Raw genomic sequence first — 72,089 nt, forward strand, 5'->3', positions numbered from 1 at the left:
GATGGTTTCAGTTTGGCAGCAAGAGGTAGAGAGTTCAAAATGACTTGCCAGCTAGCTGCCAGGCTGCTTCTACAGGTCCTCGATCCCTTAACCCACGCATGCAGGAGTGTTACTGGTTGTGTTCATGTCACCCCTCAGAGGTGGCATCTCCTGCCCAGGAAGGATAGTGACTGCAGTTTCACATTGTCAGGCCTAGGGGTAACTCCCACAAGCCCATGTAGCTCTACCCAAAGCATTTTCAGAAGGGCTGTGAATGAGATGCAAGGGGGTAGACTGGACAAGGTGTGGGAAGCATGTGCTGCTCAGCAAGAAGCCTACCTGGGAGAAGGGGGACATGGCCAGGGAGAGGACCAAAGCACTAGCAGAGAATGAAAGAATGAAAGAAAAACAGGAAACCAAGGTGGAGGGAAGTAATGAGACAGACAGGACCTGGCTAGGGCACAACCTTGTAGGGAAGATGAGACACTTGCAGTAAGTACTGATGGGTGTAGCTTTACAGTTTTCTCTTTGCTTTTGCTTTATATGTTTACTTGGTTTTATTTCTCCCTTCAAGTTTGTGTCTGTGTGTATGAATTCAGTGGCAATTGCCTTTTTCCCAAACTCAGAAAGACTCAACAGAATTTGGAATTTATACTTCCAACTCGCAAGGCACAAATAAAGTTCTTTTCCCAAAATGATACCTCATTTTAACGATCCAAGTGGTAAATAAAAATTTCAAGCATAAAGAGATTTGTTGTCACATTTGTAATGAGTGTCTGAGTTTAAACAAGATTTTTTGCTTTTTTTTGAAATGTACTTTATTAGTAATAGACTACTTCTCAAATATAGCTTTTGACTGAATCATTTATTTCAAACAAGAAGAAGACAGCACCATGTGGCTGATGAAAACATTTGGAAGTGCTAAGTGTACAGATCAGAAAGAAAAATATTTACCTTTCATGAAGGCATGATGGCAAGGAAAAGATTCTGACGACATTTTCAGCTGCTGCTTGGAAACTTGGCACCATGGCCAAGACTTACTCTTTGCAGTCTTTACATCTCTTGTACCAGATCATGTACATCTCTTGTACCAAATCATACTTGCCTTCTGTGTAGCACTTACTGGGGAAGCACTGAAGAAACAGACCCATTCGTCCTCAAGGGGAAAAATCTGAAGGCATAGGCTTACGTTTTAGAGTGACAAATGATTTTCAACATCCCAAGGATTTTAACAGGAGACCTGAGTTTGTTTCCAGATCTCCCCCATCCGGTGGGTAAACCCAGCTATGTTACATTAATACTTTGGGTCTCACTTTCTTCCTCTTTAAACAGGAAAAGGAAATGTGCTTTAGAGATAAGGATGTGATCATTATACAAGGAGTAAATATCGCTATTATTTTTTATTACAAGTGTAGGACATAGTCATTGCACTATAGTGTTAAAAGCTTCACAGCTCTCAACACTGCCTCAATGTTTCTTCTATTTTTTTCTTTTTTCTTTTTCATATGTTCCAGATCATGGAAGGAAACTTATGAAGAAGAACTGGACAGAAATAGTATAAAGAAGTAAACATTTTAAAAGTAGTTAAAATTATTTAGACCTGTGACATGGGAAAGGGAATACATAATCAGTTCTAGAATGAGAAGTCATTTTGTCTTGCAGAATTGGAGGAGCATGAAACACGATTTGTCTGCCAAAATATCTTTAACTGCAGCCTGAAAAAAAGTATCCGTGGTGATAAAAATATATAGAAGAACTTTTTATAAGACGAATTAAAAAAAAAATAGACAGGAAGAAACAAATTAACGTAGTAGAGAGGCTCAATATACTTTAGCCCAGCAAGAGGCAAGAAGAGAACATTAAATAGGAGTTCAAACAGCTACTTTAATAGAGACAGCAGTGATACATAGCATATCATAGAATCGTAGAATGGTTTGAGTAGAAAGGGAACCTAAATATCATCTAATTCCAAGCCACCTGCCATGGGCAGGAACACCTCCCACTAGACTAGATTGGTCCAAGCCCCATCCATCCTGGCCTTGAACACTTCAGGGACAGGGCATCCACAACTTCTCTGGGCAACCTGCATGTGGCCCATGTGTAAGGTTATACTTCTAGTCTGATTCTCATTCTGTGTAACTCATGCCTTAGAGTCATAGAGGAAATATCAGGGATAATGAACTTGGATTGTGAGTTACAGGTGTGATACATCACTATACATGTTGACTATAACCAAAATTTAGAGTATACATGTTAGCACATATACATGCTTATCTGCCCGGGTTTATATGTATTTGTATTTCTCAAAGCAACATGGGTTTGCTCAGCCCTGCATGGGACTGGAACTTCTTTGTACTTCACTCTCTGTAGGCTCACAGGAAGACATGGTCTTTGTCCCAAAGCATTTTAGTGTCTACCTAGAAACAATGGCATGAATCAAAAGCAGGGAAGCAGAGAGGGAAAGGGACAATGAGGTCTCAAACTTATACAATGGAATTGACCTGAATCATCTGAAAGGATCCCTGGGTAAATAGCTTTGCTGTCATGGTATGTGTCTGGGCAGCTGGTGCTTTTATACAGCTTTGATGATCTCTCTATTCAGTTTTTGTTCTGATGTGGAGGATGTTGTTTGCTTTGTAGGAGACACAGCCCTGGTTTTGAGGAGAGAAGCAGGACTTCCATATTTCCCTGCCACTGCAATGAGTTTGGGAATTAGAATAAAACCCAGGACATATAATGCTTTTTACGGCATGTCTTAGGACTATAACAGGAACTGATATTGGTGTTATCTGTTATTCTGGAGTTCTTCTGCTGTCCCAGCAGGTTCAGAGTGGTATGTGAGCAGGGGCTGTGGAGAGGAGCTTTCTATGATTTAATTTATGTTCCTTGAGAAATCTACTTGCTGCCTTCAAACTGTAGTGGTTTTCTGTCTGTGAGTGCAGCCAGGGAAACACATCAACAACTCCAAGATGCTCAAGAAATGGTAGAGGAAGAACCTCTACCTCACCACACAGTGGCGAAAAGTTTTTGTAATACACAAGGCTCCCTATTGTTTACAGGAGAAAAATATTCCTACCTGTTCAGTGCAGATTCCGGTAAGATCCTATAGACATTGCATCTGAACTTTTGGAGCACAAAACCTACAGGTAGCTCATCTGCTGTTTCTCCCTATGTGAGCACTGCCAGTTGATCTCTCAATGCTTCTGTCTCCTTTCTTATTGAGAGTGCTATTTATAGCCCCTCTGGCTGCATTCCACCTGAAGACCAGATTGTTTATGTGGAGTGAGGATATATTGTGTTTTTATAAATAGAGAGCATGTTTTTTGATTCATAATAAAACCCACACCAACTCTCTTCCCTGCACACATTAATGGACAGACCTTATTTCTCACTCACAAAAGAGACCTGGCTGTAAATCCAGTGCATTCCAGAGAGTAGAAGTGGTTGAAAAATTGGGAAAGTACATTAAGGGTGGTCACGTGCATGCAGGAAAGTAAAGAACATCCAATAAACACAAATAAATACAGTTTAATACAACAGCATTTATCTCCATTGAATGCTTAACCCAGGTTTTATGTTTGTTTTTCTTGCAGTGACTCCCCCTCTGCTACTAAACAGCACATGAAGTGCTGCACAATTTCAGACTTCTCAGACAGTGCTACTGTTCTCGTTATTCATTTTCCAGTACAAAATTTTTTCTATTTCCTTCATTGGAGGCAAGATTGAGTCAAAGGTTGTCAAGGTCTACAAACCCAGAAAGGAAAATGGCAGATACTGTATAAAACAAAAATGTCAGTTTATATGCATATATTACGTATTGTATCTATCTTTTTTTCACCAAATTCCACGTGTAATACTGAAGTACTTCATGTCTTTGTGGAAGATTCCCTGAATATGACATGATATAGTTCTTCCCTTTCTCTGTTACTTTGTAATTCTTCACCATGTCCTTGCTTTAACATGACAAGGGGGAAAATACCACAAAAAAAAGAAGCAGTCTTATCATTCAAATGTTTTATAACATAAATAAACAAAATAAACCATTTTAGAACTTTGATGGTGCAGTAGTTTGCAGGATAAAAGCACATGGAACAGGCAGAAACTTACACATGGAACCAGACAGTTCACATCGATCAGCCAAGAGAGCTATTTTTGGCATTTTATTTGTTCTGAGTAAATTAAGTGTCCCGAGAAAGAATTTTTATCCAGTGTATGGTTAGAGAGGACAGTGTATGGCCAGTGAGCTGATTATAGGCTCAAGCTTAATTGGAGAAATAAGGTCTTTAGCCTCTCCTCTCCTGTTAATTCCAGCCACTGCCACGTCATGTGGTTACAACAGTACAGCCCGCCCCTGAAATGCAGCCTTTCAACAGCTTTTAAGCCTGATCTCTTCTTTGCATTACTGAGACTACTGCAAAGTTAAGAGCCTAAGAAAAAAGAAAAAAAAAGGTTTTAAAAAAATTGTTGTAAATTAAGTGACTGGAAAGGGTTGATAAACATTCCCTACTCTGTGAAGGCATGCAGGGAGTTGGTGTGGGAGGGGGGAGTACTGCTCAGCTGAATTCTGCCCAGGTATATCTCAAGGGTGGCAACTCCCAGTATGTGATGGAAGCATGCAAGCCTTACAGTAACTGAAGAGAACCTACAAGAAAGATGGAAGCAAACTTTTTACAAGGGCATGTAGTGACAGGACAAGGGGGAATGGCTTAAAATTGACAGAGAGTAAGTTTAGGTTGGATATTAGGAAGAAATTCTTTACTGTGAGGGTGGTGAGGCACTGAGACAGGTTTCCCTGAGAAGTTGTGGATGCCCCATTCCTGAAAGTGTTCAAGACCAGGTTGGATGGGACTCTGAGCAACTTGGTCTTAGTGAAAGGTGTTCCTGCCCATGGCAGGAGGGTCGGAACTAAGTGGTCTTTAAGTCCCCTTCCACCCCAAGCCATTCTATGATTCTCTGAATCTGTGATTCTATGAAAAGAGCAGATGCAAATCCCACAGCTGAACTTGCTGATTTGCTGTGAACAACTTGGATGGTGCTTCTTAAAAAGTCACTTGAAATCACAGAAAACCAAGGGTTTCAAAGAATTCGTCCTATCTCAGACTAAAAGAAATCAGAAGCTGCATGTGGACCAACAGTTTAGTCATGAAGTGACTAAATTGGGGTCTTCTCACCAGGTCTATTCACAGATGAGTCTTTTGGCACAGCATGAGCATCTCTGCTACCTGCAGGGGTAGGTGCTTCCCAGAACAGTCCCCTGTCTTCTTGTTACGATAGATCTGGTCACTGGAAAGAGCTGCCAGATCCCAAGGACATCATGAGAAAAAGACTAGCAGTTTTCTTTAGGGAGCTAAGGATCATTATGAAGAACATATTGGGCTAGAAGGATCTTCAGCCTCATCTAATATGACCTTTCTCCCTGCTTATAGTGCATTCTTTACTGCAGCAATGGAAGATGGCTCTATCTTACCAAGTGTAAGGGTTGAGATCAGCCACCATGTACTTCCTATGTGAAGTCACCAGCTTCCAGGTGTCCCAGTATTCGCCCTTTTGAGTCAGCTGAGACTGATCTCACCTTCTTCTACTTTTTATATGTCCACTCTGGAGATCAATAGAAAACAGCCACCACACTATGATTATCTACTTATCCAAGACAGAGCAAAGCTAGCTACAGACTTGAACACCGTCAGAACCTGGGAGAGATCTGGACCCAGGTATGGCCTTTGTTGCTGTATTGAGTTTGCATAACTAGGTTTTGGTAGCAGGGTGGCTACAGGGGTAGCTTCTGTGAAAAGCTGCAAGACGCCTCCCCCACGTTCTGCAGAGCCAATGCAAGCCAGCCCCAGGACAGACCCACCACTGGCCAAGGCCAAGCCAACCAGGAATGACAGTAACACCTCTGTGACAACATATTTAAGAAAAAAAGGTATTACAATTGTGCTCAGAAAAGTAGAGTGAGAATTTGTGAGAGGAACAACAATGCAGACACCAAGGCCAGCGAAGAGATGCTTCAGATGCTGGAGCTGAGATTCTCCTGCAGCCCATGGGGAAGACCATGGTGAGGCAGCTGTGCCCCTGCAGCCTATGGAAGTAAACCAGGATGCAGAGATCCACCTGCAGGCCATGGAGGAGACCCACACTGGGAGTAGGCAGATACTCGAAAGAGGGCTGTGAACCTGTGGGAAACCTATGCTGGAGCAGCTCCTGGCAGGGACCTGTGGAGAGAGGAGCCCATGCTGGAGCAGGTTTCCTGATAGGACTTGTGACCCTGTGTGGGACCCATACAGGAGCCAGCTGTTCTTGAAGGACTGTACCCCATGGAAAGGGACCCACACTGGAGCAGTTTGTGAACTGTAGCCTGTGGGAAGGACTCAGGCTGGAGAAGTTCATGGAGAACTGTCTCCCATGGGAGTGGCCCATGCTGGAGCAGGGGAAGAACTCCCCTCTCTGAGCAGTAGCAGGAACAGTGTGATGAACTGACTGTAACCCCCATTCCCTGTCTCCCTGTGATGCTAGGGGAGGAGACAGCGCCCAGGAAGGAGAGAGGGGTGAGGGGAAGGTGTTTTTTTTAAGGTTCGGTTTACATCTCATTATCCTGCTCTGCTTTTGATTGGTAATTAATTCTATTAATTTCCCTGAGTCAAATCTGTTTTGCCCATGACAGTAATCGGTGACTGACCTTTCTCTGTCCTTATCTCAACTCATGAGCCTTTTATTATATTTTCTCTCTGCTGTCCAGTTGTGGACAGGAGCTTTGGTGGGTACCTGGCCTCCAGCCAGGGTCAAACCACCACAGTTGCCTTGGTAATTATTTAATTTATATCTACTTTATTAATTTAATTAATGCTCAGGGCATTTGTGCATTGTTTTCATCAAACATTGCTTTATGGATGTTAAGCCAGGTGTGCTGGTGTTAAGGTGCTGTGGTTGGCAGTGCCGGCCCTCATGCTGGCCAGAGGGAGCCAGATGTTGTTGCTTGACATGGTAGCAGCCAAATTTCAGCAGTTTGAGGAGATTTTGTAAAGTAAGGAGTAGAGCATGCTTTCATCGTTCACCCTCCTTTGCTGTGTCCTCTGGTTTTGTACTTTCTGTCAGGTAGTATTCATATTGCCAACCTCAAGCTCTCAGTCTCAGTTGGGAGCCATGTCCCAAGAAATCATGAAATCCGTTTCAATGTGCTAAGGGATTCAGTTTTGAGGTTTTTAACAGCACCTCTTGCACTGAGCATGTAGCTGCTGAATTCTGAGTCTCTGAGTGCATATCTGCAATGAAGTGCATTCCCCTATAATGAAATTTGTTGCGAGGTAAACAAAACTTTTCCCCAAAAAACTTTGTATTTTTTTAAACATCAGCTGAGGTTCGTAACCAGTTCTGTGCAGATAGGTCCCAGGCTGTTATCAAAGTGTTCAGTAATGTGATATTTGTGGTATGTCTTAAAGAGATTATAACATTCTCTGTTCTGCAGATCAGTTATATGGCTCTACAAGACTACTTCAATATATAAAGGGGGAAAACCTACAAAACTTCTTTAGAATTTAATGTTTCACCAGAGCCCATTTATGTGCTTTTTTTAATTGAATGCCATCCTGGAATTTTAATGTGGGACTAGATACTGTTGATTTTTAGATACAAAGACCAGGGCATACTGTAGAACAGACTTGAGCTTCCCTTGTGTGCTGCTTGTGCTTATGCTTCTTATGCTTATGGAACCTGAGTATGTTAAAAGCTGAAAACTAGCAACATAAATTTCCTAAATGCCTTTAGAAAAGCAAGAACTCAACCACTGCCAAGAGAAACATGAGTTTCTGAAACTGGACAGCATTGCTTGGGTTTCCTTTGAAGAAAAAAAAAAAAGAGAGCCAAATGCCTCAAATATGTAAGACAGAACTATACAGGAGTTAAGGGGAAGCTGCATAGGAAGCAAAGTAAAGCCCAAAATAAAGACCATGAATGGAAAACTAAAAATAACAAACAGGAAAGTGTGACACAGCTGCAAGGGCTCTGGTGCATTCTCCCCCAGCATTGTACCTTTCTTTTTTCAGGAACATACTAATATTGTGTTTGGATTTCAATGGCATTCCAATCCATTATTTGTTCTTCAAAAATAGATGTTTCTCATGTGAGGAAGAAAGATATTTTCAAGTAATATTCATAGGATTTCAGTTGTCCCAGTTTATCAAATAACACTTTTATTAGGCTCAGTGTTTGCAGAGCAGAAAGACTGCATCAGTTATGTCATTTCATGAAAAATTAATCTGTGTCTCCTTAGAATGGTGAAGATAAGGTCATGCATAATCAACTGTTGCCCTTAATTTCAGTTGAATTTTTACTTAATAGCCTTTGAAAGTAGGAAGGGAACTAGCACAGGGATCTGAGGTGCAGCTACTTTGGAAGCACAGTGGATGGGAGGGAATCAGGGAGGATCAGGAGCATCACATCCTAATAAAGTTAAGGAAATCTCTATCTTTTTCTTCATCCAAACACAAGTTTGTTTATACAGAGCATTCAGAGGTCTTGCTGTATTAACATCTATTAGATTGCTAAATTCACGCATTCTGCAAAAATTAAGCCACGCATCTGAGTTGTGCGTGGTCTGTGGCCACCCAGGAGATAGATGGTGCCTGTTTCGGAAGAACAAAAAAGCCGGAACATACCGGTTTTTCAGCCCCAGTTTCCCTGGACACTCACGAACGCCAATAGAAACCACATTAAGACAAAGTGGAGATTGTGGTGCCTGTCAAATTATCAGTCCAACTTGCAAAATTCCTATTTTCAACAGACACAACAAAACCAGGAAATATTTACCAATTTTGCAGGTGTCAGGAAATATTTTCAAAGCACCGCTGTGACCTGACAGTCCATTTAAATAGATACTAAGCATGTACAGAAGTGATAATACATTTATTTTAATTTAAAATATATACTTTGGTATGTTTGCTTCAATATCTATGTCCAGCAGATCAGAGTGGCAAATTTATATTGTTAATTACACTCTAGTGATTAGGCAGTGATACATCTCACGATATTAGTTTGAATGTTTTATATAACAAAATCAGACATTAAAGTATGTTGAAGATATTTTGCACAGCTGGTGTTGATAAGGCTGTTTTTCATTAAAAGTCAATCTATGCTGGAAATATATTTATGACATATTATTTGAATTGTGGGTGAAATATATCTGAATATATTTCAGACTTCTCTATTCTGTGTATTTCAGACACTACTCTAGAACACTTGATGATATATTGTTTGAAATGTGATGGTGGCTGCAACACCCTATAATACAGACTAAAATAGAAACTGCATTATGGAACACTTCTCATCAGTGTCGTTGCACATTAAATAAAAAATAAGAGTCTTTGCATATATTACCAGCTTACAGTTTAGTAGCTGAGAAAATAATTTCTACCTACTAGAAATGAGGCCTATTTGCCATATATAGTCATATTGGAAATAAACTAAAAACTAATTTAGATAGTAGATGACAGGAGCACATTCTGTGATGAACCATCTCACAATTTTTACTTCAGGAGAGAAGAACATCAATATTTAACTTTAATCTTGTGTGGGAAGGAAAGGTCAGATGCAAAGAGGATGCCTATAACACAGAGTTGGGTAAAGAAAGGAAAAAAGTCTAAAAAAAAATCCACATCTGCTAAGTAGGGCAAATGAGTTAAAGTGTACAGTGAAGAACCAGGAGAGATGTAGGCAGAGAGGTAGAAAGATGAAAGGATGGAAAATAAAGAAGAGGTTGGTGAAAAGCCCTTATTTCCATGAACCTCATTTCATGTCCCTCGAGAGGCAATGTCCAAGGGCAAAGGAGTCCAGGAAGGCTGGACATTCTTCAGAAAGAAATCCAAACGGCACAGGTGCAGGACACCCCTGTCTGCCAAAAGACAAGCCAGAAGGGAAGAATACCAGCCTGGCTGAACCAAGAGCTGAGGCTGAAACTCAGGAAAAAAAACAGGGTTTATGACTTTTGGAAGAAGGGGCAGACAACTCATGAGGACTGCAAGGATGTCACAAGTAGGTTTGCAGACGGCACCATCTGCAAGAAGTGCAGGGCAAGAGTGTTGATCTACAGAGGGATCTGGACAGGCCAGATTGATAGGTTGAGGCCAATGATATAAGGTTGAACAAGGCCAAGTGCCAAGTCCTGCCCTTGGGTCACAACAACCACAGGCAGCGCTACAGGCCAGGGGCAGAGTGGCTGGAAATTTGCCCAGTGGAAAAGGACCTGCGGGTGCTGGTTGACAGCAGCTGAACGTGATCCAGCAGTGTAACCAGGTGGGCAAGAACGGCAGTGGCATCCTGGCTTGGATCAGCAATAGTGTGGCCAGTGCGACCAGGGCAGTGACTGTCCGCCTGACTGGGTACTGGGCACCTCAAATCCCATGTGCAGTTTCAGGCCCCTCACTACAAGAAAGACATGGACATGCTGGAGTGTGTCCGGACAAGAGCAATAGAGCTGGTGAAGGGTCTAGAGCACAGGTCCTGTGAGGAGCTGCTGAGGGAGCTGGAGTTGGTTAGCCTGGAGAAGAGGAGGCTCAGGGGTGACCTTATCACTCTTTACAACTACCTGAAAGGACATTGTGGCCTGGTGGTGTTCAGTCTCTTCTCCTGGGTAGCAAGTGATGGGATAAGAGCAAATGACCTGAAGTTGTGCTAGCGGAGGCTTGGATTGTATATTAGGAAAAATTTGTTCATGGAAAGGGTTGTCAAGCATTGGACCAGGCTACCCAGGGAACTGGTGGAGTCACCATCCCTGGAGGTATTTAAGAGATACCTTAGTTGTAGCATTTGGGAGACATGGTGGTGGACTTGGCAGTGCTGGGTTAACAGTTGAACTCAAATGATTTTAAAGGTCTTTTCCAGTCTAAACTATTCTATGATTCTGTGGTTGCATTATTTCAAATACTGGTGTAGTCCTATTGTCACTAGTAGCAACAGGTAGACATTTCAAAGGATAAGAGAGAAAATTTGCTTATACTATAATTTCAGTCTGAAGTCTATTCTGTGTGGAGCAATCTATCACTGGAGCAGCTGAAGAAATGCAAAAGCATTTTATAAGTTTGATGAAGAAGTGTAGAAATCATCCAAAATTGTCTGCAAGGCATCCCTCTCCATCTTCTCCTTTCTCCTGACTTATAGGTCTGGATTCACAGGTTACTACTTTAGGGTAAATGAAACAGTGTAAAGGAGTTGTAGGCACTTCTCCAGGGCTAAATGGTCCCTGGCATGGTGGTGGCCAGGCCAGCAGGGCAACTGTCAAACCCTTCTTGTTCTGGGGTTGACCAAGGAGTGGCTGTCCCTGGTAGGCAACTTGGATCCAGCCACCTCATTTTGGAGATGAAAGTGGTTGAAAGGTATGGACACAAGTCATTGTGGACACGGGCTACCACTCAGCTTCAGCTGAAATAGATGCAGCCATTGTGAAAGTGTTTCTGTGGATTTGGGAGCAAAACTGTGCCTAATCTGCATGCACTGTGGCTGTGCCATCACCATCAGTCTTACTCTATCATCAATAGATCGACACAATAGACAGTGATGCTTTCAGTTGTTTTTTTTTAATTGAACAGTAATAATCTTACATTTTTTAAAACCAACCAGCTTATTAGTTTTACATTCAAGAACTCATAATGCCATTTATGACACTTGCAAAATATTAATAATGTATGCAATATTTACTATGTTCTTTAAATGATTGTCATCATCTGCTCAAGGACTGTGGATTTGATCCTGCTCTCACTGAAATCAAGAAAAAATTACTTTTGATATCAGTAGATGAGAATCAATACACTTGCTTTTAAATAGCCCAAGATAAAATTGCTCCCTCTCAGACCCTAACATTCAACACAAGTTGAAATGTGGTATATGCTAGTTTGAAATTTACATTCATATGTCTCCAATTACCATGGCAGGAGAGCCTGCACTGCTGTACTGATGTCTGGATGTCTATTGTTGTCATCATCCTCTTGTTGTAGAGCAGCACGATTAATCTCTGCTTTCCCTGGTGAAAGCATCCTGCTTCCACAGCTGTTGGCCTTGGATCAACTCTTCAAAAGTTTCTGTTGTTCCTAGTTTAAAAGTATGTTTTCAGATTTTGGCTGCTGAACTATATGTTCCTTCTTTTACTGAAGTCATTGTCAAAGCTCACATCAATTTCAAAGGAATTATTCAATTCAAACCAGATTTCCAATGGGAGTGCTCTGCGTTTCAAGGCAATTTCTAAACTCACACAATCCAGGTTCATTGACACAGCTACACCAATTTCTATTATCTGAGTATCTGGTTGTTTCCAGACATATTAGCAAATCCACCTCAGTGGTGATTTTCGACTTACACATGTATCATCCGTCCTGTTTGGACTGAATGAGGGTCTGCCAGTTCTGCAACACACTAACACATATAAGTTATTCTCCTGGCTGAAACAGGACAGCTTGCTCATGCAATTGAGACACAAAGTACTGGATACCAAAATACTGTAGTCTTGGCTGAACTACTACTTGATGAGGGTCTGAGTCTTCCCTACACTAGATCAAATAAACTCCTTGTGAATCAGATCTGGGCTGTAGCCGACAATCAAGGTGGAAAATATAAAGGTCCATTTGCTGGCCTCTTGCATTGGACCCACTCTTCTCCAAAAAATGCAGATGTCATCTTAATGGCACTAATTAGTTGGTTTATAGAAACATATATATTTAAATAATGGTAAGCAGCTTCTTTTGTTTCAGATCCCCTTCTACAAATCAGTAGAATTTACCAATCTGCTGTTTCTCTGTACAAAATTTAGCTTTAGAAATCCACCTAAATACTATATATGTCTGCAGTGTTTTGTCTAAGTTATTCATAATGTATAAACTGAAGTGCTGGGTCTATTCTCACTGAAAAAAGGCATATTTATCTCCAAGGAATTGTCACCAAACTTCCAAAACCCAGAAAATTACTAGCAACTAATGTTGGTTAATTTAATCACACTGTTGTTCTCCCATGTTATTATTATTGAGATTCAGGGGTGTTGCTTTCTGTCCTGGGATTTGTTTCTTTCATGTTGGCTCCACGTCAATAGTATCACTCACCCAAACTGTCCCATGATTTCAGTGAGAGCTTTCCCAGCCTCTGGCTGTAGGAGTTGGCCTCTGGCATTATTTAAATGATCATGTTAGGTTTTCAGTTTTACTATACATTCAAGAATCCACAATACATTTCTGTTCAAATACTTATCAAAACAAATATCAAAAATCATATACACTGTACAGTCTATTTTAAAGTAAACATTTTTCTCATTAAAAACAGATCACAATTGACCTTCAGAGATTACATTTTCATATGCTATAGATCTACTTTGTTCTTAAAGTGTGTTGTTGCATATTCATTAATCTGTGGGAAATGCATTCACTTGAAAGTCTTACAAGTGTAAGCAAATATCAGCGAGGATTTAGCCATTTCATTATTGGAGGGTGAATAGCTTTCTCTTTAGCAAATTCCTCTTTTACAGAATTTCCATCCCCTGATGCCATGTCATTGTCTGAAAAGATACAAAAATAAAGGTGGATTTCACAAACATAAGAGCATTAAAATATTGTTCAGCAATGTCCCTCCTTTTTGGAATACTTCAGAAAAACCTTATACTGGCAAATTTGCAAAAATCTCCCTAAATGCCTCCAATTACCTAGTTGCAAAATTTCTGCCAAATTAAGACATGAGTCAGATGTGTTTTCTAATAGTTTAAGCATGAGGCTGATGATGTGACTTCAGTTTCCAGTTCTGACTGTAACACTTGCTCCAGTGTGACATGGGACTAAGCAACATATCCTCAACAGCTACAGCAGCAAATTAAAGCACCTGGAGCTATTCTCTGACTACGGCCAGCTAGTATGGAATAGCCTGGTGCATGCCACTAAACTCTCTCACTCTCCAAAAATAGGATAAAATGATATCTAGTTTGTCAACTGGAAACAGTCTCTGGCTGAGCCTGATTCCTGAGCTGTGGCTGAGGTTGTTTGGCACAGCTAGCTGGGCTGGGACAAAGCATGCCATCAGTTGCCCTACTGTTTGACTGTGCAGGGGTCAAATTGCAATGCACAGGAACACACTCTGACACCCTTCATTTTACTAGGATATGTGTAGCCATAATGTTTTTATAAAACATATGGGTCAGAAACTTGCCTGTTTAAAATACAGAAACATTTGCAGTTGTTTTAATACAGTGAAGATCTCATAGATGCCTTAGCTACCTCAGAAAGCCATTATTAAATGAAACTCTGTGTGACCACCCCATGGAGTACCACCCAGTGTCTTCTATCTGCTTCCAGTGACCTCTGGAAGGACAGAAGTCAGTATGAAACCTTTGCAGGTGTAAAAGCCAATCTTTGTTTCTATGTGGTAAATATCTCATCATGGCTGTGATCAGACAAGCTGTTAAATTTAGGGGCAGCAGATGGTTTGGGACCAAAGGCAAGGGCGAAAGAGGGAAGGGGAGGAGGAACCAATGAAAATAAGGCTGCCTGGAAAGATTTTGAATATGGGCTAGATACAAAAAAATATGATTTTAAATGTGATATAAGCATAAGTTGAGAAAGTTTGCTTCCATCTAACTTTCTCTAAACAGAGAAGGGGGGAAAGATAAATCATGTATTAAGGCAGCAAACTTTAGCTAGCTTAATATAACAGGAATAAAAATAAGGCACACAAACTGCACTTGGAAAAGAAATAAACTCCAAAGACCTTTGGATGAAGTCTTATAAATCTCCCAGTAGTTCTAGGATTAAGTCTCTGATTTTTTAATTTTTTTTTAACTTCTCTTCACATTTGTATTTATTTTGGTTTGTGTTTATATTTAAAGTAAACATTATTCAGTCAAACATACCTCAGTATCATCAGGTGGAAAATAAGGGGAAAATTTTTAATCCCAGATCTAAACGCTTCAGTGATCTTTCCTCCCCGCCTCAAAATCACTTTAGTTTCTCACATTCCTTTTTCTTTTCTTTTTTTTTTTTTTTTTTTTAAATTCTGGAAAGATCTGTTAGAAGCTTCAAACATAATTGTAAAGGTAAGAACTTATTCCAGAGACACTGTGACAAATTACTACAATAGAACTTTTCATAAAACCGTTCACTGACAACTGAAAACATATAAAGTTCTGTCTTTATGGGGAAAAAAAAAATGTTGGTTTTACCATGTTAGCTAGCAGTTAGCTAGCAGTGAAATCCTATTCTACACAAAGCAGCTACATGTTATCTATCACATCTGAACTGACTAATGCAAACCCTAGCCTCCAATTGCACAGATGATGTTGTAGTGTTGGCACATGAAAGAGCTACAAAGTATTTTACCCATGTTTAAGATTCCAAAATGTTTTTATGATGTGTCACAGACGATCTAAGTCCTTGCCACATATTAAGTGAGCTGCCAATAAGAAAAAGTAACGTACCTTGTGCTGTGAGCGTTTTGCACAGCTCCACCAAAGTACACATCACTCACACACAGTGTACACAGCATGGCAGTAGATCATGGACAAGGTGTTTTCTGCTAAAATCAGCTGCCCCACAAAGTCTTACCTGTGTGTGAAATTATTTTTCGTCGATTGGGAGGCTTTGAAGCAGACAGTTGAAAAAATGGGAACTTCAAACACTTCCCTGTTACTCTGTCACAGATGCCAGAGGGACAGTTGCATGTTTTCCTGCATTCCATTCCATAGCTACCGTAGGGACACTCTGGAAAAAAAATTATAGCAAAGTGGTTCTCAGTGATCCAAGTCATCATCTGTGTTGATAGCTGGCCTGCTTATGTCCTTGAAAGTGGAAAACCTTTGAGTGGAGGTCAGCTAAACCCTAGCTACAAGATTTCAGCATGATGACTGCTTTTTACAAGTATTTTCCAGTATTAACTAACCTTGACACACATCATATAAATAATTTTGTTTCCTCTAACTTATTTAAAAAAGTCCTATCAGTAATCCTTCTCTGAAACTCTCTTAGTATTAAAATTCAAGTTAAAAGCAATATACAATATATAAGTATGTAATCACAGAGGATGCAGTCAAAATTGGACTAGCATTGGATTTAGAAATTAAGAATTAGAAATGAAGGTGACTCCAGAAAGTCCCTGAATTCACTCTTGGGCATGGTATTGTCTGACTTACATAACTGTAATGACTTAGAGCTGCAATCTGTTGCTGGTACTGGACTACTGTTGCCAGGGCCTCTGCCTTCTCTCTGGGTGGAGGATGCAACCTGACCCTGAGGAGCTATCCAGCAAATGCACTCTCTGCCTGTAGATGCTACTGGCTCCTAGGGAAGAGCCTTCTTCTATCCAACAGCTTCTCAGACAGCAAAGGTCTGTTTTACCGTGGCAGACAGACAGGTCTGTTTTACCATGGCTCACTTATGTCTCCAGCCATACCCTGAGTATCCTCGAAGGGATCACCAGCACTGGGACGACTCCTTGGTTGTACCGCAATGGTCAAAGCCCCAGTTCAAACCTCCCATCCTTGAGCAAGCTTGTGGAGAAGCACCAAAGAACAGCTGCTAAGATGGGACTGAATGTTTTCCAAAGAAAATTAAGTCAGGTGCAGGGGATTTGCCCTGTCCCATAGCTGACACATATCACTTGTTGGATTGCATAACTTCCCAGCGTTTAAACTAGGGATCACAGCTCTTGTCTTCCTCTGCCTTGCTGTTGAAGAGGGTACCATACCAGGACCATTGCTGAAAAGATGGAGCCAAGAAAAATCCATGACCAACATGTCCTTTCCAAACCCCCAAACATGAGACCATTCCTAAGAGAAGTTTGAGCTATCCCAGGAGAAAGGTCTTTATGTTCAGACTATCCTTGCCAACACAGGGTACACGGTCACCTTAAATGGCAATGTCTAGAGAGTTTTGGATTCACCTCCTAAGCATAGATGAATGACCAATAAAGGACTGCACCAAGGAACCATCTAGCCCAGGCTTCCATAAAAACCTTAAGAAAGGTGACCATAATATGCACAAATGATACTTCTCCCTCATTTTGTCTCACACTTTCAGCTCTGGGGCCTCCTGATCCAAACATAGTTTCCGTGCATGTATCACCTCGCAATAGGGTTGTCCTTCTCAGTTTGTCCAGTCCTCTTAAGTCAGTGCAAATATTTAGTTTTCCTATGCAGCCTGGGCAATCTGAAAAACAGTCTAATGCACTAAAGTGAAGCCAAAATGTTACGATTCTCTGCAAATACAAAAGGTATGTTTTATAAATGAAAAGCCCTAGAAAATCAACCAGTTCCTTTAAACTGACTACACAGTGAGTCCCTCCACCCTGGAAAACCATACTGAGCTTCAACATACACCCCTTCCCAAGAAGGACACTCTTTGACGTGCTGCTTGATCACATAAAACTAAACCATAATCCTGCTGAAGTGAAACAAGTTTTGTGTGCACATCCTCCCTGGTAGACAAGTGAAGAGCTCACACTACATGGAGCATCAATCTGCCTGCTGCAGGTACTCAGCCTGGAGAGCTGGGATGTAAAGCTGTGCGCAACAACATGGAAACAAGACTGAGCCCAAAGCACTTGGCTCTGTGTGGAAAAATCCTGGCATTGATGCTGCTCTTCATATTTGATGAAACTCAAGTCTGAGTCAATTTTACAACTAGAAGGTTTTGTTTGGCAGTAGCCTGCTCCTAAATGTATTGCTAATAGCTCCCAGTGATTTAAGGGAAGCAAGAGCACTAGTATTCCTTTAGTCTGTTTAGGACAAGAATGACGTTGTTGACAATAATATGATGCACTCTTATAGTAATAAAAGTAACCAAAAATTGTTCTGAAACATATACTGCCCATTTTAGAAAAAAGAAATTGAAGAACAGAGAGTTCAGATCAATTTTTCAGAACTTCAAAGTAAACTATTTGCAGGAAGCTAGAGAGAATTTAGCTATCCTGAATCTATCATTTACTACAAACATAGAAATTATTAAAATGAGTGAATGACCTGGTATCATAGCTGTAAATGCATATATAAAATAATAATACTTGGACCCATACTTTGCCTAATCAAATTCTCATATGTACAGAGAAAGGTTGTGCTACCTCAGAGCTTAGGTGAAAAAAGAAAAATAATTAGAAAATATATCTATAATATTTAGTGCAAATAAATATATGAGGAATATAAGCTTTAAAGACAAATTTACAATTCTAAGTCAAGATATGGTTTTATTGAAATTTATAAGACTTCTTCCACTGACTGAATGGGAGAAAACCCCAAACATTTTACTTTTCATTTTCTCCAGAGTATCCAAGATTCAGTATGGGGATTCAGATCTCATGTCCCTCAATATTTCTTTTTTCCTATTCAAAGTGTACTATTGCAAAGAAATTCCTATGAGGAAACTGAAAAGTATATACTAAATCCAAGGAACTGTTAAAAGAATTATAGGCAGGATCTTGCACTGTGGTAATTTTTAATAAAGTGAAGATCAACCAACTATCTCAGTAACATACTTTTCTCATGAATGCACAAAAAATATGATCTTTATGCCTAAGTTCTAGTCTTTAGAACTAAAATTAGTATTTGGGTTTGGCACTCAACCATGCACATGAATTTGTTTTTAAATACTGTAAGTAAGTGTGTTCTATATGTAAGTCAGCCTGAATGATTTCTGCAGCATCTGGTCCTAAGACATTACTTTAACTGAGTTTATTAATACTCCTGATATTTAACTGCCAAGACATCTCTCCTTTTAAGGAAGTTATTCTAAGACTTATCTGTATTTACTTACTGAAGTGGCACACAAACACAGGAAAACCCACTGCATTCATGCTTTGCAAACTCTTTTTTAAAAATAGTTCATTTTTTAAAATTGTCATCATACGTATTAGCATAATACCTCCTCTCCTTTTAAAGATTCTGGATGTTGCATGGAGTGACAATAGGTCTCAAACGAAAAACACCATTTTAGCCTCTGACTAAAGAATTTAGCATGCAGCATACCTGGAATAAGCTGAAAGCAGTGGTTGGCTGCGCATCTCACAGTCTCTGTTCTGTTATTCCCATCTTTCAGGGAGGAGGGTCACTGTTTGCCTTCCCTGACCCTAGGGTAGTTGAGCCTCTCAACAGCAGGACTAAATTAAACACGGCAATGTCCCTGAGGCACTCAGGCCGTGCTGTTATCTCCATCTCCCAGACCTCAGAGTGAGCACCTGGTCCCTGGGCATGCAGCTGGCAGTGCCAGAGGGAACATCACACACAGAGAATGCAGCAGGGGCAGGAACCCTGTGACAAGGTTGGACTTGCAGGATTAAAGTCTTTGCAATTTAAAGAAAGCCACCCACCAAATCAGTGGAAACATCAGGACTAGTGTCTGGGTCTCCCAAGTCCCAGTCAAAAATCTCATCTCTGAGCACATCCTGTCTGTGTTTCCTCACACATGTCCCCAAGTCTAAACAATATTCTCACATTAATAACCCTGCCCCTCTACCTGTAACACTTTCTAATACCAGTAGGTATTTTTTACTTTCCAGAAAAATCCCACTTTAGACCTTTCAAGCAGGAGGCAAGCTCACATGTAGGTTTCTGTCAAATCACCACAGTGGGTGCATGCAAAGTGAATATTGTTACCTTTGCAGATACCAAATTCATCACCAAAGTCATCCTCCTCAGTGTAAAACTGGCACTTCAGCCCAGGGCCACACTTGACACCATCCATACCCGAGACTGTACGATAGCAAGTCTCCCCCAGAGCAGCTGCACAGACTCTGCAGCAGCCACAGTCATCCAGCACCGTTCGCTTACAGCGGAAGGTACTTTTGCATGCGTTACTGTCACAGGGCTCAGGACAATCTACTGCATATTTCGCACTCCAAGCAGTTCCAGCATGCACGGGCATCAGGAGGAGTGTGAGAAACAGGAAGCCCTTCATGTCTTGCAGGGGTAAATGCTCCGTCCCAAAGAGCAGGTTTTAGTGCTGAGCCTGCTGGTGCCTCTTGCTGAGGGAAGCAGCAGTACAGAATCCAAAGTGGTAGCTGCACACATCAGCCTACAAGTTTATGAGCTTTATAAAGTGTGTTGCCCACATGTTGCACCGTCGTCAGCTTCCTCAATCCGGCAGCGCTGCTCCTGCCAGCCTCCCTTGTTTCAGTTTATGAAATCCAGGATGAAGGTTGGATTAGCACTCTGCTGCCATCCAGGAATTGAAAAGCCTGAGCTGATGTAATCTGTTATGTTTAGTTGGTTGTTTTGCATGAGGACTAAAAACTCTCTCACATCCGTTTCAAATGCTCAAGGACGTCTGCCAAAATAAAAAAAAGAAAAAGGAGAAAAAAAAAAAGGAGGAAGATTTTTTTAAAAAAAGCACACACAGAAGTGGGGGGAGGGGGGGAATCAACCCTGAGTAGGTCACATACCTTCTTCCAGGACAGGGATTGCTCTGACGCTGGGCACACTGCTGACAGGAGATCTCTGCCTTGCTATCATAGCTCATACGGCCAGAAGTAAATCACATTGAATCACCTCACTGCTGAAAGAATAACCTCTAATAGAATAAATCTTTGCCATACCCTCTTAGGTGACGTGGATAGTTACTTTAAGGAGTTAAGTGAGATCATGTCATTTAACAGCCAAGCTCAGATGTTTCAGTAGTTTTTTCTGCCTCCATCAAAATAGCTCTTTTTAATCAGTATTTAGGTGGAGATTAATTAAACATTTCACTCAAAGATCATTGCTAGAATGAAAAACTGGTCAGAGAGAAATTAGTATTTTGTGGGATCTTCCACAGGAAGTTCAGGAGAATGATCAGTGAGCTGCAACAACTTCACAGCCACAGGGGAAATCCCCATCCATCGTCAGCACCATCCACACAGACTTAACATTGATCCAGGGGGGTGATTCTCCCCCACTTTATACCACTTCTATTTTGACACACTCTATGAGATGTCCTGATGTTGCTCTTCAATGAAATCAATGTAAATAAACAGAAAACAAGTCTCAATTTCCCCTGTCTCCCCTCTTAGTCTTTATTCATCCTGACAGAGCCTTGACAAGGAACAGCAAACAACTGAAGAGTCCAGTGAAACTGATGAGCCACTGAAGATATGACAATCTCTGCACTAAGGAAAAATCTACAGGAAAGGAAAAAAGGAATAAAGCTAGCCATAAGTAAACCTCTGAATACCAAAAGTTGTTGCCAGGGAAGTTAGTGGGAACCGAAGCAAACTGAGCTCTGTGTGACCAGCTTGCCCTTTGGGAATCCTGTGTCTCAACCGGGCTAAAGACACTGCCAGTAGGCTGCCAAATAAAATGAATGATTCTGCTGGAAATACAGGAGAGCAGGAAAACCTTCACAAATGCAAATGTTAATTGATGAAAAGGAAACAAAATGCTTAACTCTTCTCTCTTGTGAAGAAGGTGAGGAAAACCAACATATTGTTGGTTTTTTATACTCTTGTATGCTTCTGGTATGTGGGGAGAGAAGGGGAGGGGAGGAGAGGGAGGGATTTAGCACTTTTCAAAGGGAGATGACACTTGGTGAAACATTTGCAGCCATCCATCCTATACAGTATATAATCACATGAAATGCAGTACTTTTAATCACATTTGTCTCTTGGCATATGTTTATGTTCACAAGATTGTGCACATATATTCACATGTATTCTCACACTTCACAATTGGAGCAATTAATGGACCTGAAGTGTAAAAACTAAAGCATTAGGTTGAGGTTTTGTATAAACCAAGAAAGTGCTATTGGTAGCCATGAGATGACAGCAATTAGCAGTAGTAGGACAGCTTCATCTTCAAAATACAAAGCAACTATCCTCTGAGAAGTGAAAGGAACACTTCAGATATGGAAATGAACATTGCAGCTAAAACCAGTGGAGGAACAAAAGTATAAGGTTAAAATGAGCAGATGAATTAGAAATTTATCTCAACATCTCCTCCACAGTTGACAGATCAGCCAAAAATTGTAAATTGCTGCCCATGTCTGCTGGCACAGCATCAACTAAAATTGACATTGGTTTATAATAATAGGTCAGACTGTAACCTGTGGGACTGAGGAGCCAGCATAAATCCCTCTGGGCAGTTCCTCAGTGGAGGAGAGATGCCTTAGCATCCTCAGTCAGAGGTACAGGAAGTACAGTTGAGGCCAGTCAGCATTTCAACACCCCAGATAAATCTGCTAACAAGGGTGAAATAGCCCAAGGAAGCAGGTTGCAGACAGTGTATGAAACTTCAAGGAGCAGGAAGACTCAATCTTAAATTAATTCACCTGCACTTCAATTCATACCTGCTTGCTCACTTAGAGGAGACAACAGAGGAGTGTGCAGACCCATCCACAAATGCATTTAGGCATTTATGCCTGGTAGTAACCACTAGCTGGTAAAATCCTATTCTGTAAATATGTAGATTAAATGCTCCTTGTATAAAACACCAAACAAGATCTGAAAGGGATATATTTCACGTTTGGATTTTTCACAGGAAAAATGTCCTAGTGAGATGATAAATAGAAAAATTACAGACAGATGTGGTGAGGAAAAGCAATTGTAAAAGAATCAGCACACTCCCCTAGCAACTAGCCAATATTATTTGGAATAAGATGGAAACTGTATTCTGTGCTTGGAGCTAGGAGCCAAAGCAAATTATTACAATAGATTAAAAAATACATGTAATGGAAGAAAACAATATGAACAGATAGATGTCTGGCTTATGTATGAGTATCATGGAGGAAATAATGATACTATGATCTTCCACACTGTCCACTGATTAGGTAGGGAAATAAATCCAATGTCACTCTCTCCGGTTTTAATGTTTCTCTGTTGTTTCACCTGTTGAATCCATTAAGCTTTTCTTTCTAATGAAAAGCTTGATCTTGTAAAGCCCTAAACTAATCTCTCCCTTGAAAACTGATGCAATGGGATTTAATGAAGCTTCCCTAACTATTAACAGCACAAAATTTGCCACCATTATTTAACTTGTGGTATAAATACACATTAAATGTGGAATATCTTCTGGATCAGATCAGAGTTAATTTTTTTTTCTAATTTTACAGTATTAATTGTCTTGGTGCCAGATTGCATCATAATTACATCATCATGTATAATGTTTGGCATTCCTTCTAGAAGCAAAAAAGTTTCAACCCTTGGGTTCAATGCTTTACAGGGAACCAAGCAATCCAGTGTCAGTGAACTGTGTTTCCAGCTGAAGCACTATTTTTCTAGTTCTTCTGTAAATAATTTATTTCTCAACCAAAAGCAGCCTTTGAGATGGTCTTGAAGTTCTACTTAAGAATAGTCTGACCCCACTTGTTAAAAATCCCCATGGAATGACATACTTCATGATACATGATTGGTCTGTGCTGAAATATGGGAGCAATCTATTCATTAGATCAATAGGCTTTATTGATTTTACTCTTTAGACAGCGAAATACTCACTTCAACTCTTCTGAACTCAAACATTCTGGCCACTGTCGCTACCCAGTCTTTGGAATACATAAAGTTGGGATAAGCAGGAAGAACTAATATCTCTTTAAACATAGGAAAAGGTTTAAAGCATGACCCTTGTTGCTCATTTCCAAAAGGCAGTCCCTAAACTAAAAATATGTAACCTCACATTCCTGAAAGATCCAACCTTTTCCCAGGCTTCCTTTACAAAAAAACATAAGCACAATGCTATATGGGAGACAAAAATTCAAAGGGAAACACCAAAAGGAAGCTGAGCTGCAAAGTCCAAAATGAAAAGCCAGAAATAGGAAGTAAGACATAAGAATCAGGAAAGTGAGATAGCGGCAAGGACTCCCCTTTGTATGATTTCTTTTCTTGTATCTTTTCAATGAATTGCTAATTACTCTTTGTTTCAGCTGTAACACAGCAACTCAGCTTCACTCTGGTAAAAATAGATGCTTTGGGACATTTCCTACTTGTTGAAGGCAAAAGGTGTTTACATGCTTTCTCCAGGCAGACCAGATGCTATGCAGAGAACTGGGTGAGCTGGTTACATCTGCACAAACTGCAGGAACTATTTTAGAAATTACTGGATATGGTGGGGTTATCTGCAGAGAGCCTCAGGAATGAAAACCACAGCTTGTTTGGAGCATATTAAAAATATACTTGCCCATAGGTGACATGCAAATATGTGGCATGTCCAGCCTGGGTGCTGCTAGCCAAACTTACTGCACATAATTTCTGCTCTGAGTTTCTTCCTCCAAACCTACAGCCATGCAAATGGAGCTGGGTCCTGTCAGATCTGTGCTGCCTACTGAGTCCATGTGTCACAGTCCTTTTCCTCAGTGGGTTCCAGTCATGACCTGGCTCTGACTGCAGGATCTCTGCCCTGTGTCATCCTTGCATAGAATGGCTATTTCCAGTGATTTTACAACCACCATAATAATCTGCATAGCAGAAGTCACTGGCTTTCCTTAAATTGTTTATCAACTCTATTGTTTATCAATAGAGTCAAATAGTTCTGCTGTGTTTGGAGAAGGTGTTCAAAAGGCAAAAATTATCACAGAGCAGTGGAAAAGTTCTACTGCATGGCAGAGCGGTCAATTTTCTCCATGGCAAGCAAGTCTGGATTTGTCACACACAGTAAATAGGTAGATGATATAAGCACGGAAAAATTATGAAAAAATGGGTTACGATTCTATTATGCTGAAATCTTTTCCCTTTAATACTTTCAAGTCATCTAAATTTACAGAGGAATAAAGGAGTTTCAGTGCCCAGGAACTTCAATGTCTGTACCAGAGAGTTTCTTAACAGTATGAGAGAGTCACATACCTTTTCTATACTTCAGAAAATTTTCTTCTCTGAATACAGTGCTTAACTTAACTGATCATTCACAGCCCAAAACTCTGCCTTCACACCCCCTACCTTATCAATATTTTGTCAGGAGCTGTTTCTTTTGTGACACCTCTTGATCCTAGAAATCTGAATCACCCCGATTAAGCCATATGTACACCTAGGGGGAAAAAAAGCCTTTCCACACAGAAAAACATCTTTTCAGGACTGATCTTCAAACATTCAGTTTCCTCATCAATAAAAGAAAACAAGATGTGAATGATGGCTCTTTGCATGTTCTGCTTAAGTGGTCAGGTGCCCCTATGGTATGCAGCTTTAACGTAAGTTAATGTAAGTGATATCTTGTCTCTCACTATTTGACTTAATAAACTGATATAGGAATACACACTCGTTTCTCTATTGCCATGAAGCCTATGCTCTCAGTAGTTCTCCGTGGAACTTGAATAAAACATACTGGACTTGAACAAGTGTTTTTATCAGTTTTATCAGGACATAAACAATAACACAACAGTTAACAACATGACAAATACAGAGTGAATTTTATCCTTTCCCTACTCAGTCCAAATGGTAATTGTACTCTGACTCTACCAGTCCTTGATAACTAAGCCAAATTCCCACTTAAGAAATGTTTGTTCTTGGTACCTGTGCAGAATATCAAAGTGCACTATTTTGTTTTCAATTCCTAGGTATAGATTTTAGAATGAGATATTTTAGGATTGATGCAGAGTATCTTTTACTTGCAACTGAAGTTGATTTTGATCTCTGCTCTTTAAGATAAAAAAGTTTATGACACTATAAACGCTAATGGGAATAGAACCATAACTTAAGTATTCATGTAATTTCTACTTTTCTGTACTAAATAAGTCTTTTAAAACTTTTTTGCAATTAAGTAATGCTGTTGTCTTACAATACTTCTGCAAAAGTTTTAACTATGCTTTGTATATAGTTTAGACTTGACTAAGTAGCTATTTTCTGTAATGGATGACAAAGCTATCAAAAGCTTGTCATCTTATGTACTCCATGAGATGTTAATAAGAAAATCTGTAGTCATATGTGTGAAATGTTGAGTTGTTTGAGTCAGGGTTAGGTGTCCTCATGAGTTAATGCTTCCATGTGTTCTTTGCAATATAGCCAGGATAAAAACCTTTTCATTGGCAGAGAAAAACTGATTTGAACTAATTAACTTAGATAAGCAAAATTATCAAATTTATATTGATCATCATTTTTCTTTAGGAAGAAATCTTTCCCTTACATAAGTACTCATCTTTGAAACATAAAGACTTTCCAGAATAACTAGGTAATACAAAGACTGTCAGAGAACTTCAGCATTTTCTAGGTAATAAAACTTCAGGGAAGAGCCAGACAAATACAGAAAGGAGTAAGGACAGCTATGGGAACTATTAAAGACTTTTCCACAGTATTACATACATTTTGTTTCCTTAGGATGAGTGGCTATTTTATTCTGATTTCTGTCTGCCACACAATCTCACCAGCTCAACCTTAGCCCTTGTTATTACTGTGCTGTCTCTCTGATTTTTCTGCAGCTTTACTCTTTGGAAGTCTACTTATGCCACACACAAAAAGCACCCTAAAAATAAGAGTGCACCAGACTGTATCTCTTCATTCCATCTTTATTGCTTTTTCTTGTTCCCAGTCCTCACTCTCCATCCATCTCCATCCAGCCTGAAGCCCCTGAGGCTGGGCTAGCAGGTGCAAAGTCTCCCTCAAGGAGACTTTTGACAGCTGGTCTTTAGATGTTTCTATGCTATACACAATTGGTATTTACTTCAGTGAAGAGGTTTGGACACAAATTAAATTAACATCTTGGCTTCCATAAAAAGAGACACCAGTCAAGGTCTCCCAGGACAATGCACTTAGAGGGACCTTGCATAGGGCCATTTGCTTCCCTAGGGCATCAAGAGGATTTTCATGGTTATGCTTTCTACATCTTTTGTCCTTTGCCTCATCAATCATATGGCTGTATTTTCAAATATTAGAATACTTCTTTTTTTTAACTCCTAGGATACTCATATCGTGAGTGATTGCTGACCCCAATGACATAAGTGCTCTGTCACTCCTTTAAGCGGGGCCAGGATTTCACACAATACTTCCAATGTTTTATGATCTTCCTTGCTGGATGTTTTTAATGCAAAGTGTGGAAAGGAATGTTTCCAAACAAGCTCTAATTAGAAAGCAATGAGGGATAACAGTTGCATATTGCCTGTGAGAAGTCTGGTTTCATTAAGCAGCAAAACTGTCAGAAAGCTATAAACCTACAAAAAGCCTAATCACTTCCAAATTTATTTTAGCTCGTATCTCATTATTTCCAACTTTATTGCTAAAAAAGGTGTTATAACTAAGCAGTGTTACGAGTGCAGAGCACTCAGAAATGTGATAATTTTCATGCATTTATATCCACTCAGTGTATCTGAGAGAATAAAATATAACTCATGAATAGTATTGATTTTTTTTTTTTTATTCATAGATCAACCTTAACTACTTTATCAAAACTTGATGTTAATTTTCGGTCACTTAGTCAAATGCCAAAAAGGTTTATTCTTAAGGAAAACTACCTGGGAAAATAATTCTTAGTAAATATTCAAAGCTGCAGATATTGTCCCAAACTATAAATCTGACAGATACGTGATTTCTCTATACTGGCATGTTATTTTCCTCTTTCACTCTATCTTCTGAATTGTCATAGACTGAGCAGGGGTTATTTTAGCTGTTTCCTGTCCGTGAGAGAATAAACTATTTAAGTAAGCAAAATTTCTGAAATAGTTCACAATCAGATGCACTTATTTAGATGATTTATTTAAAATCAGACAGTTACTAGTTACTACTAATTTTGCCCATGCTGTGTTATGGATCCTCTTCCCCATGCCAGGGGTTAGCCTCATGTTATGGAGTATGAACACTGGCTGGGTAATAGGTGACTGTCTCATCCTGCCTGTAAAGATGATGCAAAGAGAACAAAGAGGCAGGTCAGACGCAGATGGTTGTTGACAGCAGGAAACAGCCCCCAAAGCTGTGTTATACGAGATGTTCCCTTGAATTGATCCCATGAGGACATTTGGGCCAGAATTAGGCAACAGTATCTTCAGTGCTGGCTATAGTGGCTTTTTCTGTTTTATAAAATAAAAAATGTTTGGATTTTTTTATTGTATAAAAATTGATAGTAAAAAAATAAGTCTGCTTTCTACAATCAGCATAGAGGTAAGGATTTTTTTGTTTGCCTACTGCCTAAGATAAATGCTTGAAACAGGATTTGCAAACCACTGGTTGTGCCCATGGAAACCATTCCAGAGTCATCAGCATCATTTGGCTGGGCAGATGAATACTTCCCAGGATGGCTAAGCTGGAACCAAGCATCACAAGAAGAGAAAACCCAACTGAACACTGCTGGTGGAATAACAAACCCTCCTGGAAACCAGTGTCCCAGATATGAATATCAAAACTGCTAATGCTTACCATGTCTCTGGCTTCAGTAACTGCCTACAGGACAAACAACAGGAGGGAAAGAGGCCTGGAAGAGAAACAATTTAAATATCCCATTAGAACTGAGTCCAGGTTTTGCATTATCTTACCACCTGCAGTGCTCTTACCTCATGCAGACACTCTCAATATTTCTGGATAACGAGGCTGAGACCACTCAGTAAGATCAACACCATTGTCCATAAGACAGAATGCTCTGTCAGAAACCAACATAGTTTTTAATCATTCAGGGCTCTGATGTGGAGTCCGTGTCAAATCTCGCTGTAGCACTGCCGGGCTCATTGCTGCTGCAACACAGTCTCATTTCACAGGGCAAGTTAACTCAAACTACCCATTTCTACTGCTGGAGGAGCACAAACATCATTCCACTCCAGCTGTGGATCTGATAATTTCTGAAGTTGGTGTACCCAGAATCACGAGCACCACAGCCCCCTGTATCATGCTTTTCAGTACATTTACACTCTCTTCTACTTTTATTATAGAGGCATGCCCAAGGAACCCTGCAGTTAGAACTCCTGGAAATATTGCAGAAAGAAAATGAACTACACATTAGTATCAGCAGGCTTATCTTCTGTCTGTTGGTGTGAGATTTTCAGTGTTGCAAATATAGTTGCTGCCCCCACATCATTCTTTTCATTATGATGCAGATTGTACATAGTAGGAATTTGCTGGCAAGGTCTGACTGAAACACCTAGAAAGGTGGGGCCTGTCACAATCACCAGTGAAAGGAAGCAGTGCAAGTTTCTCTGCAGTGCTCCATCAGCACACCCAAAGCATCAGTTCTGAGAATAATGATGTGCTCAGTGCAAATATTTGTTACTTGAACACTGCTAAGACCAGTGCTAGGACAGGACTGTGTCTTTTGGCACAGGATGTGCACGCCCCAGATTTTAATCAGGGAAAGCCACATCGCTGTCAATGTGTTCCTTTGCCACTTGAACATGTCAGAAGTTTTGCAAAAACTCGAGTCCAGAGTACACCCTTCTTTTCATGCATCTGCTTTTATCTGATATCAATGGGGCTGAGAGAATGTGTGTTATGATTTTTGTTGTAACAGCCTGAGATAGACTGGCCACAACATCCCAATAGATAACATTTCTCTACACTGTTTCAAGATAACCTAAAGCAACAGCCATGTGCCATTTATTCATTTAAATGGAAATCATAGAATCATCAAATGGTTTGGGTTGGAAGAGACCTTAAAGATCATCTAGTTCCAACCTCGCTGAAACGGGCAGGCACACCTTCCACTAGACCAGGTTGTTCAAATGCCCATCTAACCTGGCCTGGAACACTTCCAGGGATGGGACATCCACAACCCTGGGCAATGTGTTCCAGTGCCTCATCATGCTCACAGTACAGAATTTCTTCCCAACAACAAATCTAAATCTACCCTCCTTCAATTTGAAGCCATTTCCCCTTGTCCTGTCACTACCTACTCTTGTAAATAGTCCCTCTCTGTCTTTCTTGCAGTTTCCTTTCAGTTACTGGAAGGCAGCAATTAGGCTTTCCCAGAGCCTTCTCTTCTTGAGGCTGAGTAATTCAGAGGCTCTGAGCCTTTCTTCCTAGGAGAGGGGCTCCTAATCATCTTCATGGCTCTTCTCTGGACTCATTAATTGTTAATTAAATACAAATGACTATTAATTTTTTATTACAGGAGTGATTAAGAGTGATTAAAGTAACATTTAGTTTTTTCGTTTACTGATGTTACTACTGTTCTAATTATTCTTACCTCAATTTTCTATGTGGCTGCAGAGAGGATTGATATTTTATTGAAATAAAGTTGTTGTGAGAGTGTTTTAATAGGGCGAAGCTTCTTGCTTTTTACAAAAAAATGTACATAAGAATGAACTCTGTGAAACTCCATTGTTTATACATTGAATCTAATCTATGCCCTTGGAAGTAGCCAAGGTATGTAAGATCCTGTTCTATTTTCTGTTTTTCTTTACTTTGAAGCAACCTGTGTCACCTTGAATTGAATTACAGTTAAATTTAACCTTCTTGCAATCTGCTAGATATTAATTACGAAATATTATTAGTCAATCCAAAAAGAGCTTCATCAGATGATTTTCCTGTTATAAACACACTGGGATAGAGGTGTCTGAACAGATCATTTATGAGATTAGGATAAATTTTGGAAATCAGTAAATCATAATTAAAAGATGTAGCAGACGTATTAAAATGACTTGCTGTAATTTGTCTGGCTATGGTGAATTGACCTATTCAGAGTTGGAAAGAGACTTCTAAGTTTATTTGTTTTTAGGCAAGTATGCAAGAAAATTATCTTGAAAATCTATGGCTTGCTTTGTTTTTGTTTTAATTCTGTTTTCTAAATGTTTCTTCCTGATGCCAGATTGAGTTGCCCAAAAAGAAGGTTGCTTTTACAGTTTGCTAGATAGAGGGTGGCTCTGTGATCAGAAGATAGAACAAAGACTTTGACTAGGAGTTGTGGAGGCAATCCTTGCTCCAAACATATCACCACACTTTCAGGAAATAACAGTTGTTGACAATAGATAATGACACCCTTTGTACTGAGAAATAGAAATTTGTTTAAAAAATTAATTTTAAAAAAAATTGAACATGCAGTGCATTAGATGTACAGCCAAAACAAGTACAGAACATCAGCCACTACTGCCCAGCACAAGAGCAGAACAAACCTAAGGCCTAGAGTTAACTGGCATCTGCACCCCAGTGTGATGTGTTGAGTATGAGTTGTCAGTACCCTCTAGCGGATAGAGAGTCAATGTGTCAGCACCAGCACCATACACTGCATGCCAGTGCCATATGTCATGTCTTTGCATGGCCTGGTCAGCCTTAGGGGCTGTTCTCTGTGCCCAAATATGACTATGTGACAGGTGATGAGCAAGTCAGACCTCTCAGAAAATAATCCTTCAGAAATATTGCTCACCTGGAAGACCTCGGTAAAAACAGACATAGATGTAAAAGTCTGACAGAGAAGTCAGCTCTGCCAAGACAAAGCTGCAAAGTGCAAGCATAGACAGGAGAACAGCCTTGGTCAAGGGCAGAAGGATTCCAGAGGCAAGAATCCTTTAATCCACTCAGAAATTTCCAGTAAAGGAAAAAAAGGTACAAGAGAGCTGGTCTGGTACAAGAACCCAGTATTTGGAAACTGGGAAGTACTGTGCAAGGGAATACCTCACAGGCACCTAGAGACTAGTGTTAAGGCATGACAGATTAAAAAGGCAAGACAAGATTTCTTCAGTGATGGAATATGGAGTTGCAAATGCTATGCTAAGGACAACTGACCTGTTCAGTAAACTCCACCGCAGGCTGCTGAATACGAGCTCTTCTCAGTCCAGTCAGGAATATGTTTCCAGCTTAATTTTGTCAGGCTTTGTGGGTGTCTGTCATTGCAAAACTGTAACATATGTGGAGCTACTGTCTGTGACTTTCCCGTTTCGAGGTCTTTTCTAAGAACCATCCCAGCAGTGGTTTCAGCAGTGAATGACACCAGTGGTGACCTCCTTTAGCCAACACTCACCCTTTCCTGGACCCTTCTTCTGCCTCTCCCTATCCCTGGCTGCAGAATCAATCATCCTTACACAGTGTTTTCACAAGTGCTAATAAAATGCAGAATTATGGGGCACTTTACAGCCTTGCTGCAGTACTCTTACCATGCTCCCTGGTCCAAAGTGCCCCTCCTCACATGGAGAAGTGGGCAAGTAGGTACTCTTTCAAGACACAGGGATTTCAAGGGTTCCAAAGTCTTCCCTACTCTTGCCTGTGGACAGAAATTGAGTCAAGGTTACTGCTCAGCTAACTGTTGCTGGGGCAGGGGCTGCTGGTCCTGGGGGTTGAGATGACTCATGAGTAGGTGAGTGGGTAAGGGAGCCACGGGGACTGGGCAGGGGGAGTCAAGCCTGGCAGTAGTGCATCTTTTAATATTTTCCTTCCCACAATCTTCAGTGAGAAGTGGATCTAAGCCCCCACATACCACAGTGGCAGGTTTTACTGCACAATGTCCAGCTACCAACCCAGCTTTGGGGTCTCTGTTTCCTGCACAGCCTTTGTAAGATAGGGCTTGTTCTGCTCAGATCAGTGATGCGCTTCTTGGTTGAAAAGCAAGGCCATTATGTTGTTCTGCTGGAGTTATTTATTCATGCCTCTGCAACATCCCAAAGTTTACAGTATTCAGTACATCTTAATGCAATAGCCAAAGAAGTAGAAAAGGTCTGCAGATGGTTGCTTCAAAACTCTTGGTTAAAAAGACCTAGAGAATGTTTGGAAAACAATGGAAGACCACGCTAACCACAGATTTCTACAGACACACATTTTGTTATGTTGAAATCCGTAGTAAAAGTCCTGTTTGTTTTGACAGATATTAGATAGGAACTGCTTAAAAAAACTATAATTACTCCCATTACAGTCAATATTTATACATTTTTCAGCAAAATCATAATGAAGACTAATTGGAAAACTGTTTCTCTGTTTAATATTGTAAGTCTTTGAATTTGAACTTAGTTTAATAAATATTTAGTAATGGTAAAATGAAGTATTTGGGTTTTAATAACATCACAGAAAAATATTTGAACATTTAAAGCTTTTGTTATATTTTTTCTCATTCAGCAGATATCTCATTCACTATCAGTCTTAAATGGAATTTTTCTGTGAGTATACATTTAAAATGTTGCCTTATCCCAGGCGCAGTGAATAAGGTGAGCAGTACTTTCCCATTCTGCTAAAAGGTAGAGGGAAGTCCAATACAAATTATATTTTCTAAGAGTCAGTTTCCTACTAAAGATTAATAAACATGTTATCTGTACAAAGGTGGATATTTTGAACAGTTCTCACAAAGCTGTGGTGCTTTTCACAAAGCTGTAAAGCTGGGAGGTACTTTTTAAAGGTGATGCACTAAAGCAGCAGCATCCAGCTCTAAAGCATAGCACAGTATTTATTAAAATGCTCTTGACGGTCTCACAGATCTCTGCAAAGGGAAATTGTTTTTTTTATCCAGTCAATATATTTTTAGTCAGTCATGTATAAACTCCAAGTATGCCTCTTTTTGCACATCATTTTCCAAAAGAAACAATCCCATTGTACCAACCAGCACAGCTTAATGGCCTACCTGATTCCCCCTGGAAGACAAAACAGAAGTAACTGTCAGTGTGCATCCATCGCTCTCCAGGGGAGCATGCAGTGCCACCTGCAATGCATAAGTGTGTTTGAAAATGTTGCTTCTAACGTTTTCCAATGTATGAAATGGATCAGTTGGTTTACATCAATTCATGGAAGTTGGGTGAGGTATAAGGAGAGGTTGCTTTTCAAGCCTTAGGGAGCCTTTGACGTAAACGTTGTAGACCAGCAAAGTGCTATCACAATTCTATTTCAAAATGTATTTTTTATTGTTGTAATAAATTGATTCTCATTTCTTTAGCAATTGTCCCTTCTGGACTAGGCACAGAAGGCATCAAAAGCAAGATCCAAATAGCCTTTTTGAGTGGACAGTTAATTCTGTACTGTCCAGATGTTGACTTCTAGAAGGGATCAGATGATTCAGACCCTGAAAGCTCTTCTTTTTCTGTCCAGTAACTACAGGTGGTGCCTGAGGAGAGCACCCATAGGTAAAGAAATGTACCTAAAATTAATAGATAATCCCAGGTTCAAACTCCCATACTCTTGATTCTGATACGTACATTGACCTATACTAATAAAGTTTTAACACTTCTTTTTCACAACAATCAAGTCTCTTACAAATGTGGAGAAAGTCACTTTGAACATGATCAGCCTCACTAGATGTCTAGCACTGCTTTGTTCCCAGTGAAAAGGTAACCATTGTTAAATATATACATTCTCTCCTCTTTGTAACTTACCTGTCAAGTATCACTCGGAAAAAATATATTTTCCCCTACAGCACAGAACATGTTGCTGGTTATTTTGGGGTTATTGGTGTATTTTCTGTCACAGCTTTTTCTATGGACAATTTTAAGAGTTGTTTTGTGAAGATATTTTGATAACTTTCTGGATGATGTGGTTCCCAAACCAGCCACCTTGCATACTGTGCCAGGTTTCATATCTTACAAGTGTCAGGCAGAGGCAAAGGTTGCACATATTTGTTCAGCTTTGCAGCATCATTCAGCTGGAAAAAAAAAAAAAAAAAGAAGGAAAAAAAATTGATTTCTTACAAGGAAGAAAAGTACAAATCTAGTTTCAACTTCCATCTGGTCTTATTTTACCACCACCTTCCTTGTAAATTGCTTGCCAGTATTTAGGAACTGATCCTCAGCTTAACTGCCCTTTTGCCAATTCAAAAGGATTTCCCTAGTGACTGCACAGAAACTCCCCATCTATGGCAGCAGTAGTGAGTTCAAGCCCATCTTCCCTTTGAACACGGTAGGAAATTAAAAACCTACATAGGAGTTAGGCTATTGGATCTATGTCCTACTTGAGTACCTCACTTGACACTGAACTTCAGTGTTGAGATCAGACTCTGGTGCTTGACTGGCAGAAAAGTCTCAAAGCACAGTGCAATGTACCCAATAACAAAGATGAAAACAACAGCTATAATCAATTAGACATTAGAGCAGCAACATAACTGAGGAAAAATTAGGTCTCTATCTCTTCAGAGTTCCAATTTTTTTCTCTAAGAGATTCTAAAAGGCCTAAATGATTCAAAGTGTCTGTGTTTTGTTGGCCTTTACCTGACAGATTTATCCTTCAACAGAGGCCAGTTTAAGCTTGTAAATGAAAACACAGCCAAACACTAACATATATCCTCAATGTGCTTGGTAAGGGCTCACAGCTGCTGAACAGACATTTTCTGTCTCACAATCACCACACCATGATTCATTTCACAGATTGCTGTGTGATTGTCAGTTAAACAATTCTGGCTTCATGCCTTTTAAAAAAGGCACTCCAATGAATCACAAATGTATCAAAAAAAAACATTTATGGTTGTTATTATTGCCAGTGCCATTGGAAATTTCCAAAGATGGAAAGTTTATCCCAAGTGATTTAGTACTCCATTACAGCAGAAGTGTAGAGATGGGAGGTGACCTCTTATACAAACACTATCCCAGCTTCTATGTCAAATTCAAAGGATTTTATGGTATCCATATCATTCTGGAACAGAGCTGTAACTTTCAGTTCTAGAAATACTACTTCCCAGTAATCCATTTTGGCTTTGTGTTCACAAATAGCCTGGTATTCCTGACAAGTCACTGGAGGCCACAGAGAAGCCTGTGAAATGAATCTGTCCACATTTGCAATGAAGCAGATAGAGAATACTCAGTAACACCTGGGAGAAGGAGCAGATGCCTGGGCAGTGATCAGTTACTTGGGGCACATATGTCTGTAAATGCTCCAGTTACTTACAGAAAGGGACATTGTCAGCTTCCTCCCTGTGTCATTGTCATATCAAACAGGTCATGCCATCTAAAGTCATAGGTTGAAGTCACAGAGTCACAGAATCACAGAATGTTAAACATCATCTAGTCCCAACCCTCCACTGCCATGGGCAGGGAAATCTCCCTGTAGATGTAAATTTTTATAGCCCTGCCCCGCTTTGGTATTGAATGATAATGTTGGCAAGGACATTTTTCCGTGCTTCATTCTGCATTGTCCTGAGCCTCCTTCACTTTGTGACCACTCCACTGGAGCTGAATTTGTATGTCCTGTATTACCTGTACTTCTACTTCATCTAGTTATGCCAAACAATTAACAGTAAGCTTCATTTCCATTTTTACTTAGTCCAGCACAAGGTACAACTTTAGGATAAAAGTTTGACCCACACTCCATTGCACAGATCAACTCAGCGCTGCCTTTGAAAAATTACTGAAGAATGCTGTGTGCTTTGGATGTGTTGGTCAGTGAGTGGGTTAAAGGGAGTTTTAGAGCACAGAATGGGCTTGAAATGTCATCCCTACTCACAGAGACAGTGATCCTCTACCCTTATCTAGATTAGTACGACCAAAAGCAGGGTGTTCTGTGATATTGTTAAGCTATCTAAACAATGTACTCTTCAATACCAAAAAATAGCCAAAATGATCATCAGCAAAATTCCTTTTATAATAATACAACACTAATTAACACAATACCTCGAGGAGCATTATACCATTTTCCTTGGAAGACCAGCCATACTTAGGATTAGGAAAGGAGCGTATAATCTTAAATATCTGCTGTTCTTTTTCAGCAATGGATGCTGATCGGCTCTAAGAAGAACTCTATCTTGAGTTGACACTGTGAGTTAAAGAAAGTACGGGGAGAGAAAGTCACTACAGGAACTGAGCAACATCTCTCAGAATAACTAAAAGACGTGTAACATGATACTCATAATTTCACTTTACAACAACATGATTAAAACATAGGGAAGGATATTGTTCATTTCAATGTTTTGACATGAGTTTGTATTTCCTCTGCAGAGTAATGTTTCTTTACTGTAAATATAGTTTGGTGAAATAATTTTACGATAACTGACCTTCAAAGATTTTCAGAGTTTGAAATTAATTTAATGAAAAAACATTCCAGCTTTTTAAGGAGAGTTGCTTGCACAAGGACTGATGGTACTGATGCCTTTCATTAACCTCTGAATTAGAAAAAAAGGGATTTTCTTCATTCTAGCAGCATGTCTCACTGAAAGATACAATTAATGTATTTGTATATGAAAGTTTGCTTATGAAAATATCTGCAAAGGCAGTACTGGAGTCTACAAATTTCTCTTTTTATTTACAAAGCAGACTTGCTCAGTGAGAATGTTGTAAGACTCTCAAAACTCCATCTCTGGGACTCTGACAGGTTGTTCACAGGCCACACAGAGATTTCATGTTGCTGAATTCATGTTATTTTATCCAAGACAAAAATTTTTCAGAAATTATTAACACATAAGATTCATTAGTTAGGAAGTCTTACATGCACTGCAATTGCACCTGCTAAGAGTAGACCAGGCATAGAATAGGGGTTGGCACATTTTGCATGGGCATTCCCTTACAGCTCAGGAGAAGGAAACCAGACAGATTCAATTTGGCCCAGTGACAAAGGCTTACAAGCAGCCCAAACCAATGCACATGTTAGAAACCCAAACCAGTCACCAGAGAACACCCTTGACAGAATCAGAGAGAGCCAGTGCCTTTTCCACTGAAGAGCTCACAAATCTGAACTTTTATATGTGTAGTGACTGTGTATCTCTGAGTTACTGACGGAAGAGTGAGAAACTCCCATTAATAAGTCCCTTAATTCCAAAAAGGAAGACTTGGTTTTTTTCTGTAAATTTCCAAAACAGCACATGCTAGGAGTGAATATTTCTGGCCTTACAACCAAACCTGACTCAGCTGAAGAATTGTGAAAGTCAAATTCACTCAGAAGGAACTGTGACCTCTATTTTCAGACTAGCAGAATGGAAGAAGGCTGGCCAATCTGCCCACACTTTTTTTGAGGATGTCAGGTTTGCACAGGTTTATTTTAATTGGTTTGCTTTTAGATATTTAGAATAAGAAGAATAAATTGGAGAACTAAAATTCAATTCAGAGAACATTTTAACAAAAATAGGGCATTTTACTTCCTAATGTGGACAGTAGGTGTCCTCCTTACCCTGAGTCAGCTGTTCAACAGCAGTGCTGACCTTGGAGTATCCCACCTGGGGAAGAGGCATTTGTGCTCATGTTTAAATTGTCGAAAGGGCAAGGTCCCCTGTCACAGTCATGAGTGATATTCTGGTTTTTTGAGCCCGGGTCACATAAATGGGAGGAATAGTGTTTCCATCTAATTCAGCTTCATCCCTCAGGGTGTTTTGAGGCTTAGTCCCAGGCACACAGGTAAGATTTGTTTAAAGCAACTTGAGACATATTCCATTTTCTAAGACATTACTGTTTCAGACGCATAAATAAATAATTTGGTCTTTTAACACCACAGTATGTATCCTGTAACACCACAGTATGTATCCTGACTAACAAAGGTAACTGTACACAATGCAGGTCAGTTTTTCACAGCAGCTTAAAAGAGAATTACAAGTTCTTGGATCATTTTAGTGAGAGAACTTCAGCTTTTAACAATCCATAAAAAAAAATCAATATCCACCTTGTTTCACCTTACAGCCTTTCACGCCATGCCCCACCTCAATGAAGATTTAAAATTGCCCCATTTTAAGATATTTACTCACAATGCATTGCTGTCAAAACCCATTGCTTTTCCACAAGAGCTCCTTCATAAAAAACTGTTAAATTCTTACTCTGGATAGCAGCCAGAAGTGAGATATAAGGCCAGGAGTGAGGACACACAACACGTCCTCTGATAATGTCCACGCAGCCACCTGAGATGCAACAGAAGTGCAATTACGCTACATGTTGTCCAGAAGAATTGGGAATTTGGATATTTTTACCCTTAGGTGAGTACTTACATCTTGGCAGTAGGGTAAGAGCAGCTAGGGAGATAAGGAGAGCAGGAGAACAAACAGCTGTCACAGCTGCTGCTATTTGCTGACAAGAGCAGTGTAAATTACAATGCAGTCTTTTCTATTTAGATATCCCCTACAGGAAATTTTAGATTCTCTTTTTAAAACCTGCCTGTTTCTTGAATCCCCTAATAAAACCTGAATAAAACCTAATACCTGAATAACACCTAGATGTCTCAAGGAATTTGATGCATTTTTTACTTCAAACGAAACAAAAAAAAAAAAGCAGCAACAACAACAAAAAAGGAAATTTGTGAGAAAAATGGAAGTGGCTATCTTCAAGGTGGTGAAAAAAATGGGAGAATGAATACATGAGTGTGAGAGAAAGAAATGTTCTTAATGTCTTAGACATTGTCAAAACCATAGGAAGACTTTTTGTCAAACTGCAAAGGAGCAAATGCCATCTGTGACCAGTGAAGCACACTACTACCCTACCACCCTTCCTCACCACCACCCAAAAATATGTCTCCCAACTGGAATTTGGACTGTGACAGAAACTGGAGATAAGACTATTGTCCAATTATCTCAGGTCTAAGGAGAAGTAAACAAGGCTCAGAGAAGTAGTATGTGTCCAAAAAGCAAGGCAAACTCAGCGGCTGTGCTAAGAATCAGCCCTAGCCTGGGCTCAGCAGGTGGAGGAGGAGGAGGGTTTTTGATGTGTGATGGCAAAATCTCTCCACACAAAATGAAAGGAATAAACCTCCTTCTCCAGGAAGACCATGCACACATGGGACATTGACATGAGAGGCAGCTGAGAAGGGGTCATAAACCACCAAAGACCCCCAAAGCATCCCCCAGACTCATTCCTGAGGCCTTCCACCACCAGAGGACTGCACATGATCCAAGTGATGCAAAAAATCCAGAGTCAGTTGCAAGACACTGCAAAGCTTCACCCCCCATGGGAGGTGCCTAGGCATCTTCTGAACATATATTAATCCATTGGACTCTGTCTTTTGTGGGACCCTCACCACTGAGAAGTCCAGAAGAAGAGGACCCACAGAACATAAAGAAGCCACACATACGTAAGACGGAGCAATTTGTATTTTCTTAGAAGTAGTTTTTTAAGGGTGCAGGTTTCAGATGCAGAAAGCCCTGGAGCACACAAGTATCAAATGCAAACAAAATATCTAATCTGTGGTCACATGAAGAAGATGAATTGGTGAGAAAGACACTTCTGTATTGCAAACCTCTGTGTCTGCACACAGGTTTTGCATGCTTTGTGGGTAAACCACTACAAAAAAAGCCAGTCTACCCTTGTGTGAAGAAATTACAGAACCTGCTATTTTATTCAGTATCTTTAGAAAGAATTCAAAATTTAACTTGCCCAAAACAGCTAGCTTTCATTTTTATTCAAGAGTTAAAAAATGGCAGCTCTCCAGATTGTTGAATGAGATTGTAACACTGAAATGCTTATTTCTATGGTACAGAATCTTACTATTCACAATCCAGTTTGAAAATATGTACACAATGCAACACAATTCATGTTTCAGAAGACTCTTCCAAAGTTCTTTTAAAAGAAAACACGTGACTTTTAGAATTCATCAGTTCTTGAAAGAGCCAGCTCTAGTTCCCTCAAAGTAACTCTCTATTCTCCATCTAATCCTGGAATTATTCGCCCACTGTAGGTTAACTGTGCAAAGAGGGACCTGAAGGCATAATTATGTTTGAGTCCTTTATGACTTTGCCCTCACACTAAACGGCTAGCTTAGAAAGCAGTATAAGAGACAAAATAAGAAACAGACCCATGTTCTGGCCAGTCAGGAGAAGGCTTGTGTCTCTAGAGCATAATATCTAATGCTGGGTTCTTTCTGCCAAGCACATTCAACATCATAGAAGTAACATTGATTTGTTTCAAGGCTTTGAGGACTCTCTGAGTTAACTACAACTACTTATATTTCTCTGCTACTCCATTTTCCTGTGATATCACACAGAAAGTAGATGGAAAGAGGGAAGATGAACATCTGATGCAGAAAAGACAACCTGGTGAGTATTATGAGACACTGGTACCAGAGAAGAAAGTAAAATAGGTATGCTCAAGCATATGTTTTTGTCCCTTCCCCAGTGAGTCCCTGGGAGTCTGTCTCCCAGCCACTGAGGGATGTGTCCAGACACACCAGGGTGGGTTTGAGGATGGGGCAGCCCAAGGAGAAGACAGAGAAAGCATCACAGCTCTGCCTTGCTGTGCTCCTGGCAGCTGCCCACTCTGCACCACTCCCTTCCCAGCCCAAGGCAACAGCCCTGCAGCTGAGCTGAGACACTGCCTGAGGTCAGGCACCAGCAGCTCTGGAAGGTTTAGAGGTGCAGTTTAAATTGGACCCCTGAACTTGTGTCCTAATGCTCACCTTTGGCACCATAGAAAGCAGCATGAAGGAAAAAGGAACATAGTCACTACGGAAGAAAAATTATCAAAATGACTGAGTATGAAATAAGAGATAGAACACCTCAGCATAGTAATGGACAGAGACGAAACTGATCCACTGACACATGGGCTTAAAGCCCATAGCAAATTTCCCCAGAGACAAGGGCTGGAAATAGAAGCTGGGTAGACTCATTGTTCTTTTACTCATATGGTGGCTTCTGCCAAGACAGTGCTGTGCTTTGTGGGAACTGTAGGGAGAAAGAACGGATCATTTTATTTACAACATGTTACTCCTCCTGAAGACCAATTAAGTATGCAACAAAGGAACTAATAAAAGAAATCATCTCAAGAAAGAAGTTTTGCTTTGGGGCTTCCTTTTGCATGTAAATAATTTTGCCAATAAATTCTAAACTTGACCATAAATTAACTTATTGACACAACCAAAGGAGCCAACCAACAGCCAACTTGTTGCACATCCTAAAATTTTATGTCAGTTTTTCAGCCTTAACTACTGAAGTTACAGGAGGACACTCCGACAAAAGCATTTGGGTACAAAATTTGAGGCTGGTTATGCGTATTAATACCTGTGCCATCAGGGATTATCTGAACAGTCAGAGAGGTTGTTCAGAAGGAACTTGCACAGAAAGTGATGAGTTGTTACTATATAATAGTTTAGGCTGCATATTCCTAATCCTAATTGTCAGTTTCAATGAATGTACCAGTACTAGAGGGAATTTTTTAAGAGGTATGGGTATGCTAATACCTAGGGTGTTACAGAAAAAATATCTTCAGAAGTAAGTAAGATTTAGAAGTAAATAGAAGTACATTTAGATATTGGAAAAAAATATAAATGGGCTATAGAAAATTTGGGTTTAGATGGTAGGCATAGATTTACCTATGCATATTTACCTGAAAAACACCTAGTAACATTGGCTAATCTTTTATTTTGTGTATTCCAAATAGATTTTCCTTGAAAACAGATCAGGTAAAAACAGGATGATACATATTAAACCTCTTTTTACTAGGCACCTCACATAGGAGTATAAAACTGTAGCATGTGACCCTTGTATAACAAGGAATAAGTGATGCTCCTCGTGCGGTGGTGAGACAAAGAGAGTTTTATTCGAACTCGCGCGCCCTTTTATCCTTACAGATCATGTGACTTTCTTAACCAACCAGTTTACTAACTCTGGGGCATGCTCCTTGGGCTCTGTACCTGGCACATCCTCTGTGCCACCTTTGGCCCGCCCCTACACATCCCCTCTTTTAATTATATTAAGAAGTCACAAAAACAGTATGAACAAAAATGCAAACAACAATGCAAACAACAATTTTAACAATCAAAACATTATAAAACTACTAAGCTTCGCAGTGATCTGGCACATTGCTTGCTCAGTTTCTTAATTCTAATGTAAACCTTTTTAAAACCTTCTTATATTCCTATAGGGTAGTGCAACTTGGATAATTACTTTATTAACTTGGGGCTTATCTTAACTGTCTATAAACTTATAACTTTTTAATCTGAGGGTTTTTATAACTGGGGATTTCAAACTTTATTTAAGAACAGGGTAATCTTAGCAAACTACAATTTCTCAAAAGCGACCTGTGGCTGAGGTAATGTTATTTGTGAGGTGTTTGGTTTTTATTATTTGACCAGTCACACAACCATTTTCATTCACACACTCATATCATACATCGGTGGCCACCGCACTGAACACACACATGAACACACACACACACACATTCCAGAGATTGCTTTTCACCACATTGGTCATTTCCTAATGTAAACTTGAAAACATAACATAACTCTTTTCCAAACTTCTGCGTTGCTCTGGTTCCTGTTGCTGTGGTCACATATTTGAATAGGGTTTTACACACCTGGAAGAAACTTGCTTGAGTTCTTTTCTATAACTTTTAGGCATAGCTTTCTCTCCATGTCACGAACCTAGGTATCTCATCCATCGTCCTGAAATCAAATCTTACTATGATTAGCAACTTTGGAGAAACGAACGCCTGAGGTGCGTGCTGCTTTTCAGACCTGCTTCTTTCAGCACTGTCACAACTCAAAAATTTATAACATACATGGTTTTATACAGATGTTCTTACAGGTTACACCAGTTCTCCCCCTTTTTGTTTAAACTTAGCACGTTTTTCAATATGTGTTTTTACTGTTTTATGGATTAGTGTGAAATACTTGACGTGAGAATTTTCCTATTTCATAGGAAGTTAACAGCTTATTATAAATGTTAATCCATTTTAGAGTACCAAGGTTTGCTAAGCAACTAACTCATGTGTTTTACACCTTTGTGTTTTGTCTAGTGAATGTAGTAGCAGTTATGTTTTGTGAATGTATATCTATTTGCATGTACAATTTCAATATGTCCAATTCAAAATGTATATCTCTGATCGCCAAGCCTCATTTGCATTTAACTCTCTAGGGTGGTTTCCTGACAGTGTGGCATACTTTGATGATGTAGCTTTATTGATTGTTATTTGAATGGTCTCTTAGAGAACCTGTATTCTGATGGAGAATGAATGAAGCAATTGTTTGCTTTAAAACTCTGGGTATAGTGTTAAACATTGCTGCTTTAGCAGCTTTCTAGTTTCTGTCAGTCATTGGCTGTGGCAGGTCAGGATGTGATTTTGCGTGCATTTGTGTACAAATCATACCTTTTGTAACTCACAGGAACCAACCAGAACGCATTTCAAAAAACAGGTAAGGGTTAACAATATCTCAAGGAAATTAACTTTCAAAACAGATTATCAACCTCATAGCATAATAAGCACAATTATAACATCAAAGGATTGTTTTAAAATTTTCCCAAGGTAATGACAATCAGTCTAGAACTATACAGAAGCTTAGTTCATGGCTTGAAGTTTTCTCACTGTTCCGTGGCAGGATTTATTTAAGTCTATTGCAGCATATTGTGTTTTCCTAGATGCATGTGTGAAGGCCCTGAGGCCTTTCATTGGTTCAGTATTGCATCTGGTGTGGCCTTTAAAGGTAAACTGTTGATTTCTGCCACAATCTGTGCTTAAGGAGATGAATTAAAATATTACCACCAAAACTTGCCAGGGCATCTTGAAATCTAGCGTCCTCAGCTGTCATCCTATCCATACTGTCCTTTCAAAGCTGGAATGTTGGTAAAGGCAGGATTTCTTCCGTCCAGATCCTCAGTCGTGCTCTGCCCTAAATGACAAGCTTACAAACTCAATAGCAACTTACACAGATTTAGGTGGTGGGGTATGACTGAAAGAGCTGTTTTAGAACTAACAGCGGCTTCTCTCAGTTTGATCTCACTGAAACAAAGCTGTAATGCTTCATACCTGCTGGAAACAAAAACTAGGCAGATTTGCTTTTCAGGATCTCCCCTGTTTTGTTTGCTTTTCATTACCTCGGTATAATTCTCTAATTTTTGGTTTGCCTCTGTAATCAACAATTTGTCAGACTTTAAGTTGGAGTTCTCCCCTAGCAACACAAAGAGAGGTTGTAGGTTCCCTCTGTTTATGGCTAAAACCGGTTTTAAGCAACTGGTAGCTTTCTGAGGTTTCTGCAACTCCTGTAAATACAAATGTTTTTTACCTCGAGCTGTGTCACCTGTGTAGAACTTTTTTGCTGTGTTGTCTTTTCCATGGCAAGTCCAGAATTGTGGTCGTTGGATCCTTCCTGAAACAAACTGAAGATCTGCACCTTGGGCAGTTTTGGTTAAAACAGCAGGAACAATTAGCAGTTCATTTCTTGTGGCACTGGTTATTAATGTGTCCTCTGCATAATGATGTATTATGGCTGTCTGATATTTCATCGAGGTATTTTGCATCTCCTGAGGAGGTACAGCCCAGCAGTGAGTTTGAATAGTTTGTGCACTGCTTAAAACTATGATGGGAAAGAGGGGTTTCTGGGCATCCTCAGGGTGACAGAGAATGGTAAAAGAACATTTTTTTGAATCAGTTACCACTTGTGACAAATTTGCTAGAAACCCTTTAAATAGAGGCAGTCCAATCTGCAAGGCTTCTGCATGTGTTTTGACTGCGTGTTCCGCTGTTAGCATCTGTAATGTTTTCCACCTGTCACCTTTCCTTGGGGTACAGGGTACATGGTTATTTTGGGGGCTGGTTATTGGTGTGTGGCTTGCCTTAAGTAGTTTTCTCTTTTGCACATGAACAGTAGTGCTAAAAAAGAGTACAGCTAGCAATGCTATTACAAGCAATACAATACTTGTAGCACATCTTTTGTTTTGCGTATGGCACTCTTGGTACAACTGAGTCATTTCTCTGCTGCTAGGGTGTTTATGGAATGTTGCAATTAGGGGTTTCCAGGGACAATTCTCCTGATAGTGATTCACTTCTCCACAACTAAAACAACTAGTTGTGTGTCTGACTTCCTTGTGTATTCTTATCTGGGCATCTAAAACTGCAGCTAGAGAGGCAGGTAGCTGCTTCTCAGAGCTAGCCTTTTGATAGGGTTGCACTAGCTCAGTAAAGTCACAGTTCTCTCTTGCAGGAGAGCTCTGCAAAGCTTTTGCATTTTCTCTTTCAAAAGCTAAATGCTTGTACAGCATCTCTCTGGCTTCATTGTATTCAATTTGCTTGTTTAAAGTCGACTGTAGCTGGTCCAAACATCTTAAATTCAACTCAGTATAACTTTGTAACTCTCCACTGTTGGACAGATAATCATTTTGATCTGCAGTGATAATGTTTTTCATAGCTTTTAGGGCTTGCCTGGCTATTTCTTTATGGTATTTTGATTGTGAATCTAAATTATAATTTGCTTTCCCGCTTGACTGGTGTGCCGTGGTGTCTGCCTGTAGGTATTTCCTATGAATAGAACAATTTTTCTGGAAATCAGCTAACCAGACTGTATATTGGGTGTCACTGAGAACTAGTTTTATCAGTTCTTTCCAGTCAGATGTAGTGAGTGGGTAGGTGTAACTCAATGCCTCCAAATATTTAAATATATTGGTTAAGGACAGACCAGAACCACTTATCAATTGCCTCAGGATTTCTGCGGCCTCATACAAGGCCTGACTCTGAGGGGGCTGGCTTAGGCTCATATCGCCTGGGCAAGCCTGAATAATATTCAGGTTTTCCTTTCGTATTGCCTCGTCCAGACATTGTTCCCACATGTTAGCTGAAATTTTCCCCTGTGCTCTATTGATCCCTCCCGTTGGAACTATGTTTAGCTCTTTCTCCCCCTCCTTCTCCCCTTCCTTCTCTCCCTCCCTCCATTCCTCCCATCCCTCCCCCCTTTTGGTTTCGGCAAACCCGGTTCCTTGTGGGGGGATGGTGGTCAGTGCAGGTGGCGAGTGGGGGGCGGGGCTGGGCTCTCGGCCGGAAAAGAAAGGTTGGAGTTCAGTTTGTGTGGGGGAGGAAAATGGCTGCGGCCATGGCTGTGCACGAGGTCGCTGATCATTTGCAGCGAAAGGGGATGAATACATTAATTTACTCTCCCCATCACTGTAACAGGACTGCCTTGTGTGGACCCGGGGGTCAGAAGTTCGCATGGCAGTGTCTGTCTCTTCCCAGCGACTTGTTTTACGTGGCTCCCGTGTCTCCCGGTATGATCTCTGAGTTTGTGTTACTATGTTGTGCTGTGCTTGCTTTTAGCAGTGTGTGCGGGGGGGGGGTGTAGTGTGGCTGTTTTGTCTTTCTCTGTGTGCCTCGTGCAGGCAGAGTTTATCAGAGTAAAACTGCTTTATGTTGCAAAGTTTCGCAAAGCTCTAGAGTCTGAGTTTTGTTTCAATGTATCAGAGGTTTCTATGGAAACAGGTGTCTTATGTTACCTTATTTCTAGCGGCTGGGAGCACACGTTTTGAGTTCCTTTGTAGCAGTTTGGGCTATCTGCAGTCTTTTTTCTGCGGCTTTTGGGAGGTCCGGGCTGTGTCGGCTGCGGCGAGGGGGGTGCTGCTCCGGCGGCGTGGGCGGTTCTGCGCACGGCTGGAGGCGGCTGCAGCTCGGGGCAGGTCCCGGCGCGGGGGCAGGCTCGGCAGATGCTGGTTCGGCGATGGCAGGCCGTGGGGTTCCGGCGCTGGTGGCTGGTGTCCCGGTGCGGCTGCAAACTGCGGGCTCGGGACAGCGGCGGCGGCGGCGGCGGCGGGGGGGCCAGGACCCGCGCGGGCGGCTCCGGCGGCGTGCTCGGGGCCGCGCGGTCCTAGCGCCCGGGCCGGGGCCGCGCGGGGCGGCGTCCGCAGACGCGGGGCGTCCCCGGCGCGCGCGGCTCGGCGGGCGCCGCGAGGCGCCGGGTTGGCGGCGAAAAGCGGCGAAAAGCGGCAGAAAGTTCTTTTGGGGTTTCCGCGGTTTCTGAAAGGTTTTTCCTCAACTTGAAGGGTCTACACTATCGTCACTAACAGGCAGGGGCCGGCAGGAGTTTGGCCAAGTCTCCTCCGGTGCGCAAGACAGCGCAGGGGGCGGCCAGCACACGTGCTTGGCTCGGCCGCTTCTTGGGTACTTTCAAACTACGGGTTTAGCAGTTGCTAGGCAACAGGCACTAGGTGCCGGGCCGGCGGTGCAGCGGCACGGAGTTCTGCGCTTTCCGCTAGGCAGAAAGGCAATGCGGGGGTCGCGCGGTGGGGCTGGGATGGTACGGGCGGCAGCGAAAGCTTCTCGCACGTGATCCAGCAGCAGTCGGTAGCGGAATACCGCTTTTACCAAGCGACCGACACTTAGGGAATCAACAGGCTTTTCCCTGACGATCTTAAGGTGCTCCGCAGCTCGGGGCTCCGAGCTGCAGCCACGTCTCGCCCAGGGATCAGTCTTAGACGTGCGGGTTCGCTCCAGACAGACTCACCGCCTTTGATGTTGCATGGACCCACTCCGCTCTCTCCGGCTGCCTGCTCTGACCTCTCGGCTTCTTCCTTAACTCTTTCTTCTCTTCTTCCGTGCACTACCTAATCTTTTTTGAGCTCGCTAACTAACTATCCGTCTCTTAGATGCCACTAAGACCACGGGGTTTACTGACGTCAAAGTTTTTTGCGGTAAAGACTCCCATCTCCGAAAAATCGAGACGATCCCGGAGTCACCGGCTAATCTCCTGGTTCAGGATGAAATATCTCGCTTAATATAAGCTAAAATTGTCCCGTTCGAGCGCCATATGTAGCATGTGACCCTTGTATAACAAGGAATAAGTGATGCTCCTCGTGCGGTGGTGAGACAAAGAGAGTTTTATTCGAACTCGCGCGCCCTTTTATCCTTACAGATCATGTGACTTTCTTAACCAACCAGTTTACTAACTCTGGGGCATGCTCCTTGGGCTCTGTACCTGGCACATCCTCTGTGCCACCTTTGGCCCGCCCCTACATAAAACTATAAGCAGGTCTCAGTGTACAGGATTTTTACTCACAAATGCTCAGCCTGATCATGCATAGTCTAGAGGAAACAGCTTCAATATGGTAAAACTGCTAATTAAAATATCATAAAATCAGACTTTGGGAAATATTTATAAGTCATAAAAGAAAGAACTGTATCTATGATGCCTGATGATACTGTGTACAGGAGAACACTGTAAAAAAGAACAGCAGTGCTACAAAGTGATGATAGTTACAGGTGATGTGGTAGTAGTGAGAAGAAAAATGAAAGAACATTAAAAGCTTTTGCAATGCATGGAGCTCTCACCAGGTTGCTCTGTCTTGACAAAGACACATCAGTGACAAAGAGCTCAACAATCTCTAAAAACAAACCTACACCTCCCTTTTTCAGGGAAATCTCCAAGAATTACTCTCTCTTCCAGAAGGGAGAGCAACAGCAAATTTGAGCAAGCTGTCTGCCCAAGGTCTTCTACAGGTAAAACTCATGAGGCTGGGCCAACTGAGCTCAAAGATGTGCCACAGCTAAAATACAGAAGCTTTCTGCAGGCCGATTGTAGTGGGGCTCAAGTCTTCAAGAAACCTTTCAATCTGTGTGACATTTCATTGAATGTACCTAGTTAGTAATAGAATACTTGATATTCCAATTATTTAATATTGATGAAAGATATTTCTATTGTTTGGGTATATATTTGGAAGTGAAGAACTGTGTCTTTAAAAGGCTCTAAATAAGATTTATTCATAGAATCATGGAATATGCTGAGTTGGAAAGGACCCAGGAGGATCACCAAAGTCCAACTCCTCGCCCTGCATAGGACAGCCCCAAGAATCACTCCATGTGCCTGAGAACACTGTCCAAATGCTTCTTGAACTCTGTCAGACTTGGTGCTGTGACCACTTCCCTGGGGAGCCTGTTCCAGTGCCCAATTACCCAGTTTTCAGGACTCAAACTGAATTGCCTAAAACTGGGCATTTACTGACATTTGAGAGGTTGTGGGTTTTCCAGACATGGGCATAGGGCTTGTAATCTGCCATAGCATCTACAGAAGACCCATGGCCTTCTGCTCCAGAAGACAGACCTAAAACACCTTTAAGACATTTTAAATGGCATTATATCCTTACCTCTTGGCCACTAAACCTCACTCAGTGCTATATGGATCTCATCCAGTGAAAAGCTAATGAGGTAGGATGAGATGCTGAAAGGAGTAAACTTTAGATTCCTAGGCTCTGAGGGTCTTCTGAACAGCACAGGTAACTCACTGATGGGGTCTGGAATTCATCTCTGACCTGGAAGCCACCTGAGGTTCTGGAATGAACCTATATAACTTCACATGGACAACTGAATCAAGCCTAAATTTATGTGAGCTGAGTAATACTGTGTAACTAGATACATAGTGGCTTGCAAGGTTTCACCCCAGTATTCATATACTAGCTCTCTGCAAATGCTACAGAGAGAACATGAAGAGGGGGAAGAGCCTATCTTCACACCACAGCAGATGACACAATTTCTCACCAACCCCTCTGCTCTAACATACATTGCTGGGGAGGATTTCTTGCCTTTGTCGTGGTTACAGATGTCAAATATCCTTAAAAGGAAAAACCAAACCCACATCCTTTTCATTTATATATATATATATATGTATACACACACACACAGAGAGAGAGAGAGAGAGAGAGAGAGACAGAGAGAGAGAGAGAGAGAGAGAGAGAGAGAGAGAGAGAGAGAGAGAGAGAGAGAGAGAGAGAGAGAGATTAAAAAGTGAATAAGGAGGAACACCAGACAGAAATCATGGGTGCTCTCCTTGCTTTGTACACCTTTGCTGCTGTCATTCTCCTGGTAATTCATGGAGGTAAGTAACCTGTTCAATCCTTTTGAAGGTAAATGCTGATGTACAGAGTTCCAGTTAAGTCAATATATATTAATGTAAAGGAAGTAGTCACAACTATTATTTGAATTCTTATCATTAGCTCTTTCCCACTGTGTGTATGTGTTTGATCTTTCATACAAACAAAATTTCTCAATGTATTAATTAAGCTGCAAAGAGGACGAGTTATCTGGAAAAGTTCTGAGGAGTTAACATAATGATTACCTGATTTTTCTCTCCAGAGATATACACATACATTGATTTCTTGATCTTCTCTTTTTCTGAAAAACAAATTTCTGTAGTGTGACTTACACTATATTAGCCTATCTTCCAGCTACAATATTTAAGAGTGGCAGATCTGAGTTTATTACTCACAGTGAAAGCTAAAAAATTAACCATATCAGCAGTCTTCAAGAAAAGAAATATGAGCAAAAGCAACAATATTTTGGTGTTCTTGTTGCCCAAGCTCACCCTACTGATCTAATTTCAGTCCTATTGAAACATAATGAAGTAGCACTGATGAGCAATTTTAAAAGTGTACCTTGAAGACCATCGTTGTGACATATGTACATGCTTCTGTCTATATACTTTGTAATGTTCCTCCTAAGAGACTTCAAGTGTCTTACAGTATTTGTTAGCCCAGCTGTGTGTGTTGTGGTTTATTTTTATTTTTAGGTTTGTGTGTGGATATCATTGGAGGGACTGAAGTAGCACCACACTCGAGACCATTTATGGCACAAATCGTGGGACCAAAAAGATTTGTTTGTGGAGGAGCTTTGATCAAGGAAAACTGGGTGTTAACAGCTGCCCACTGCAAGGTGTAAGTTCTTACTCTGATTCAGAGGTTGTCCTCAGCGAGTATCTCTGTTCAAGTAGGAGAGTTAGTATGCCTGGTGATTTTGTGCACTTAGCATGATCATGATCAAGTTCTGATTACTGTGTTTTATAGTTTATATCAGCAAATGTGCTTCAGTGAGTAAAAAATATTATAATAAGGTATACTGATCTTCACTGCTTCTGAAGAGGTATTTAAAAAGCTTCTAGCTGCATCCAAGCACAGAATAGCAACACTGAAACAGTGATTTTGGAGGAAAGGTTTATCCTTGTTTTCTTGGTCAACCAGTACACGAGTCCAGATGAGTGGCCAGTCTAAACTGCTGCTCTGTAAACAAAAGTAAATTCTTGTAACTTTATTCTATAAAAGATATGCAGTTCACCACAGAAAGAGACAGCATGCAGTTAATACAGGAGAAAAAATACTCCAGAGAGATGACAGAAGACACTGAGAGATCTCTGCCTTACTGGGTATGTTGGCTTGTCACCAATGTTTCTTCTTCCTGTTCAACTCAGGATGCAAATGGATATTTGGCCCCACAGAATCCCTCAGCCAGGCAAGAAGTGAGGATTAAATGACACAGCCCACCCATCCTTGCCTTTGTGGGGAGGACTGGAGCTGCTGCTGAGCCAGACCTCACGCAGGCTCTGTCGACACCCTGACCAAGGCCAGTGAATCACTGGGCCCTGTACACATCATGGAAATGTATCTCCTGGCCTCATCCAAGCAGGGAGATACATGGGACCTACTGTACCGGGCCCAAAAGCTATTGTATTAACATATGGTAAAGAGTATTTTCAAATGAGACTGCATTTAAGAGAAAATACAATGAATTGTTAACTTAATGATGGCTCAGTCAACAGACAACTCTTCACAGCTGAAGGAAAGGAGCAACCACTTTCTCAGGGTTATGTTTTCCACAGTACAACACAAATGAGGGCCAATATACACATCTGCTCTGCTACCCTTCAGCTGTAAGATATACATTGTTCACCCAAAACTAGCTATACCTGCAGTCTCATATTAAGGTCTGCTTGGACTGCTTGACCAAGGAGTGCTAGACTTGTGGTTTCTATATCAGAGAGCCTCAGCAGGCACAACTCTGTCACCACTTCTGCGTCTTGTAAGTACATGAGGTTGCAGAATAGTTAGAGAAAAGGAATGAGCTGTGTGTCACACAGATTCAGAAAATTACGTTGAAATGGTGCTAGGGCATAGCAATGACACAATGCAGACCAGTCAAGATGATCTGTGAAGTAACAGTGCAGTGAGCTATTTCTAAATTTTCAGCACAAGTTGCAGAAGGCACAGTTGGTGAGACAAGTACCCGTAGTAAAGCTAATGCATTCACCCCTCATTCAGTTCCCAAAGGGAAACAACAGGGATAGATCCAAAGTCAAGTTTCTGGGAAGTTGGAAATAGGATAGCATGAACTTTGATTCACTGAATAATTTTTTGTTTTAATTATTGCGGAAATACGGTCATACTTTATATTTTTCTAAATTGCTGTTGCTTTTCAGGCACGAGAAAAGAGACAATAGCAACTGAACATTATAGCACCACATGTAACACCAAAAAATGTACAGAGTTACAGCAAGTGAATCCCACTAATCATGTTGTCCTCTTCTCAGGAAAGGAGGAAAAGTTATTCTTGGAGCTCATTCACGGGAAGCAACTGAAAAACAAACACAGATTTTCCAGATTGCAAAGCAAATTCCCTACCCATGCTATGACTTCATTTCCAAGGAAAATGACATTATGCTGATACAGGTATAGACTTATACAACACTTGTGTAATATACATCTTCTATGTTATACCATTTTCTTCCTTCTTGTGAGGGAGAGGAGCCAAGGCAGTTAGTGGTGACTTTTTGGGGGGGTGATATAGTCTGGCTAATCCATCAGACGGAGGCCCCAGGGCTGCCAAGGTAACTAATGCAATCAACTATTTCTCTTGTGCATGCCAATGCTAGAAGTAGATAAATTCTGGAGCTTGATCAAGATATTTCAGTTTCTGGCTTTTCAGTGAAAGAATAAAGATAAATGCACAGCTAAGAAGTTTGGTTAAAAACCCTAATGTTCTGTCTGAAAAACAGTTCTAATTAAAAATGCCTGACTTCTGTGATTCTCAATTTTGTCAGCACCAGTGATGACAGTTATTTTATTCTCTCAGGGGTTTGAAAGCCAGAGAAGTAAAATATTTTTTAGAGCTAATATTTCAGCAGAAGCTAAATGGTTTTTCATGAGACAAAGAATACCCATTTTCCTCATTCTTATGATGACATAAATCCTGTCACAAAGAATGGAGGAATCTCAAGAAGGGATTGCAGTAATCCTCCATTACCATAATGGGAAAGATCCAACAGTTAACATGCAAGGGCCTCTGTTAGACTCTGCCCCATAATACCTATTTTCCACATCTTCTACAGCTTCACAAAAGAGCAAGACTTACTGCAGCTGTGAAACTCATTCCCCTGCCTACTTCAGATGATGATCCCAAACCAGGAACAATTTGCACAGTAGCAGGATGGGGAAAAACTGACAATCGTCAGAAAACGCTTTCTGCTACCCTGAGGGAGGTCAATATCACTGTCATCAGTAGGCAAGTCTGCAATGATAAACATCATTATAATGGCAAACCTGTTATAACAGAGAACATGATATGTGCAGGGGCTGGAAAAAAGGACTCATGTGATGTAAGTATATTTACTGTGTATATCTGCATAAATTATATTAAAAATAAAATATAAAGTACTAACTTTTACACATTTACCATTTTTGTCTCTCTCTAGTCAATGAAGAATTCTATTAAATATCAGTGAGTTTACCAATGTTTGTTCTTCTAAGCCTTAAAATCAAAATTTTTGAAGAGCAATTTCATCTTCACAGACTTTGGATACTGTAACTTTATCCAGGCATGGCAGATAGCTATTCTTGTCTTCAATAAAATGAGTTAAATATTAAAATCTCCATAAAACAATTTATGAGCCCATTCTCAAGCAGCTGATATCAGTGGAACAAATTATTTGATGTCAGAGGGCTTTGAAAGAGATTTTGCTGATAAAAAGTATTTTCACTGGGCCCCAAGTTAAATGCAGAACTGTGTATGAACTATCACATTTTAAAATATTTAAATAGTGCATTTAAAAGTTACCAAAAAAAAAAGGTATCAATTTCTGGAGACTTCATGCTTTTCTTCTTCATTTTCAAAAAGACTAACTCTTTCTTAACACTAAGCTAAATTTATTCCCCTTCACTTACATTTGAAAGATCAGATTGAAGTCTTTTTTTCTTTTCTGCTATCGAAAATCTTAAATTCTAAGGAGAAAAAACCATGATAACACTGCCTACATTTTTATTTTCTCCATGCCACTGGTATAAATTTAATTTAAAAGAAACATTTTTTAGCTTTTGTTAATTTGAATGATCTTTTTTTTCTTTTTTTTTTTTTCCTAGGGAGATTCTGGTGGACCTTTAAGATGCAATAATGTGATGAGAGGCATCACTTCTTTTGGGAAGAAAAAGTGTGGTAGTGTTGATGGCCCTGGTGTCTACACTCGACTCACAAAGCAATACCTCCAGTGGATAAGGAAAACCATAGGGGGTGCCTAATAGATTGGGTTTTGGGCAAGTGACATGTGTAATAATATCTAGTTTTCAAATAGTCTTTTAAAATGGTTATACCGGTAAAAGAGGTATTTCCACACCGAATTTTAGCAGCTTGCTGTAGTTCAGCTACAACAGCATTTATAGCTTATACTGTCAGCCATGGAGTCATTGAATGGAGTTTTGGGACTCAGGATTCCAACGTTCTTGTGTTGCATGTTGCTCTTCATGGATTAGTATTTCTGATAAAACATCTAATCCATCTAGTTGCATGCTGAGTATATACTGCACTCTTCCGTATATATAACCCTGCAAATAACCCTGATATTTAGTGAGATGCTGGGTACAACTCCAGACATCTGAAAAGCTTAGTAGCCTCTCTGATTTTACAACTGTAGTAGACTGCAAGTCTTCAGAAAGTTAAGTTGCAGCAACTGCATTTGATTGTGGGACATTGTAAGTGTGCATTTCCTAACTTCTGTATTTGAAACCTCTAGATTTTATTTTTTTATGTACTTTGCATTTAATAAAGAAATGGCAATAAAAATCTACTGATTTCAGCTGTCATATTATATGGAAAGCTCTGTCTGTTCCAGTCCAGCTAGTCTGTGTACTATCTGTATGATGTTGTATACACCAAAATCAGCAACATTATGTTAAAAAAATCAGCTGAAAACCCATACTCCAGAGAAGTGACATGAAATGTCACAGCTAGAGTATCAGTATTACCATCCTGACATGAAGCACTGTTCATAATATAAGACCACATTAATTGTATGATGCCACTACTGCTGTTTCAGATATGCAGTGAAATTTTTTAAGTGCTTGAAGAAGGACCTGTCAAGAAGTGTATGTATCTATTGTGAAAAATGTTTCTGCCTGTCTCTGTATTGACAGTCTTCAGTATTTGCAATGCTATTAACACCTCAAAAAGGGCTTGGTTTCATTTTGTTCTGCTTCACACACCTACTTGGAGGTAGGCATCACATAAAAGAAAGCAGGGGACATCCAAAGAGTGGAGAAATTTTGCACTGATTTTAATTAAAAAATTATTGCTCTGTTCATCATGAGTGATAAAGCACCATTTACAACACAACATGAGAAAATACAAACTAAAACCTCTTTACACAACTCCCTTAACCTGATCTTTTTGAGAAGAAACAGTAGTTTTGTCTCAGAGGAATAATAAAGGATGAGGAAAGAGAGGGCCTAAACTACAGGGGTCTTTACTGAAAATTTTGATGATGAACATCATCTTTGTTTTCCATTTTTTACAAGCATTACACAGTCAGAACTTTTCACCTTCCCATTCTTATTCCTAAAGTGGTTTTTTTGACTCTCGGGTTGAACACATAAACAAGTACACACAAACAAGTACACAAAAACACAGTCACAGAGGCACACACAAACACAAAAGCAAAACAGGAGAAGAGAGAAGAATTACCAGCAAACTAAGATTGCATCAGTGAAACCAAGAGAATTGCCCCAATGACTGCTACCAACACCCAAAATCGTGAATTGATTCTGCCTTTAAACACACAGGAAATAAGTAATACCAGACTTTTTCTATTCTTGGAAACTACCAAACCCTTGTTTAGGCAAAAACTAACTCTAAAAAAGCTTCAGAAAACAAAAATATCCCTGTCAATCTAATAAAAAATCTCTAGCCCACCTCTAGGGCTATGTCACCCTTCTCATACAATAGTCTTAATTAATTTCTTTGCTCTTTACTCATTTTTTCAGTGTCTTTCTTTCATCCTGCTACTGCATTTTTTTCAGCTTACTGTTTCCTCTGTGGTCTGCTTTTTCCTCTTCCTTAGAAGTCACAGACAGAAACCTTGTCAGTGAAAAATCCCACTCAAAGCCTGTCATTCAATATTTCCTCAGGAAGGAGAGGTCCTGGCCAAGGAGATGTTTACAATGCATGAAGAAATGTGCAAGAGAAAAATGTGCAACCTTCTTCTTCTAGCTTGAAATTCAGGATCTATCCCAAAATAATTTAAAAATTCATATTTTTACATAAGCATTATTTAGTGAATTATGCAAAATGAGCCAGTGAAATTGGACTTACATGGTAAAAAAAGTATTCCAGCCTCTGTCACTACTGCCAGTAGTGTAAACCTGTGGAAGAAAAGCAGAAGAAAGAGCAAGAGAGAATTGAATTTTTATCTAGGTGGAGAGTTTCTCTGATCAAGAGACATGAACCCATTCACATACAATCCCACCACTATTGGATAGAACCCACACTAGCTAAGAAAAATATTATGATAATTTAATACGTTGTGACATCTAGAATGTAACTATTTCTTCTTACTGTGTCTATATAAGGAAATTGGAGGAAATGAACAGGTATAAACTGCATTACACAAACTAATGTAGGTAGCATCAAGTCTGACCACATAGTGGCAGAACAGGGAACTGTCTGTGAGACTAGTGCTTTTAAGTGGGGAAAAAATGGACTCCCCAGTCTGAATTTCTTTAATCCATTTCATTACATTACAGACAATTATTTTGTTATATTTATATTCCTGGGAATACACAGGCACTGTATGAGCAATGGTGTGTTTCCTCTTGTAAAACGTGTTTTTGACCTGAAGTTTTGGATTCCACATGTTGTGCAGTGTTCCACCTTGGATAGGACTGTAGGGATGAAGATTTGAGTTTAGGCAACTTAAATTTTAGTTAATCCTCTATGCCACCCCTGGAGGTTCAGCCTCCAGTGCATACAGATGCAGAACAAGTTGACCTCTTAGAAATGGGTTCTGATTTCTGTGTCTGCCAGGGCCTGAACAATATAACAGGCAATGATCATAAAGTATGCCATGTTCTACAGGGAGAAAGTCAAGATTTCGCATTTTGACTAAGACTTCATATGTTAAGACCTATGCACTGGCAGAATGAGACAGCTATGCAAGAGCAGCAACTGCACACTCTGCACATTCAGAAAAAAGCACTCCAATATATGTTTAATTTCACTCCAGATTAGTTACAGCCTGGAATTTAAATGCAAGCTTCAAAGCCTTCTCAAACACGGTCACATAACAGACCTACAGGTCACATAAACAAGGTTCTCTCATATTTATGGGTTATTGATTAGTTCTACTGAAGTCAGTGACTTCTCCCACTTTTAGGTATTATGTTAAAATACATCTGGGGCAATACAGTTTGAAAAGTCAACAATGAGTAATAAGTAACTAAAATATGAGCAGTTCTTAGACTGAGAGAAATGTACTCTCTTATTTTGATATTTGAGCATCTAACAAAACACATGTGGTTTCAGTATTGGTCAGGTCCTTCCTTACCACATCATCCCATCCCGTGTTATATACCTATTCCTACATTGGGCAAACTAATATAACTCAGGTGCTGCCAAAGGAAAGAAACAGAATTTCTGGGAGAATTAAAAAAAAATACATGCATAAAGAGACTAATACCACTTCTTTTTTCCGCATTCAAATGGGAAACAAAAATGTTTTTAACATTTCTAAAAGTTTTGAATTATTTAAAATACTATTTTGAATATTTAAACCAGATTCTAAGTGTTTGATAAAATCTCCAGCAACAAACATGCTCATATTAGAATATAGGTACAGTATAAGTCATTTCCCATATTTAGGCATCAGCTTCTTGGTAGTAATTTCTCAATTGATAATCAAAATTATCATTTTCTAACGTGTTTTGAAGACCACATGAGCAGATTTATTGTAAACTAACATCTTACTAGGTAAAACAGTTGAGTGGTCTCAACCTTACAGAGCTAAAATTAGCAACCACATGATTTATGAACAGCAGAAGATGAGGTTTGAAAAATCATGAGAAATAAAGACATGACAGTTTCACATTCATTTCCAGAGATAACTTCTGCCTGTCTATGTCTTTTCATGCATTTCACCACAGTGTAATTTTCCATGAACTGACACTGCTCTACTCCCTTATTGTCCTATTCTTCCCCAGCTACAGGAAATATTCTAAATAAATTTTGATTGGGGGGGGGGGGGGGATAAAAAAAAAGAAATCCAAACAATATGAATTTCTGAGTTCACAGGGCTTTTAATATACAAATGCAAGAGTGAACCCTTACCCCTTGCCTCTCATCACTCCTAATAATGAAAGCAAAGCTGCGAAGATGTCTGTGAACAGAACACATTTTGAATAGCACTACTGACTTTCATCTGAATAGCTTCTGAGAACCTGTCCTGACATCTTTCCTTGGCTGTTGACAGTGTACAAATCTTACATGGGCAGATGTCTGTAAAACTCCAAGAGGTTTGGTCCTTGTGAGCATTACATAAAAGTCATGAGACGGTGATAGCTGCACAGTCTGCTGACAACCAGAATTGAACTGGTACTCTTAAGGAATGAATGAACTAACAGTTGTGTTTGACCCAGCAAGTTTCTTTAACTCATCCATCTGGCTTCTTAACTTGTCGACTACAAAATTTTGCATAATAATAGAATTATTATGCAATTTTTTATATTTTCAATCATTGTCAAACATAGTAGTTGGGTTTAAGGAAAGGAAATCATTAAAAACCCAATAAAGACAGTTTCCTAATTAAGCTAGTTATCATTACTACTATGAAAACAGTAAAGAAATCCAAATAAATTTGGTTACGGTTCCTTATTTAACCTATATATCTAGAAATATTTAGATAGATTCTGTACCATGATCTATGTGATACATAGAATATAGACCCCTAGACTGGTCTCTGCTGATCCCAGTCTTTGAACAATTCAAGGCAATTTACATTAATTAGCATGTGGTTCTTAGTGGGGATGCTAAGATAATGTAAAATTTATTACAAGAAGCAAAGCTAAAAGCAGCACCTAAGACTTTATGCTGGCACTTGCTGGTGGATTTGATCCATGTTTGCTAATTCAATGAAAAAATATGTGACATTAGAGTTAGAATATTTTTCCTCTAGGGTAAGACAAGCTACTAACATTTCACATGATGGAGAGATAAGGAAAATTACGTTCTCTTAAATAAATTGTACTATCTTTTGCCATGTTTCCCTTGGAAGGAAGACACATATTTTGAATTCTTGAATAGGCTAAATACATTAATCACTAGCTTTCAAGGAAAAGAAGTCATAAGGATGAGCTCAAATAACCATTGTTAAAAAGCCTTGCTGCTGTGTTTGCTCTCCACAGATTCATGGCATTTCCACAGACAAGCCATTCCATCTGTTGCAGCAGAAGGGAGCTTGCTCTGATCTGGGCTAAGGGCTATATGCAAGACTCTCCTTTTGTGACTGTATAATAAAATATGTACAAAAGAAAATGAAAGATACAGCAGAATTCTACACTGATTATGCCAGCCGTTTTCACCAGCCCCACCCACACTATGGTTTGTTCCATTTTTACTGTAGCAGAAAAACATGCTGCATAGGATGTGGGAAGCTAGGATTATCTGTTGAATATTTTCATATTAATAAAGAGCTGAATGCCATGTATTATTTATATCAGGCTTTAACTGACAGGACTGCACCACATTGAGGAGATATTTCTGTCCAAGGAATACATTGAACCTGAACTCTTGAGTCTCTACACATTTACAACATCAGTCTCATCTGTATTTGGTAATGTCTCTCACTTCTGAGCTTTCCCATCTTGCTGCACAGGCCTTGCAGACAGTTTGTAGCTGATCCAACAATAATGAGATAGTGTCTCTGGCTACTTGGCTATTACTGTTAAGATCTTTTAACAGTGATCCCACTAAATCATTTGGTGAAATTGTGTCTTGACTTTGTCTGCAGTGGCAGTAAACCTCGGGTCTATACACTGAAGGCAAGAAGCTCCCTCAGTCTAACAGCACAAAGAATGCGCAAAACTCATCAACCTGGTTATAGAAGAACCTCCCTCAGTAGAAGCAACTGATTTCAAACTGAAGGCAGAAGGAGTCTGGTACTAAACTGAGACTGTTGAGAGATGTATTTACCAAACTGCTCTCCCATAGACCTCCTGTATCATCTAACAGTATGTCAATGCTAAGCAAACCCATGAGGTTTTTAGGCACATAGTGGCATGAGAAATTTGAAGCCCTTTTCCTTGTTACTGCCCACTGGCTTCTCTGGCTGGGTTGAGTTACTGACAATCACATAGCTAAGCTAGTCACACAAGGGGAAACAAAAGCCTCTGAGTCATAGTTTCTAAAAAGACCAGACGAAGCACATCCTAAAAGGAAGTGTGAAGGTAAGAAATCATGTGTGACCAACTTAAATGAATGTGGGTGACCTATGTTCCTCCCATCACCTGTACCTGAGTTTTCCATGAACACAAGAGGATTGCACTTGTCTGGCTAAAAATGTTATGGGGATAAACATGTGAGAAACTGTAAAGCCCTCTGAAACTGTGGTACTTACCACAATGGTACCCGACGAAGCCTCACAGGACTGTTGCAAATGGACAGAATCCCCCAACTTTGTGAACCTGCTACAATGGCTCTTTGGAGACACTGTAATTAAAAGCAAATATCTGCTGTCCTGGTGCTGAGTAATATGAGTTCCTCCTAAACTTTGTGACTTGAATTTCAACACCACCATTAAATTATTTCAGCAGAGATTAATTTTCAAGTTTTGCTCCTTCTCAAGTTACTTAAACGTACACAATCTTTGCTCCATATTTAGGACCACGAGCTTACAGCTCAGTGAATTCTTTACACTGTGTTCATTCAGTGTCTATAATGATTTTGAAGGAAGAGCTTGAGATGTAGTCTTTCGAGGCATCCAGAACTTCCACAACACTGACCGAAATTTGATTAATAGTCTCAGTCAAAAAGTTTTTTGAGTGGAGTTTTCTGGGTTTATTTCATTGTTTCAAGATCACATTCAGGTCAAGTATTTTTCAAAGCAATTACATATCTTGCTTGTCTGTATGTTTTCTTTGATCTGCAACAATTTTTCTAAGGGGAGGGCTTTTACAGCCCAAATTATTCTCTTTTTTTCTAACAAATTACTCTAATAATTCTATCAGAAGTATCCCAAAAGTGGACCGAATGTTATAAAAATCTTCCAGTTGAGGTATGATTCTCAGTGACTGTGACTGCAATTTACACTAGGGTCACTAGGCCAGATATTCAATATACCACCACTAGACTCATCTGCCAGCAACTGGTTGGTTAGTAACCATTTCAGGCTGCAAATGCCTTTTTTGTTTTGGCAAAAACAGCACCAGCCATGGTGCTGAGCAACCAGAACATCATGGTGATGAATAGAAACTAGTCATGAACCACTGTAGCATGTATTTAATGATAATGATAAAGAAGGCAAGCTTCTTCCTCACACTGATGCTTCTTCGGTGGTTTCAGAAGCAAACCACATCAGAGTGAAATGAGTCTGCAGAACCACACTATTTCAGTAAAAGGAAACTCAAGCCAACTATCAGAAGCACACCCTGACTGTAAAGGTGGCTAACAACAGAAAGGAACCAAGCAGCTACTCCTTTCAAGCCAGGCAGAACATCTGTTCTCCCTCACAGTATCATTTAGAGAACTTCTGTCCTCTTTAAGCTGACTTCCAGCCCAAAAAGCTCAGCAGTGTCTGCAAAGCAGGATGTTAAACGCTGCAGAGCTGCTTCTGTGTGGGCAACAAGGGCGGCATCATCAGCATAAAACAGCTCCCAGACAAGATGGTTTAAGGTCTTAGTGTGGGCCTTCAGTCACCTTAGGTTGAACAGGCTTCCATCAGTATGATATCGAATGTAGATACCGTCCTGATCATCGAGGTCTGCCGTGGCCCTTTGGAGCATCATGCTGAAAAAGACTGTGAATAGGGTTGGTGCAAGAACACAGCGTTGTTTCACACCACTGGTAATTTGAAAGGGCTCAGAAAGTGCATTGCCATATCTGACTTGGCCATGCTGATCCTCATGGAGTGAGATGATCATTTTAAGGAACTTGGGGGGACATCCTAAATGTTCCAAAATCTGCCACAGACCTTTTCTGCTCACAGTATCAAAAGCCTTGGTGAGGTCAACAAAGGTTCCATAGAGACCTTTGTTCTGTTCCCTACACTTCTCTTGCAGTTGTCTGAGAACAAATACCATGTCTGTGGTGCTCCTGTTGGCTCTGAAACCACACTGACTTTCAGGTAGAATTCCTTCTGCTATAGCAGGTATTAGTCTGTTCAAAAGTATTCTTGCCAGGATTTTGCCTGCAATGGAGAGCAGATAATACCACGGTAATTTGAGCAGTCTGATTTAACTCTTTTCTTCTTATACAAGGTGATGATGACTGCATCACGAAGGTCTGATGGTAGCTCGCCTAGTTCCCAACAGCGCACCACAAATTCGTGAAATTTAGCGTGGAGTGCAAGGCCCCCATGCTTCCAGACTTCAGATGGAATTCTACCAACCCCAGCTGCCTTGCCAATTTTCATCTGCTGTATGGACTACTTACATTAAAACTATGGCAAAACAGAAGAGCTTTCTACTGGAATTTCGCAGTTCCAACTAATACAGTGACACTGAAATAAAATCAGCAAGTTCACTATCATCTTACCGGGTATTTGAGAAACAGATATCTGACACTACTACCAGAGATTAATTTAAGGCATTAAGAACTGGAGACTTTCTCATACTGGCTCTAAAAGATTTTTCAGATACATGCTAAGTGATTTCAAAGCCCTAAAAATACACATACAAAACTGACTTACTGAAAGAAATGTCATGTGTTGTGCTTTTATAGTGGACTAGTCAAGTTCTTGAAGATCACAAAAGCATGGAAGATTCCAACAAGCAACTCTCTAGTGAATGTTAAGCACATCTTTATAGAAAATACATATGCAACTACATGGGTATCTGTGCATTATATGCAAAGGCATCATCATTTGCCTTGTGAAGATTTATATAGATTTTTTTCTACTAAATAATGATAAGAAAATCTAACCTAGTGAGTTAGACCCCTATCGGGTCTGGATGAGGAGGAGCTTGTTTTCCCCACTGCAGCTTTGTATTAGTGGCTAGAAAGGAGTTTGTATGACACACGTGTTTTGGCAGCTGCTGAGCAGTGCTCATACAGAATCAGCACTGTCTCTCCAGCATTCCCCCTGCATCAGTAGGCTGGGCATGGGCAAGATCTTGGGAGTGGACAAAAGTGGGACAGCTGACCCTAACTAATATTCCTTACCACTTGACATCTGGTCAGCAATAAAAGCTAAGAGAAAGGGGCAAAGAAGAAGAGGGGAAAGGCAATAATTATAGTGATATGACCGGGAAGGAACTGGGGTCCTGAGAATCCTGTCTGAAAGAACATTTTTTTCCACTTGGCATAAAAAAATAAGAATTATTTGCTTTTGACACAGAAGGTGGCATCTGTTTTGCTAAATACAAAGAGAACACAATAAAATGTGATGGATTAGTTTACAGTACTGAAATTAATTTACAGGTTTATGGTGATGTGTTGTTGGATTACTTTTAACCACAAGAATTACCATGTAATCCCAAAGTCAATTAATACTTTGAGATTACAATTGAAACTTCCACAGTGAAGTTTACTGTAGGAATGCTGCTCTTATTTTAATAGCAATTAATATTAACTCTTTTTTTTATTTATGCAGTGATTTTAACTCTGCCCTAATGTTAGAATGAACTGGTTAGTTTCAAACCTAGCAAAAGAAATAGATGGTACCTCAAACTAATCTGTTAAGCATAACTGTAGTTCACAGGCTGACACTGAATTTTATCATCAATACACTCAGAAAGATCTGCAAGTTTCTGCTGTTTTTACTACTTTGGCTAAGGTGAAATGCAAACCAAAACTAATTCTTACTGTAGCAAGGTTATGCCACTTGGTATTGTGTAGTGGGTTGGCTTTTGGATTTTTAGGCCTTCCTTAGCAACGGGGTCAGAAATCTAAGGAAGTATTTCATATCATCCTTTAGCATAACACCACATATAAATAAGGCGGAGTTAAGAGAGCTCACTCTCTTCTCTCTTCTGGTGCCTGAAGGCGACAGGTCTTTGCTTGTACAGGCCAGAGCCTGCTTGCTCCGACCTGCTGTTACCTCTGTTCTCTTCGGGAGGCGTGGGGAGTTGGTTGGTGCTTCACACAGTTCTGCTGTCTCATTCAGGGAAGTATTTAATTCGGTTTTTTGTATTTGCTATCTCTCTATTAACGGGATATTTTTTGAGGATTTTTTTTAGTGCTTTTTATCCTTGTTTCCCCCTCCCTTTTCCTTCCCCCTCCCCCCCGGGAGCTCCCTATCATGTGTACAATATATTCAAATTGTATATATAATTGTAAATACACATGTAAATATATATTTTTGATATAAATACCATTTTGTTCAGACCTCCTTCGGTTTTTCTGCGGTTCATTTTTTTTCCCTTGCTTGAGAGAGTGGGAGGGGGGAGGAGACAGCTTGGACTTGGCAAGAGAGAGCCAGGCCAACCTTACACACATTGGCAGGAGGTGACAGCTTTAGCCTTTTAACTTAACCCACCCAGTGTATTTGGAACAGTATTTTATTAACTGGTTGTTCAGCTGTATCCTTGTACCTCTCTCCACCTTGCAGACCTAATAAAATCAAAAGCCAGAGCAATTTGTGAAATCAAAAATAAACTACCGTTAATGTTCCTATCCAGAAATACTAGTTTCATTCTGAGTTTAATAATAAATTCAGTCCACTCTTGCTATTGTTTTCCCATTTAAGTAAAACAGAAGACTATCATATGATTTTAAAGTCACAAAAGCATCCATCATAAACAAGTCTCCTCTCAGCCCCCTCAAGTGTTAGTCAAATATCTGAAACAGAAAGTGGGATGAAAAAAACCACAAAAGAGTACATTTGTTCTTTCTCATCTGAGTGCACATACCGAAATATATATTTTATATATATATATATATATATAGGTATATATATAGGTATATATGTATGTATATGTATACACATACATATAGGTATGTGTGTATATATATACCTAAATATAGAATATTCACCCACCACTCTAAAATACACCCTTGACAAAGCAAAGGTCTACCACTTCACTCCTCCTTGGGTTGTGGATTGCAATGAGCTGGCCTTTCATTGCAGATACACAGCTAGAGAGATGTGCAACTCTTAATGATTCTGTTTCACTGTGCATCTGAAAAGACAGATTCAGTCTTGATATCAATATAGGGGCCATTTAAACTACATACTGTCTCCCCAGCACTGGGCAGGCTATGATTTTTGGAATTCAGACCCACTGGAGACAATATAATTTCAGGGTCAGGCTTTGCACAAAACCAGAGTTACAGCCTCCAAATCCAAGTGAAATTCTGCAAGTGGTGACAGATTTCTGGAAGGAGATTAAGAAGCAGGGACTAAAGAGGCAGATTAAATCCCCTTTGACTGCTTTCCTGCCACAGAGTAAATCTACGTATGATTTTTGAGGTGGGTGATTAATAGAAGGACAGGAAAATCACATTTGAGCAAAGCCAAGAAAAACAGCTAAATTTAATTGGACATTTGTCCAAGTAAAAGCAAGACTCTTTCTGGAAATATACTGTGCTACTCACCTGCTCAGAATGTAATGATTCCAGCTCAGAGCTCCAATTACAGACAGGTGGCCAAACATATCTTTCAACCTATTTCTAGTTTCAATCTTCCACAAGCACCAATCCAAAACAAACAAGAAATTTGACATCAAAAAGAAAAAAAAATTGTTCCCTTGATTTGTTTACAAGCCACTGCCCAGTTCTGAATTGACATATGGACAACCTGAAGTTCATTTATTTCACAAGTAAGACAACGAGTATTTCAGAATTTTGACACCTATATCAGTGATGCTGAAGTCAGACAGGATTGCAGCGGATACACATCTGTGAGTTTAAAGCTCTTTATTTTACATGTCAGTATTTGGAAGTTCATACATGGAAGCACTAGCCTTTACTACCTTCAGATTGCTGACTCATGACTGTAACAGGTAGGTCCAGGTATTATCTAACACATAAGCCAAAGTCACAGGAAAAATTGTTATTAGCAGAACTTTTCATATGTGCTCTCCCACTTCAAACCACCCCCTCCCCCATACAGTAATTAACTTTTTTTGCTTTCTTGTGTTTATTTCCCCCAAAAAAGTCTCCCCCCTCAACACTTAACCACAGGAAAAGGTTTTTAAAACGCACATGCTTTGACCACACCACAGCAAGCTCGTGACAGAACATTAACGAGAAACAAAAGCAAATAAAATTATGAGAAAGAAGAAGAGTCATCCTTCGTGGTCATTGTCTACATGATGCTTCAAAGACTCCTAAACATAATAAAATTTAAAAAAATGCCAGATCATTAGTACTATGAATCATTTAATGCTAGATTTTTATGTCTAGCATTAGCATTTTTATGTTTTAACTTCCTTTTTTGAATTATGCTCCAGAGAGGAGTAAATAGAATGAGTATTAAAAGTTTCAAGGGCAGAAGATGTTACTTGTCTCTGCAACTAACTTCTGTTCAAAAAAATTCAACACTGAAAAAGTTTTGTACTCTGTAGATTAAATACACACAAAAACATCCTATATGAAAGTCCAATGACAAATTGTGGTGAACATATTTTGTTCAATCCTTCCCTACTCTGTCCTGAACCTTGTCTCCTAATCCAAAATTCAGTTTTGACAGACAACAAGTGTTTCCCCTTTCAGCTGTGGTACTCCCTACCTCTGAAGATGAGCAAGAAGCACATTAGGGTGATTTTCTTCTGTATCTAAAATTTTGTGCAGTTAAAAAATTACACAAGTTTTCAGGAAGGACTTCAGATCTGGCCAATGGGTTATGTAGCGCTTCATTCTAACCCTAAAAACGTCTAACATCAGTAAAATGAGATCTAGTTTACAGAAAAAACTGTACTTCTAACATCTAGACTTTTCACTGTGTTTGAAAAATTTTACAAAGCCTTCTTGAATCCAACGAAGTAAGATAATTCAAGAAAATTAAGGCATTTAATGGTCAAATTCGATGAATAGCAACACTTCTGAAACACTGAAAATGTTTTTCTTCTTTAGCACTGGTAGTTGTCATTGTCCAGTGAAATAATAACAGATGAAATCATCTTTGTAACTCATTTCAGGTTTTTCTTCTCTCATCAGTAATTCATCTACCCCAAATCCATACTGATTGTCCTTTCAGCTATATTCACCTACTTCAAGACACATGACTGTGTATAACAGGCTTTTTCATTAGTGGAAACTAAGTTTCATTACACTATTTTGTGTTATTTTGCCTGGGTACTAGTGGACATCACTAACTTCTGATAAGATTTTGGCTCTCATGTGCCTGTGTCAATTCTCAAAATGAGACTCAGGAAGTGATAAGTGATACTGTCACACCAAACTATTTGATTAACAAGTGAGTGCATGAAATCAAACCTGGTATTCCTGATGCCCATATTCACTTGCCATTAGGGGTAAAAAACACTGACTAGTTCCTTGACTGCTCTGAAAGGAGGCTTATTTGCACAGAGAAAAGAAATAAAGGAAAATATAAATCTATCACATATTCCCCAACTACTTCTACAGGAAGCAAAATCCAGATTCATAAAGAAGCTGGTTTTTTACTGTTTTTACATGAGAATGAAACAGGCCCTGACTCGCAAGAACCCATCATACAGAAATAGCCAGATCACCAAAATAAATCATCTGCCCAAGACAGAACACAACAAAATATTGGTCTGATATTTAATGAATTGTCTCACACTCAAATAAGTATGGGAATACTTGCATTATTTCACAGGTTATCTGTTCAGATTACCCCTGTTTTCAAATTACTTGACAATTCACACTTCATGTTCATTCATTCCCAGGATACTTTATGGAGCAAAATAATCAACTCCCCCACAGATGAAACCAGAGGCAGTGCTAGAGACAGTTTGCTCCAGTTACCTTTCCCTACAGGTTAGAACAACAAGGCTCCACAACCTCTGCATGTCTTGCACTTTCATGTGCCCAACAGTCCATATGATACATATCCTCTCCCATTCTGCAGCACAACCCAATACTATTTGTAGGGTTCTGAAACAAAAAAGCTGAAAGGAAACGAATGTTTAAGGGCCATCAGTACATCCGATGGGACCCAAAAGATAGCCAGGTAAAATACTAGGGGTTAACTACACTGAATGAGCTGGAATACTATCTGTTCAGAGGTTGTGAGAGCTCTAGAAAGAAGCTCTGAGCAGTTAAATCTCAGCCACTTTGTATTATCCTATAACACTTGTTGGAACAGTTAGATGAACCTTTCCAGTGTAGATGCAAATTCCACTTTCTTACTGTTCAGTGTGCCTGAAAATGTTTGCTCTATACACATACCTTTCCAGATGCAATTGGCATTTTCACAGACCTTCACAACATCGCTTCCTTCAATGCTATATCCAACCTCTTGGACTATTGGAAGCTAGAAGCACTTTTCTGCCAATGCATTGAAGTGAAAACATGGCTGAATGAAGAATTCCGTTGTAAAACATATTTAATTATCATGGATAACACCAGTCCCATCAAAGGGCTCAATATTCTTTATATGAAAGCTTCAAAAGAGTTTGTGTCTGGGATGGGAGAACAATAACAAATACAGAATACCAGTGTCGAAATCATGTGCTCTAACTTCAGGGGCTTGAGACGTCTTTCCTCCCATAAAACACCAATTCATTGCTAATGAACACACAAACTTTAAGAAAGCTGTTTGAACAAGGCCACCTTACCAGAGAAAGAAGTTCCAGGCCTGTACATCTGGAGTAGCTACCACAGGTCACCTGTCAAACCGTACTGCCCTCTTGTCCTCTTCTGAATTGGCACTTGGGCTGATGCTGCCAACATACAGAGACATGCTTTCTGCATGTAGTCAACAAGCCTCCAAGGGAAGGTCAGTTTTGTGGTGCATACACTGCAGGGCCATTGATTCCAGCATGAGACCTACTGGATATTAGAGTCCCTCAAACCAGTGTCCCAGACACTGGACTCCATGATGCCATTCCTTAAACCAGTATTACAATACGAAACTGAAAATAGGTACAAGGTATCTCCAAGGAATAAGATCTTCTAAATTACATTAGGATTTCCTTAGGTATCAAAGAAACAGATGACACAGCAAAAATGAAAAAAGGGAGATATGAATTGCTACTGGAATATTTTTTTTATTTTTTTTTTTAAATAGTTAGGTTAGGTCCTTAATCAATATTTGGACAAAGGCCCAGATCAACTCACATGGGACATGACCATAGCCACCAACTCCTAGTAATATTTATTTCTTCACAATGTTCACTTAGATGAATGCTCTGATTCCGGTTTTCTGCTTGTTCTGTAATCCTTTGTTTATAGTAACGTAGAAATGCAGCTGATGTTTTCACCAGCCACTCAAGATCAGTAAATTTTTTCTGCAATGTCTGCGAAATCCACCCTTCCAAGCACAGTCTGTATTACTCTTCTTCAAAACCCTGCTGCAATAATGACAAGAAATATCTTAGAAAAAATATAACTGAGAAAAAAAAAAAAGTGTTTCTTCTTTATATATTCCATCTATTCTACAGTGGGCCTTCAGTTTTGAGAAGCATTTTCTGTAAGACTTACACAGATAACTTGGCAGAAAGCTAATTACATAGCTTGGATCTGTCTCCCTCCAAAATAAGTGCAGACATTTCTGTGGAAAACTCATTGTGTATACTAGGAAGTAATATTTTAGCCCACAGAGAGACCACACACGTTCACTGGTATGTGAGAAGATTTTATTCTCAATGGATCTCATCCCTTTATACTACCAGGCAACACAAAGTAAATAGTCATTAATTACTGTATCTAAGAAGATTAATGGGTTTTTGTATGTATTTAGCCAGGACTGACTTTCAAATGGTTTTAGGAAGAACTCAGGTTTTGGTCATGCCACAGTGTGTTGCCAAGACCCCCACATCACAACCTAGAAAATGGTTGTGGTCCTTGATGTAGCACAATGAATATTTTAGCTCTAATTCAACTCCTACTTGTAAATTACAGTATCGTTCTAGGTTTACATAGAATCATAGAATATCCTGAGTTGGGAGGGACCTACAAGGATCATTGAGTCCAACACATGGTCCTGCACAGGACAATACCAAGAATCCCACCATGTGCCTGAGAGCATTGTGCAAATGCTTCTTGAACTCTGTCAGGTTTAGTGTTGTGACCACTTCCCTGAGGAGCCTCTTCCATCCCAACCATTCTCTGGGTGAAGAACCTTTTCCTAATATCCAGCCTAAACCTCCCCTAAAACAGCTTTGGACAACTTCCTTGGGTCCTGTCACTTTTCACCAGAAAAGAGATCACTGCCTGTCCCTCCACTTCCCCTCACAAGGAACTTGTAGACTGCAAAGAGGTCTCCCTTGGTGTCCTCTCTCAGTGTCTTTTTCTCCAGGCTGAACAAACCAAGTGACCTCAGCCATGCTTCATGCGGCTTCCCCTCTAGGGCTTCTTTGATATAAGTCACTTCACTGTAGGGATGAAAGACTGACACACAGTCCTGTATTGGGAACAGTGCTGTTTAACATCACCATCAACAACACAGACAATGGGACTGAGTGCACCCTCACCAAATTTGCAAATGACACCAAGCCGAGTGGTGCAGCTGACACACCTGAAGGACAGGATGCCATCCAGAAGGACCTGGACAAGCTCAAGAAGTGGGTTCATATGAACCTCATGAGGTACAAACAAGGTCAAGTGAAACGCCTTGCCACAGTCCGAGGGGGGATGGGGCTGTGACACAGCACAGACGGGTCCGGAGAAAAAGTAGGGGTGCAAATGGAATGCTTTATTGAGATGTGCAGGGGTTTTTGTGAGTTCAGGCGGGGAAAGGGCTAGAACATGGGGTGAAGCATGAGACAGACAAATGGGGGAACAAATCGGAGTAGGGACACAGGCAAAAGGGAGGAACGGGGAGGAATCGGGGAAGGAAAGGGCAAATGGTACTGTCTCCTCTGCACCTTCTGCAGCATATCAGAGAGGGGAGTGGGGAAGCAGGGAGCAGGCAAACTCGTGGCAAGCCCAGGTTGTGCACTGTGTAGCATGGATACAATGAAACCACATAATAACAGTAAAGTCCATATAATAAAGTCCTGTCAATTGCTGTATGTCTTTCTACACACCTGGAACTGCTCCCATCCTGAATCTTGTTCCTTCACAACGTCCTGCATACAGGTCAGGGCAAACCACAGTATCAAGAAAGGCTGGGGGATGAACAGATTGAGAGCAACTCTGCCCAGAAGGACTTGAGGGTACCAAAGGATGAAAAGCTGGACATGAGTCGGAAATGGGTTCTATAGCCCATAAAACCAACTGTATCCTGGGCTGCATAAAAACCACATGGCCAGCAAATCAAGGGAGGTGATTCTGCCTCTATTCCACTTTGGCAAGACCCCACCTGGAGTGCTGTGTCCAGGTCTGGACCCCTCAGCACAAGAAAGACAGGGAGTTGTTGGAGTGGGCCCAGAGCACAGCCACAAAAGTGATCAGAGGGCTGGAGCACTATTCCCTGAGGACAGGCTGAGAGAGTTA

The 72,089-nt window shown here is 40.1% G+C and overlaps 2 protein-coding genes across 2 annotated transcripts; one reads left to right on the forward strand and one right to left on the reverse strand.

Annotated features, from left to right (window-relative positions):
- Positions 1-11,524: 11,524 nt before the first annotated feature.
- Positions 11,525-21,351, reverse strand: ESM1 (endothelial cell specific molecule 1). Its single transcript, XM_064641238.1, has 3 exons — positions 19,574-21,351; positions 15,537-15,692; positions 11,525-13,504 (listed from the first exon to the last, which is right to left on the reverse strand). Exons 1-3 carry the CDS (start codon positions 19,872-19,874, stop codon positions 13,404-13,406), a joined length of 558 nt encoding a protein of 185 aa, XP_064497308.1. The 5' UTR covers positions 19,875-21,351; the 3' UTR covers positions 11,525-13,403.
- A 28,596-nt stretch (positions 21,352-49,947) lies between these two features.
- LOC135407478 (granzyme A-like) lies at positions 49,948-55,145 on the forward strand. The gene is made up of 5 exons (XM_064642539.1): positions 49,948-50,145; positions 50,836-50,980; positions 52,627-52,765; positions 53,425-53,691; positions 54,452-55,145. The coding sequence occupies exons 1-5, from the start codon at positions 50,085-50,087 to the stop codon at positions 54,605-54,607; spliced, it is 768 nt and encodes a 255-aa protein (XP_064498609.1). The 5' UTR covers positions 49,948-50,084; the 3' UTR covers positions 54,608-55,145.
- The last annotated feature ends 16,944 nt before the right edge of the window (positions 55,146-72,089 follow it).

The sequence above is a fragment of the Pseudopipra pipra genome, chromosome Z, assembly GCF_036250125.1.
Source record: "Pseudopipra pipra isolate bDixPip1 chromosome Z, bDixPip1.hap1, whole genome shotgun sequence".
In the NCBI taxonomy this organism is placed as follows: Eukaryota; Metazoa; Chordata; class Aves; order Passeriformes; family Pipridae; genus Pseudopipra; species Pseudopipra pipra.

Bases quoted from the DNA above. Each gene is read 5' to 3' on its own strand.
- ESM1 (XM_064641238.1), bottom strand. From the start codon at position 19,874: ATGAAGGGCTTCCTGTTTCTCACACTCCTCCTGATGCCCGTGCATGCT. The intron at 15,693-19,573 runs GTAACAATATTC...TTTTTTTTCCAG, and splicing joins TGAATTTGGTATCTGCAAAG to AGTGTCCCTACGGTAGCTAT. The intron at 13,505-15,536 runs GTAAGACTTTGT...GTATCTTTTCAG, and splicing joins AAAAATAATTTCACACACAG to ACAATGACATGGCATCAGGG.
- LOC135407478 (XM_064642539.1), top strand. From the start codon at position 50,085: ATGGGTGCTCTCCTTGCTTTGTACACCTTTGCTGCTGTCATTCTCCTG. The intron at 50,981-52,626 runs GTAAGTTCTTAC...TCCTCTTCTCAG, and splicing joins ACAGCTGCCCACTGCAAGGT to GAAAGGAGGAAAAGTTATTC. The intron at 53,692-54,451 runs GTAAGTATATTT...TTTTTTTCCTAG, and splicing joins GAAAAAAGGACTCATGTGAT to GGAGATTCTGGTGGACCTTT.